Source organism: Pituophis catenifer, unplaced genomic scaffold, assembly GCF_029215685.1.
Source record: "Pituophis catenifer annectens isolate HBS135680 unplaced genomic scaffold, rPitCat1.0.hap2 SCAF_14, whole genome shotgun sequence".
NCBI lineage: Eukaryota > Metazoa > Chordata > Lepidosauria > Squamata > Colubridae > Pituophis > Pituophis catenifer.
The window spans coordinates 19,180,146-19,248,417 of NW_027256894.1; the positions used below are offsets into that span (position 1 = coordinate 19,180,146).

The window sequence follows — 68,272 nt, forward strand, 5'->3', positions numbered from 1 at the left end:
GGCAAGCGGGGCGGTGGGCAGCGTGGAAAAGCAGGGCAGGAAAGCCTCGCGGGACCCCCAGCCGGACTTCTCCCCCGCCGCCCTCCCGCGGCTTGTCCTTTCGAGATCTGGCCCCGGGAAAGCCGCCTGCTCACCTGGTCAGGTGCTATCCCGGCGCCGCTGCTGCTCGCGGTGCTGCTGCTGCCGCTGTCACAGCCGCCCTGAACTGCCACCCGCTCCAGGGCCGCTGTCCGAGGAGCCAGCTGTGGGGGGGGTGAAGGGGGCGTGGCCGGGGACCTCCCTCATTTGCATGCCACCTGCGCGCGACCCCCCGCTCCGGCTGTATAAGGACCGAGTGCAGCTCTGGGCGCCGGTATTGCGCTCCGAACTCCTTAGAAGGCGCAGGTTGAAGCCTTGAGAGGTAAGGCTGCCCCGTGGCTGTTGCCCGCAAACTTGGAAGTGCTGGCTGGAGTCAAAGCCTTTGGGTCTGGCCGGAGACTTTCCTTCTCTCCGGCCACCTGGTCCCAGAGAGAGAAAGAGGGAAAGAGAGAGAAAGAGAAAAAGATGGAAAGAGAGAGAAAAGGAAAGAGAGAGAAAGAAAGAGAGAGAAAGATAGAAAGGGAAAGAGGGAAAGAGACAGAAAGAGAAAAAGATGGACAGAGAGAGAAAGGGAAAGAGAAAGAAGGAAAAGAGAGAGAAAGATGGAAAGAAAGAGAAAGAGATGGAAAGAGAAAGAAAGAGATAGAAAGATGGAAAGAGGAAGAAGAAAAGAGAGAGAAAGATAGAAAGAAAGAGAAAGAGATGGAAAGATGGAAAGAGAGAAAGAGAAAGAGATGGAAAGAAAGAGAAAGGGAAAGAGAGAAAGATGGAAAGAAAGAGAAAGAGATGGAAAGAGAGAGAAAGATGGAGAGAAAGAGAGAACGATAGAAAGATGGAAAGAGAGAAAGCAGGAAAGAGAGAGAAAAGGAAAGAGAGAGAGAGAAAGGCGGAAAGAGCGAAAGAGAGTCGCATGCCCCTGCGCATGTGAAGAGTGCTTCTATCTTCTGCCAGCCGTCATCTCCGCAGCCTCGAGCTCCGGCCGGATCTCTTCTTTTCAGAAGCCCCGGCTGGGCTGAGGCTGCTGCGGATGGAAAGCCGTAGCGAAGCGGTCCCATCCGACGGTCTGGGGAGCGCGTCTGACGATTCCCTCGGCCGGCAGGCGGGGGGGGGGGCTTCAGGAAGAGAGTCGGTCCTGTGTGGAGCCCTTTTCGCTCCGGATTGCCCTTCTCCCTTGGCTCCCCTCGCTTCGAAAAAAAAAAAAAAAGGCGGCTTGGAGAGGAAAAGGGTTCCCTTGACTGTAGCAGCGCCTGCGGAACGCCTGGACACCAGGCGGAGGAGAGTTGGGGCAGACTGGAAACCTGGACCCCACCTGGGTTTTTTGGAGACTTCCCCAGCCTCGGAAAGGCTTCAGCTAACCAACCCCCCCCCAGAAAAAAAAACTTCAAAGAAGTCCTCCTAATCCTTTGCCAGGACCACCGACCACCTTCGGCCCAGGTTCTGCTGATCTTCTTCCTCCTCCCATTCACACGACCACTTTCTCGCCTCTTTTCCAGAATCCGCAGCAAACATGACCTTCTTTGACGGCATCTACCCCTTCTACCCCCAGTCCAAGAAGCCCTTTGTCTTTGATGTGGACCTCATCATTGTCATCATTGTCTTCCTGGTCATCGCCTTCAGCTTCTTGCTTATCCTGCCTGGAATCCGAGGCAGAGCGGTGAGTACCGATCCCCGGGCTGGTTTCAAACCGGGCGTGGGGCGAAGGAAGAGTCCGGGGACAACTTTCCCCCCAGCACGTTTTTAGCCCGCCAGAGAGAAGACTGGCATGACTCAGCTCTCGAACGTTTGCCTGGATTCAGCTGGCGGGCAGTTTAGTATATAATAAATCGTGCAAATTTGGCCAATTGGTTGTTGGATTGAGGTTCAGTGCAGGGATGAAATCCAACAGGTTCTGGTGAACCGGTAGCGGAAATTTTGAGCAGTTCGGAGAACCGGCAAATGCCACCTCCGGCTGGCCCCAGAGTGGGGTGGGAATGGAGATTTTGCAGTATCCTTCCCCCTGGAGTGGGATGGGAATGGGGATTTTGCAGTATCCTTCTCCCAGGATTCGGGGAGGGAGTGGGGATTTTGCAATATCCTTCCCCTGGAGTGGGATCGGAATGGAGATTTTGCAATATCCTTCCCCCAGGAGTGGGGAGGGAATGGGGATTTTGCAATATTCTTCCCCTGGAGTGGAATGGGAATGGAGATTTTGCAATATGTTTCCCCCAGTAGTGGTATGGGAATGGAGATTTTGCAATATCCTTCCCCCAGGAGTGGGGTGGGAATGGGGATTTTGCAATATCCTTCCCCTGGAGTGGGGTGAACTGAACGGCAGAGAGGAACTTTGAGGGGGACGGGTGATTTCTAAATTTGATAAATAAATTAAATGAAACAAGTGCTAACTCTGTGAAACTTCACTGGCCACCAGTTATTTGCTTTCTTTAGAACAATCTGTGCCATAATTTTTTTTTTTAAAAAAGGGGGTGTGTGGATGGAGGGGTAATGGAAGTGTTTTTCCGAGCAAGAATTTTTATTTTATTTTATTTTAAGAGAAATCGTATGTCTTTCTTCTTGTGGGGTGGCTTTCCTCTTAAAAAGCCAGTTCATTGCTTGCTTTAACCTAAAAATGTAGAATTGTTCCAAGTTTTTTCCTGCTCCCCCCCCCTCCCCAAAGTGGTCTTTAATGCAGTCGATTAAAACCACAAGAGTTATATAATTGGCGGGATTGGGGGGAGAAAAATACCCAAGAAACTCTTATGAAAAGAGAGTGAAATAGGGATTGGGCTCTAGATGGGGAAAAGGAGAACTTTTGCAAACAAAAATGATGTTTTAGCTTAAAGAATCCAAAGTAAGATATTTTTTTCTCTTTTAGAGAATTGGAGGGGGGGAGGAGGAAACTATTGTTACATGTTGATAGAGAAACCAGGATCTGTTTGAGTAAATTCCTAAATGGGATCCTGGGAGATCAAACATAGATTGAGACAGGGGTGAAATCCAGCAGGTTCTGACAGGTTCTGGAGAACCGGTAGCAGAAATTTTGAGCAGTTTGGAGAACCGGCAAATGCCACCTCTGACTGGCCCCAGAGTGGGGTGGGAATGGAGATTTTGCAATATCCTTCCCCTGGAGTGGGGAGGTAATGTGGATTTTGCAGTATCCTTCCCCCAGGAGTGGGGTGGGAATGGAGATTTTGCAGTATCCTTCCACTGCCACGCCCACCAAGCCTCACCACGCCCACCAAGCCACGCCCACAGAACGGGTAGTAAAAAAAAAATTGAATTTCACCATTGGATTGAGATTGCCTTTGCTCTGCTGAGCATTTCAAAAACTGGATTTATTGCATTTTTATCCCACTTATCCTTTGGAGAGATCAGAAATGGGTATGCTCTCCTCTCACTCCACCCCACCTCCCAAAACGACAGTCCTGTGAGGTAGGCTGGGCTGGGAGAGACTGACTGGCCTCCCATGAGCGAGTGGAGAATGGACGGTGGGTTTTGTGGTTTACAAAGTCCTTTGTGTGATCCCTGATTTCTTTGTCAACAGAGGCTGTATTGGCTTGTTCGGGTCATCTCAAGCCTCTTTATTGGAGGAGTGATTGTTGGTAAGTTTCCTTCTTCTTTTTTATATCTATCTTAATTTGGTCGCCATCAGGGGTGAAATGCAGCAGGTTCTGACAGGTTCTGGAGAACCGGCAGCGGAAATTTTGAGTAGTTCGGAGAACCGGCAAATACCACCTCTGGCTGGCCACAGAGTGGGGTGGGAATGGGGATTTTGCAGTATCCTTCCCCCAGGAGTGGAGTGGGAATGGGGATTTTGTAATATCCTTCCCCCAGGAGTGGAGTGGGAATGGGGATTTTGTAATATCCTTCCCCCAGGAGTGGGGAGGGAATGGGGATTTTGCAATATCCTTCCCCCAGGAGTGGAGTGGGAATGGGGATTTTGCAATATCCTTCCCCCAGGAGTGGGGAGGGAATGGGGACTTTGCAGTATCCTTCCCCTGCCGCACCCACCAAGTCACACCCCCCAAGCCACACCACACCCCCCAAGCCATGCCCACAGAACCGGTAGTAAAAAAAAAATTGGATTTCACCACTGGTAACCATGCTACAAAATAGATGTGGAGACTCTAGAGAGAGTGCAGAGAAGAGCAACCAAGAGGATTAGGGGACTGGAGGCTAAAACATACAAAGAACGGTTGCAGGAACTGGGTATGTCTAGTTTAATGAAAAGAAGGACCAGGGGTGACATGATAGCAGTCTTCCAATATCTCAGGGGCTGCCCCAAAGAAGAGGGAGTCAAACTATTCTCCAAAGCACCTGAGGGTAGAAGAAGAAGCAATGGATGGAAACTCATCAAGGAGAGAAGCAACTTAGAACTAAGGAGAAACTTCCTGACAGGGAGAACAATTAATCAGTGGAACAACTTGCCTCCAGAAGTTGTGAATGCTCCAACACTGGAAGTTTTTAAGAAGATGTCCATTTGTCTGAAGTGGTGTAGGGTTTCCTGCCTAAGCAGGGGGTTGGACTAGAAGACCTCCAAGGTCCCTTCCAACTCTGTTATTCTGCATTCTGATCTGGATTAGTCTTCTGGATTAGGACATGGAGCCCTTGTTTCCTGGTGCTCAGTCCCAAGCATTTGCTTTCTACAGTAGGAGTCTCGGGAGGTGAGAAGATGGATTAAGGATGGGCCTAGAAATCCTGTCCTTCCCAGCTAGTCCCCTCTGGAGATTCATGAAGAGGTTTCTGTCTTTTGCAGCTGTTCACTTCTCCTCTGACTGGCAAACCGGGAAAGTGGCAGCCAACACCACCTACAAGTCCTTCAGCTCCGCCATGGTCCATGCCGACATTGGACTGCATGTTGGCTTGTCGGGAGTCAACATCACTCTGGTTGGTGAGTTTGCAGGGCTGCCAAGAGAAGGAGCTCAAGAGCCGGGGTTAGGCCCCTTCTCCCTCCCTCCCTCCCCACTCCCTTCTTTCCTTCTTTCTTTCCTTCCTTTCCTCTCTTCCTTTCTTCCCTCTCTCCTCTCTCCTTTCTTTCTTTCCCTCCTTCCTTCTCTCCTCTCTCCCTTGTCTTTCTTTCTTTCCTTCTTTCCTCCCTCCCTCCCTCCTCTCTTCCTTTCTTCCCTCCCTCCTCTCTCCTTTCTTTCTTTCCCTCCTTCCTTCTCTCCTCTCTCCCTTGTCTTTCTTTCTTTCTTTCTTTCTTTCTTTCTTTCTTTCTTTCTTTCTTTCTTTCTTTCTTTCTTTCTTTCTTTCTTTCTTTCCTCCCTCCTCTCTTCTTTCTTTCTTTCTTTCTTTCTTTCTTTCTTTCTTTCTTTCTTTCTTTCCCTCCTTCCTTCTCTCCTCTCTCCCTTGTCTTTCTTTCTTTCCTTCTTTCCTCCCTCCCTCCTGTCTTCCTTCCTTCCTTCCTTCCTTCTTTCTTTCTTTTTTCTTTCATTCCCTCCTTCCTTCTCTCCTCTCTCCCTTGTCTTTCCTTCTTTCCTTCTTTCCCCACTCCCTCCTCTCTTCCTTCCTTCCTTCCTTTTTTCTTTCTTTCTTTCATTCCCTTCTTCCTTCTCTCCTCTCTCCCTTGTCTTTCCTTCTTTCCTTCTTTTTTCCTTCCTTCCTTCCTTCCTTCCTTCCTTCCTTCCTTCCTTCCTTCCTTCCTTCCTTCCTTCTTTCTCTTCTTTCCAAAGGCCTGATTCAATTGCTTAGCAGGGACTTGGGAGATTTTGACCAAGAGCTTTTGAAATTGAGTCGAAGGAGACGTAGCGGAAGCTGTCAGTGTCCCATCCTTTTCCTGGTCCCAGGGAGATCAGGATCTGTCAACTCTCCAATGCTGGAGGATGCAGTCCTTGAGGGGGATTAGAGAGACAGCAGCTTCTGCAATTATTTGAGCCTGATCACTATAGCTCCGTGATGGAGATAAGCCACCCTGAAGCTCCAGTGGGAAGAAAACTCACACATGGGCCTCTGAGATCTTTTTACCCCTTTCCAGTTCTCAATCCTCTTCCTCTTTAGTGGCTCACCAACTTGCCTTTTTTGCAGGGAAACCCGTGGAGCAGCTCAACGAAACCATCAATTATAACGAAGAGTTCTCTTGGAGGTTCGGGACCGACTACAACAAACAGTTTGAAGAGGGGCTGCAGCGGGGGTTGCCCAGGCCCATCCTGTACGTGGCCGAGAAGTTCACCGACCACAGCCCCTGCGGCTTGAACAAGGACTACCGCATAGCGGGTCACTACGCATCGGCAACTCTCTGGTAAGGGGCCCTTGTGTTTCTCAAAGGTGAATTCATCCAGGCAGAAGCTAGAAAGATGAAGAAATTTGCGCCCTGGACATTTCTGATCATCCAACCTCAGCTTAAAGAAGCTTTGGAAGCCATCAATGGTTTCTCTGTAGGGTTGCCAGGTCTGCTTCCAAAAAATAGCGGACAAGCGGGGGGGGGGTTGTTAAGTAGTAAAAAAATAAAAAATAAATTACAATTAAATTATATATTTTCTTACAAACATTTTAACACGTATTAAAATAATCACATCAAAACTTTACTTAAAATTCAAAACATCAAATATATTATAATAATATGTAAAATATTAAATTACATTTTAATTTCATCATAAAGCTTTTGAATAAAAAAAATGTCCACTATTTTGTGAAAAAAAATAGTGAACATAATGTGGAAAAAGTGGACTGTCCGCTCAAATAGTGGACACCTGGCAACATTATTTCTCTGTTGAATGGTCCCTAGAGTTAGGAGTTTCTCCTCTTTCCACCCCATGCAATTCTTCCAGGAGTGGGCTGTTGAGGGTTCTCAGGGGTTCAGGAGAACCTCTAGCTAAGATTCTGTGCAATTCGGAGAACCCCCAAATCCCATTCCTGGCTGGCCCCGTCCACTCCACTCCACCCCTCCCAGGAGTCCCCACGCAGCCTGTTTTGGATGCAGGTAAATGCAGGGCACGCATGGAAGCTCAGGGTGGGTGAAAAACGGGTCTACCGGAAGTTCAGGAAGATCAGAAACGAGCCTGTTTCTGGCCTCCAGAGGGCGTCTGGAGCACCAGAGGCAAAACAACTGAGAGCAAAACAGCTGAGAGTCGGGAGGCCGATCCAATCAACTTGTGTTAATTAGGCTGTGCTGAAGCTGAAACGAGCTGTTTCTTCTTGCTGCTTGCTGCAAGGAGGTAAACTGCTGGGAGGCAGAGGCCAAAGAGTGGGGGCCAGTGGGTGGGCCTGGCTACATTCGGTGTATAAGACGCACCTAAATTTTCATCCCCTTTTGGGGGGGGAAAGGTGCGTCTTATACTCCGAAAAATACAGTAGTTGGCAGAGAACTGGGTGGGGCAGAGAATTCTACCCAACGCTAACCCTGTTTCCAGCAGAAGCCCCACCTGAATCCCAGACCTCTTCTGCCCCCCTAACCCTCCTTGTGTCTTTCTTCTTTGCAACGGCAGGGTGGCCTTCTGTGCATGGCTCATCTCCAACATGCTCTTCTCCATGCCGGTCCCGGTTTATGGCGGCTTCATGCTTCTCGTCACGGGGGCCTTCCTCATCTTCGCGCTCCTGTCCTTCTCCACGGGGAGGAACGCCTGGTGTGCCATCCAGTTTGGGTTGGCATCCCTGAAGCTGGTCTACGGGGCATCCTTCTGGCTCACTCTGGCCGCCGGTGAGTGTCCCAAATGGGTTTTTTTCCTGGAAGAGAAAACATTTCAATCCTGGCCCTTCCTCTCCATGCAATTATTTCATCCATGGAGGTCCCAGCCACAGCTGTTCCTTGAGGGTCACGTTGACCTTGTGAAGTAGGCTCAGTAGACCATCAGTCTTCTTTGGGACAGTCTCCTCTGGGAGGCTTATCTACCTGAAGCAGGGGTGCAGTGGTGGGGTTCAAATTTTTTCAAATTTTTTCAAATTCAAATTTCAAATTTTTTTACTACTGTGGGCGTGGCTTGGTGGGCATGGCTTGGTGGGCATGGCAAGGGAAGGATGCTGTAAAATCTCCATTTCCACCCCACTCCAGGGGAAGGATACTATAAAATCCCCATTCCCTCCCCACACCACTCCATTGTCCTGTGCAAGGCAACAAAAGAAGACCCAGCCAATCAGCTGGGACTCGATCAGCTAGGACTCAGGAGGCAGCCAATAGATTGGGGGCGGGGCCAGCCAGAGGTGGTATTTGCTGGTTCTCTGAACTATTCAACATTTCCGCTACCGGTTTGCCAAAACCGATCAGAACCAGCTGAATATCACCTCTGCAGGGGTGTCTCTACAGATAGTCGGGAAGAATATCAAAAGGCCAGCCATGATGGTGTGCATCACAACAAGGCTGGGTGCACACAACTCACTAAACCCCAAAGCAAGCCAGCCTCATAACTCTTAAGCAAGGTTTAATTTAACCATAGTCAGCAAGTAGTGCAAATAGAATGGAATGGAATGGAATGGAATGGAATGGAACGGAACGGAACGGAACGGAACGGAACAGAACAGAACAGAACAGAACAGAACAGAACAGAACAGAACAGAGTAGAGTAGAGTAGAGTAGAGTAGAGTAGAATAGAATTGAATTCTTTATTGGCCAAGTGTGATTGGACACACAAGGAATTTCTCTTTGGTGCATACGCTCTCAGTGTACATAAAAAACAAGATACATTCGTCAAGAATCGTAAGGTACAACACTCAATGAGAGTCATAGGGAACAAATAAGCAATCAAATCATACTAGGAAAACAGTATAAATTGTAAGGATACAGCAACAAGTTACAGTCATACAGTCATAAGTGAGAGGAGATGGGTGATGAGAACGATGAGAAGGTTAATAGTAATGCAGACTTAGTGAATAGTTTGACAATGTTGTGGGAATTATTTGTTTAGCAGAGTGATGGCGTTGGGGAGAAGACTGTCCTTGTGTCTAGTTGTTCTGGTGTGCAGTGCTCTATAGCGTCATTTTGAGGGTAGGAGTTGAAACAGTTTATGTCCAGGATGCGAAGGGTCTGTAAATATTTTCACAGCCCTCTTTTTGACTCGTGCAGTATACACATCCTCAATGGAAGGCAGGTTGGTAGCCATGGTTTCTTCTGCAGTTCTAGTTATACGCTAGTTAACTTTTTTTCCCTGGACTGTATCGTGTGTTGGCACAGCCCATGTATTGGAGTGATGTTTTGGGGGCTGCCCCTGTTTCACGCTGCCAGTCTCCCTCTCTTCTAGGCCTCTTCTGCTTCCTTGTTGGCTTTGTGGTGATTGCCCTGCACTTTATCCAGCCCAACCTTCTGAAAGCGTTCTTTGACCTGGCTGAGGATGAAGAGGATGATGAAGGCATCCTGGGCGAGGTGTACGTCAACCCCTACTTCCACCAGACCCAGACGCTTTCTTCTCAGCCCGATTTCAAACTGACCATCAAGAACAGCTAAAGCCAGACTTGACCCTGGGACTTGCTTGAAAGGGGTCTTTCAAGAAGGACATGGAAGTCGCGATGTCCTGGCCAAGCCGCTGAGAAGTAATGAGGCCCTCTTGCGAACTGACGTCAAACGTGGCCACTTGGTGCCATCGTAGGCTTTTGGTAGGACAACCTCATGAATGCATTGTTTGGGTCCAAAGAACACTCACGAAACGCTTCTCTCGAAGGATCTGGTGCCGATGCCAGCCACCCCCGGGAAAGGAGTGGTGCCAGGAAGAGAGATGGTCCTAATGTTAGCAGGAGGGGAGTACCCACAGCAGACCCCATTGGGGTGGTGGCACCCTGTTTGCTAGGGTTCCTCTTAGCTGCCAGTCAGGGCCTTTCGTATCATTAGGTAGAGAGAGAAGCAAATGCTTTGGCAGATAGCAAAAGGGGAAGGAAGATATAGATGCCATGTACGGTGTGCAACCTGCCCTTGGCTTGGGGCACTCAGGAGCCCTGGAAGATGCTGTCCTGTCCCAACAAAACTCTGATCCAAACTTACCAGGGAGCTTCTGTAGCTTGGTCTCAAGGCTGGTTCTGTTGGATGGAGATCCTTCCTCATGCCATGGGCCCAACTGAATATTTATTTTATTTGACTTAGGCACTGCCTGACTCCAGGTGACTCTGAGAGGCTTTGGAGCATACACAACCAACACATCAATAAGCAATAAAAAAAAAAAGTGAGGGAGCAGAAATGTTTAATGGAAGGTAGCTATTTCATCTTTACAAAGTGGTCTCCAGCCAAAGGCCTTTTGTCAATCGGCTTCATGTTATTGGAAGGCACCATAGATGTAGAAAAGAAACCCCCCAATCATGCCTGTACATCTGCAGATTACCTTAGCCTACATTTTAGGTTTTTCTCTTCAGTATCCGGCTTAGCAAGGGATGCGGTGGCTCAGTGGCTAAGATGCTGAGCTTGTCGATGGAAAGGTCGGCAGTTCAGCGGTTCGAATCCCTAGTGCCGCGTAACGGGGTGAGCTCCCGTGACTTGTCCCAGCTTCTGCCAACCTAGCCATTCGAAAGCATGTAAAGAATGCAAGTAGAAAAATAGGTAGGGACCATCTTTGGCGGGAACGTAACAGCGTTCCGTGTGCCTTTGGCGTTGAGTCATGCCGGCCACATGACCACGGAGACGTCTTCGGACAGCGCTGGCTCTTCGGCTTTGAAACGGAGATGAGCATCGCCCCCTAGATTCGGGAACGGGTAGCACATATATGCGAGGGGAACCTTTACCTTTTACCTTATCTGGCTTAGCAGATAGTGTGGAGGCAACATACTGTACATGTTGGAATGGAATCCTCCTTCTCTTCCTTAGGAGCTAAGCATTCTAGCCACAAACAGAAGATTTGGAGTTGAGGGCTGGGTTAAATATTCATCGCGAAGCATTAGCAACATGTACCTTTGGAGGAATATCATGCTTGATTACGATCCCTGTTTTATTCTGTTAAAAGTCTTTATAGGTGCCTCCAAGCAGAGTGTCCTGGCTCCCAGTCAGGTGGGCTTTTCAAGCTACCTATGGGGTAACTACACAACCTCTCTGGCTGTTGTAGCTAATCTTGTGTTCTTCTGGGCTGAGCACAGCTCCCTTAGGAAGCACTTAGGAAGCAGCCAAGGTACCTTAGGCAATTTCGTCACTGACCTGGGTGTAGCTTTTGTTGTGTTTTGCCAACAGCATTGTACTGTAGATGTATTATTTATTAATAAAATTCTGGAAACGATTCATGTCTTTGAAGACTTGTGGATTTGGGGACCGCAGGCTGCTATCTTTACTGACTTATCTTTGACTTATCTCTTGGTCAGAGAGTTTGAACGGGGTCTCCAAAGTTGCCCCCCCCCACCCTGAATCACCCTCCCCCCCAGATCATCAAGCTGCACCATAGCTGCGTGGCACGACTTCATCTGGCTTCATCTTTACTTCTCTTGAAGTAAATACCTTTCTTGCAAGCCAGGTGGGTTGCATTTACCAAAAAAGGAGCAAAGAATCCGGAGTCTCGGCTAACAGAGGAATAAGGATGACTGGTTTTTAGTCATCTCTTCTTTTAGGTTCTGCTGCAGCAAACCACAACTCTCGTTTCTTTGACCTCATACCCAAGGCTTGGAAAAGCTAACAAGTACAGCTTGACAATCTTTTGAGTTCTTCAGCATCTCAAGTGAGCATCATCTGAAGTGATGCTGGAGTGTTAATTCTTATTACAGGATGTACCTGTATACTAGGCTTCAAATGTGTAAAGATGGGCCTTTACGGACAATGTCTCTCTCTCTCCCCCCTTCCCTTCCCCAGCAACCATAGCACATGGAATCAGTAGGTGTTTTTCTGTATTTTCCACACAGGACTCTTATTTTTTTTTATTTTATTATTATTTTTTTACATCTGATTGAGAAAAGTCTCCTCTAGCTTTCTTCCACAGTCCATCACGTCTTCCTGGGTCCTTTGCCATTAAACGTATTTCGAGAGCAACTTCATTAACATTGGCATTTCCTGCAATGGGAAACAAGAATAGAAGGGGACAAATTAGCAACATAATAGGTAGCATATTAACCACCTCTGGTGGACCCAAAGAGGTGCCCCTCTCCATTCTGCTGGAGGAACGGAAGTGGGTTTTCCCACTTGGCTGTTTGTGGCCTCCCTGCAAATCAGGATCCCTTCAGGTCAAAGAAATCTCAGGAGGGTTTTATACAACACCCAGATCCAGCCTCCACTGTTTATCCTGTAGGACGATAGCGGTAAACAAAGAAAGAAATCCATAGTAGTGGACCAATGTGAGATAAAGCAGTCGGTGATTTACCATTTTAAGAGCATGAAGATACGTGATCTAGGACTAAAATAGAAGAGGAGAACTTGGGTTATATTGTGCTCTGCACCAAGCTCTTGGTTCAACTCCCATCTTTAGAAAGAACGAGTCAAATGGTGGGCTGAAAAAAATGGGGAGGGGTGGTTCTTATCCAAAGAACCAATACCTCGTTCAGTATTTCATTCAGGGACCTGGCGACTAGAAACTCCACCCTATTTTGGGGAATAAGCAACCTTCAACCTCTTCCAAAATTCCTGCAAAGCTCCCCACATGTTCCTTTTCAGCCAGTTCCACTAGGAACAAACTCTAGCATGAAGCTTAAGGAAAACAAAAGATACACTTAAGAGATTTGTGTTGGTCTCATAGCTGGGCAATTCTTTGCTTAGGAAGAGTTGAGGGAGGGGAAGGAGAAAGAGGAGGAGGAGAAGGGGGAGGAGGAGAAGGAGGAGAAAGAATAGGAGGAGAAGGAGGAGGAGGAGGAGGAGAAGGAATAGGAGGAGAAGGAGAAGAAGAAGGAGGAGGAGAAGAAGGAGGAGAGGGAATAGGAGGAGAAGAAGGAGAAGGAGAAAGAGAAGGAGAAAGAGGCCAGCCTACATGTTGCAGCAATAACTAATGATGATGATGATGATGATGATGATGATGATGATGATGATGATGACAACAACAACAACAACAACTTTATTGTCATTGTACGTATATACACAGTATACCCATACAACGAAATTCACTTAACACCCAAAGACCAGGTCCAACAGACATAAAAAAATCCCCAAACATAAATAAAGACCTAACTGGAGGTAGCTGGTCAAGTACCAGCCCTCCAGCATTTTGCATGGCAGTCAATCAGCTCCCTGAGAAAGGGCCCAGAGGTGGGGATGGGGAGTTCTAAGAGAAACATACAATGAAGGAAGCTGCACGGAGGCAGAGAAAGTAAGGGTGGGCATCATGACAAGCTCTATGGAACCTTAGCAATGGCACATTCCTTCCAAGAGGAAACTGGAGGAATCTCACCTGCTCTTCGGGATCCTGCTTGCCTTGGTTCTCCTCCAGAAGCTTCTGTTGCAAAAGGATTTCGAGAAGTTCTCTGGTCAATAGGTCCTTCATACTGTCTATGATGCTTATGACTGATGGACCAAAGGGTCTGGGGCTGTGATTGAGCTCTGCTCTTTCCAAGGACAATGAGCGGAGAGAGATGGGGCTCAGGGGACTCTTCTTCCCCATGAAATGCCCTGGAATGACACACACACACACACACACAGAGAGAATTTTAGATTAAATAAATCAAAAGGCTGAACATCCTTTTATTTGTGTTGGCATTTTGGAGTTAACCAATACAGTTGTTCTACAGCTAAAGAGAATTTCTCCTCCTCCTCTCCCTCCCTCCTTCCCTCCCTCCTTCCTTCTTTCCTTCCTTCCTTCCTTCCTTCCTTCCTTCCTTCCTTCCTTCCTTAGCTAAAGAGAATTTCTCCTCCCTCCCTCCCTCCCTCCCTCCCTCCCTCCTTCCTTCCTTCCTTCCAAAGCTAAAGAGAATTTCTCCTCCTTCCCTCCCTCCTTTGCTCTTTCCTTCTCTTTAATCCTTTGTTTCTCTACCCCCATCCACCAAAACAGGATTGCTGCTTAGGTGGTTATTGATCAGATATCTGAAGAAACAGCATTTCATTACCTAACTAAAGGACTGAAGTATTGCTTTTAGCATTCAATCACTTTTAAATTTGGAAGTACTAAGGAAGAAACCCGCGTCCCATCTATTCACTCACTATTGGCATTGATTTCAAAGGGAGATGCATATTCAGGAATAAAATTATTAGTGGGTCCATTTGAAAAAGAAACAGAGACACACACTTCTGGCACTCAGTCTCTCCTGAAAAATTTGTGCTGCTTTCCTACCCTAAGGAAGCAGGTTGGCAAATTCAGGGGACCCTCCTGGGGTCTGTGAAGGGAGGAGCTGTCCTATCGGTCAGGCTGGAGTCGAAGATATTCCACATTTTAACCGCTCCTCTGCCTAACCCTTACTCCGCCGCAAATAATAATCCTGATTTAGGCTCCACCAAGGAGCCTTGGTGGAGCAGTGGACTAAAGCGCTGTTAAATAGGACTTAGCTGCCAGCTGCCTGCAATTACTGCGAGTTCAAATCTCACCAGGCTCAAGGTTGACTCAGCCTTCCATCCTTCCGAGGTCGGTAAAATGAGGACCCGGATTGTGAGGGCAATAAGCTGACTTTGTATAAAAAAGAACACCGCTTAGTGGGGGGGGGGGGGTGTGTGAAAGCCCTACTAAGCAGGTATATACAAAAAAAGTACGAAGGCTATTGCTTAACGCATTGTAAGCCGCCCTGAGTCTCCGGAGAAGGGTGGCATATAAATCGAACCAATAAATAAATAAATAAATAAATAATAATCCTAATGTTTCCTCTATTTGTACCTATTTTATGTATTCAATTCATGCTTATACATATATATATTACCTAATACGTTCTTGACAAACAAAAACAAAGAAAGAAAGAAAGAAAGAAAGAAGAGAAGAAAGAAAGAAAGAAAGAAGGAAGAAAGAAAGAAAGAAAGAAGAAAGAAAGAAAGAAAGAAAGAAAGAAAGAAAGAAAGAAAGAAAGAAAGAAAGAAAGAAAGAAAGAAAGAAAGAAAGAAAGAAAGAAAGAAATCAGGCTTCTTTGCGGAGCTGTCCCGCCATTCGGGTGCTGAATTTCCCCCGCGCTTTTGAACCACGCCGTCCTCATCACAAAGGTGTAACGAAGCGGGCATTAAACGGAGCGCCGTTTTTCCGGCGCTCTTAAGAAAGGCAAAAAGGATGCCAAAGCCCTGAAATATAAGGGGGAAAAAAAGCATCTTGGCCACACCGGTGAGACGCACCCAGCCCAAGGGAGGCTGCGACGGGGGCTCAACTGTCTTTTTGCCGCTCCCTCCGAGTTTAGGCGGGGATCCTAAAGGATCGCTAGCAAGTCCTCGTCCTCCGGTTTCCCCGGACATGTTCTCTGAGATTTAGGGGTACCCGGCTGATGTCCAAGAGCCCCCCCGACCTCCCCAACCCGCAGGGCTGAAGGACCCACAATTGTTCAGAATTGTTGGAGGGCAGGGGGCTATTGGGGCTGCCAGCCCCCCCTCGCATCAAGCAAGGAGCTGCGCTGTTCTTGGAAGGTGCCCAGCAGGGCTGATGGACGGGGAGCCCTACCTGTGGCCCAGAGGTTCTCCCTGAGCCGGATGGGCCCGTTCCTCCTCTCGGCGGGCGAAGGCGAGACGGCGAGGGCGGAGAAGAGGATCAGGAAAGCCACGCCGCCCACCCGCAGGCTGCGGCTCTTGGCTTGTCCGTCTCTGGCCATGGCTCGACGGAGGAGGGACGCCCTGCTGGGTCTCGTCTTGCCACCGGGGGGCGCCTTTTCTGCCCTGCTTTTCCCAGCCCGTCTCGGGACTTCGCCGTCTCCTCCCTCGAATAACGGCCCCGCTTTTAAGTAGCCCGGCAAGCAGGGGCGGGGACTGGAGCGCAGCACTGGTCGCCCCCCCCCCGCCACGTCTTGGAGGGAGACGGGTGAGACCCCTCTGTAACGACCTGTGGAGCTTCACAAGGAGCCTGGGAGGGAGGGAGGGAGGAAAGGGGGAGAAAGGAAGGGAAGGAAGGAGAGAGAAAGGAAGGAAAGAAGGAAGGAAGAAGGGAGGAAGGAAGGGAAGGAAATAAGGGAAGGAGAGAAAAAGGGAAGGGAAGGAGAAAGGAAGAGAAGGAGGGAAGGAGGGAGGGAGGAAGGAGAAAGGAAGGGAAGAAGGGAGGAAGAAAGTGGAAAGGAAGGGAAGGAGGGAGGAAAGAGAGAAAGGAAGGGAAAAAGGAGGGAGGAAGGGGAGAGAAAGGAAGGGAAGAAAATAAGGGAAGGGAAGAAAAAGGGAAGGGAAGGAGAAAGGAAGGAGAGAGAAAGGCAGGGAAGGGAAGGAGGGAAGGAGAAAGGAAGAGAAGGAGGGAAGAAGGTAGGAAGGAAGGTGAAAGGAAGGGAAGAAGGGAGGGAGGAGAGAAAAAAGAAGGGAAGGGGTGGAGGGAGGGAAAGAAGAGGGAAAGGAAGGAGGAAGGAAGGAAGGAGAGAGAAAAGCTGAGAAGAAGGAGGGAAGGGAGGAAGAAAGGAGAGAGAAAGGAAGGGAAGGAGTGTCTAAACAATATTGGATCACCACCAGGGATGAAATCCAGCAGGTTCTAACAGGTTCTGGAGAACCGATAGCGGAAATGTTGAGTAGTTCGGAGAACCGGCAAATACCACCTCTGGCTGGCCCCAGAGTGGGGTGGGAATGGGGATTTTGCAATATCCTTCCCCCAGGAGTGGGGAGGGAATGGGGATTTTGCAGTATCCTTCCCCTGGAGTGGGGTGGGAATGGAGATTTTGCAATATCCTTCCTCTGCCACGCCCACCAAGCCACGCCCACAGAACCAGTAGGGAAAAAAATTAGATTTCACCCCTGATCGCCACTCTCCAAAATGTGACTCTCTTGTTAAATGTCGAGGTTCAATCTTGGCATCAAAAAAGGAACAGAGCGCCTCTGAGTGTACACAGAGCAACTAGGTAGCTATAAGAGGGCTAAATAGCTAAGACCTTTTCCAAATTAGTCCCTTGAGTGGAAATGGCCCTCTGAATGACCATCTGGAACTAAAACCCCCAGGGAACCCCTCCTCAAAAGATCTGAGTCTACGCAGGATGCCTGAGAACAGACAGGTCCTTGAAGGCTGATGCTTGGAAGCAGGGCTGAAGTGGGGGAAATGTTAGCCCAGGGAAAATTAGTCCTATCTCTCCTTTTATAGACTGTAGCTGGGCAGAAAATCTTGATGGATCCACCTAGCTGACCTCAAGTCAAGAGAGGTTTAATGCTTGCCAGGGGCCATCAGTAAACTCCTCGCCGTGAAAACATCATCTTGGAGGGTGCTCCATCATTGGAGGTTTTCAAAAATAGACTGGACTAGCATTTAACTGGGGTGGTATAAAGCTCCTGCTTTGAGCAGGGGGTGGGACTAGAAGATCTCTAGGGTCCCATCAGGCCCTATGATTTTCTATGTTGTAATAAATACATTCCCCTTAAAAGTTGCTTGTTTTTGCAATTAATTGACCGTATCAATTAATACTGTACAACCTCCTAAATCATGGATTCTTCGGGTCAGAAACCTCTTCGTCACTCTCTTGACATGCTGGAGACAGTTTCTGACATCCTTTCTCATTTCTGAAATCTCTTCCATTGCAGCAGATAAAATTAAAAGGTAAAGGTTCCCCTTGCACATATGTGCTGGTCGTTCCCGACTCTAGGGGGCGATGCTCATCTTCGTTTCAAAGCTGAGGAGCTAGCGCTGTCTGAAGACATCTCCGTGGTCATGTGGCCGGCAGGACTCAACGCCAAAGGCACACGGAACGCTCTTACCTTCCCACCAAAGGTGGCCCCTATTTTTCTATTTGCATTTCTTTTTACGTGTTTTCAAACTGCTAGGTTGGCAGAAGCTGGGACAAGGAACAGGAGCTCACCCCGTTATGCAGCACTAGGGATTCGAACTGCTGAACTGCCGACCTTTCGATCGACAAGCTCAGCATCTTAGCCACTGAGCCACTACATCCCTTTTAGATAAAGTTACAGTACACTTATTCCTACGAGCGCTCTTTCCAGACAATTAAATTCCATGTTAGCAGTGTTGAAATCCAATTTTTTTTTTACTACTGGTTCTGTGGACGTGGCATGGCTTGGTGGGCATGGCAGGGGAAGGATACTGCAAAATCCCCATTCCCACCCCACTCCAGGGGAAGGATACTGCAAAATCCCCATTCCCTCCCCACTCCTGGGGGAAGGATATTGCAAAATCTCCATTCCCACCCCCCTCTGAAGCCAGCCAGAGGTGGTATTTGCCGGTTCGCCGAACTGCTCAAAATTTCCGCTACCGGTTCTCCAGAACCTGTCAGAACCTGCTGGATTTTCCCCCTGCATGTTAGGCTTCATTCAGAGGCGATGCCTGGGGCAGACTTATTGTCTTAAAGAACGCACTACTCCGCTCTGAATTTTAAAAGCTGCCAAATTGCACAAAGATCGAACGACGCAAGAGGGCATTATCCGTTCTTTAAAACTGTGTTCTGGAAGCCACGGATCCGTTCAAATTCGGGATTAGGCTGTGCGTGGGCTTGCAGGGTGCAGAAGAGGATTAAATTCCTGCAGGGTTTTTTTGGGGGTGGGGGTGTTTTTGGAGAGGTTTAACTGTCGGAAGTGGCTTAGCTAGCATCAAAGAGGGCCAAGACCCCCCCCTGCTCCGAGGATTATAAAGAGGAGGTGGAGGGAATGGAATGAAGGGACCCCAGTTTTGGCAGCTAAAGCAAACCCAGATTTCCAGTCCTGGATTGTGGCACATCATCCATTTAAACATTTGGGAGGCTGAAGGATGCAAAACCAAGTACAGGTTAAGTCTTTGATTTACAAGTTCATTTAGTGACCGTTCAAAGTTACGACGGCACTGGAAAAAAATGACTTACAGTATGACCGTTTTTCACACTTACGACCTTTGTAGCAGCCCCATGATCATGTGGATCAAAATTCAGATGCTTGGCAACTGGCGTGTATTTATGACAGTCGCAGTGTCCTGGGATCATGTGATCCACTTTTGCGACCTTTTGACAAGCCAAGACAAAGGGGGAAGCCACGTTCACTTAACAACCGGGCTCCTAACTTATCAACTGCGGTGATTTCACTTAACAGCTGTGGCGAGAAAGGTCGTATAATGGGGCAAAACTCACTTAACATAAATTTTAGGCTCAATTGTGGTCCAAAGTCCAAAACCACCTGTACATCTCCCCAGGGCTGGGCTTCAAAAATTTTAGCAAGGGGTTCTCTGGCCAGGTGCTGGGTGGGTGTGGCCATGGTGGGCGTGGCCTAGCCAGCCTCCTGCACCCCAGCAGGGTGGGGGAGGGCATTTTTGCCCTCCCCGGGCTCTGGAGGCTTTTCTTGAGCCTCCGGGAGGGCAAAAATGGCCTCCCCAGGCTCCGGAGGCCCTCTGGAGGCCAGAAACAGGGTTTTGCGCCCTCCCCGAGCCTCCGTGCATGCCCTGCACTTACCTGCATCCAAAATGGGCCACGTGGGAACTCCTGGGAGGGGTGGGGCGGGGTGGGTGGGGCGGGGCCAGCCAGGAGCGGGATTTGGGGATTCTCCAAACTGCACAGAATCTTAGCTAGAGGTTCTCCCGAACCCCAGCAGCTCACCCCTGCATCTGCCAGAAGACTCCCTGCGGTGGGCAGAAAATATCCCTTTTCGTCTTTCTGAAATCCTACATCTTAGAAGCGAAATGGGTGTGGAGATGTGGGGGGGTGGGGTGGGGTAGTTGTTTTTTAATGACATTTTTTTAAAAAAAAGATCCATTAGCATTCAGCCGTTTTTGAGGGGCAACACCTCTTTTCACAGCAATTAGCTGTGCCTTCTGCAATAAAAAAGGATAGCAGCTTTTCCATTTTTTAATGCCGCAAAGGTGTTGATTAGCAACATTTGCATTCGAACCAAGAAAAAAAAAAAAGAGACACAAAAGAAAGGCAGCACCTCTGGAATTTAGAAGAGGGAAAGACACGATTAATAAATGTCGTCCTCTAACCAGCTGACTCTGGGGTTAAATTTCTGGGGTTTTAAATTGAGCCGAATTATTTAATAATTTTAAATTATTTTAATTGATGTTTGTTTTGTGCTTTTAATAGGCTGTACACTGCCCTGAGTTCTTCAGGAGAAGGACGGTATAGAAATAAAATTATTCTTATTCTACTTCTTATTCTGACTCCACAAGGGTGTTGGAAGAATAAAATCCATGCGGTCCAGGTAGCACATTCCTCGATTTGTCTTCAGGTCAGCTGTAAGGATTGGGCAGGGTGGAGGGGCAGGTATCTTACAGGTGGATATTTATTCAACCAATCCCCGTCACCTTACAGTTGGATTATTGCAACGCGCTCTACATGGGGCTACCCTTGAAAAGTGTTCGGAGACTACAGCTGGTCCAGAATGCAGCCGCGCGAGTTATAGTGGGTGCACCTAGATACACCCACATTACACCAATTCTCCGCGAGCTGCACTGGCTCCCTATCAGTCTCCGGGCGCAATTCAAGGTGTTGGTTATTACCTTTGAAGCCCTACATGGCTCAGGGCCAGGGTATCTTCGAGACCGCCTTCTACCGCATAGCTCCCAACAACCGGTAAGAACCCACAGAGTCGGTCTCCTCCGGGTCCCGTCAGCTAAACAATGTCGGCTGGCGGGCCCACGGGGGAGGGTCTTCTCTGTGGCTGCCCCGGCTCTCTGGAACCAATTACCTCCTGAAGTCTGGACCATCCCCACCCTATTGGCCCTCCGGAAAGCGGTGAAGACCTGGCTCTTCCGGCAGGCCTGGGGCCGTTGATCTCGCTATAGTGATCTTACGAGACCCGGCCACGACTTAGAGTGTATGGGTTTTAATGTTTTCTTTTAAACTTTTGTATGGGATATTGTTCACATTGTTTTATTCTCTGTTGTAAGCCGCCCAGAGTCCCTTGGGAGTTGGGCGGCATAGAAATGCGACAAATAAATAAATCCTAAAATAAGATTATTCCCTGGTTGGGTGGCTGAGTCAATAAAACTGGGTCCCACCAATCACTAATTTCCCGGCCTGACCCAGTTATGCCTCTTGTGCTGGCAAGGCATTTTTTTGAGTCAGTAGCAATTGAAGGAAAAAGTGTTGAAAGCCTCCTCAATGGCAGTCACAATAGGATAAAATTAAGCCACCCACGGGGCTGTGTTTTACCGCGACTTTGCTAAAAGCGGAGGTGGTTGAAGAAGAAGAAAAAAAACCACGGATATCAGAGGTTGCACAATCACCAGTTAAAATGCAGAGAGAACAGCGATGATGCTTGGATCCTGAACCGTCTCTCGTCCCAAAGGGATGGACTCTCTGCCCCATACCCGATGGCAGAAGGGACATGCTGTGCCCCCCCCCCATTGGTTAAGAATTCCAGAAGAGCCTTTCCTGCCACGGCTCCTGCCATCTAGAACCGTGATGGCAAACCTGCGTGCCAGAGGTAGCACGCAGAGCAGGGGTGAAATGCTCTCGGTTCGGACTGGATCGCCCGATCCGGTAGCGATGGCGGCGGGTGGTTCGGAGAACCGGTAGCAAAAATCCCTGCCCTCCCCTCCCCCATGCCTAGCTGAGCCGCGCAATCATCAGAGGCTTTTTTTTTTAATTTTTAAAAGCATTTTTTCTACAACCCCTTTGGCCGAAAAAATGCTTTTAAAAGTAAAAAAAAAAAAAAAAAAGCCTCTGATGATCGCACGGCTCAGCTGGAATCGTCAGAGGCTTTTAAAAGCATTTTTTCTACAACCTCTTCGGCTGAAGAAGTTGCAGAAAAAAAATGCTTTTAAAAGCCTCTGACGATCCCAGCTGAGTTGCCTGATCGTCAGAGGCTTTTAAAAGCATTTTTTTTTACAACCTCTTTGGCCGAAGAGGTTGTAGAAAAAATGGTTTTAAAAGTTTTTTTTAAAAAAAAAGTTGGCCATGCCCACCCAATCACATTACCCCACCACCACCAAGCCACGCCCACAGAGCCTTCTCTGTGGGCACATGCGCCGTCGCCAGCTGCTCTTCTGTGCCAAAACTGGAACATGTGCATGCACGGTGCACCAGAGCCTGGAAGAGAGAGGTGCCACACGCCTAAAACTGGGATTTATAGTTGCGATTCGCTGGTCCTAGAATGACTTAATTCTTATTTGGAAGGAGATAGCTCTTCCCTGGGAGCATCTCCAGCTATTAACTAGAAACAAGATTTTCACACTTTTCAACGGAGTCTGTTGAAAAAAAAAAAGAACCGGTAAGCTCAGAAAAAAGCAAAAAAAAAAAAAGAGGTTTTGGCTTAATTTTTTTTCTTTTTTTAATATAAAAATTCACCGAGGTACAAAAATGCTAAAGTGTGACAAACTTTTTCAAAATACTGAGATCAACCTGCCCAGGACACAGCAGTCGTAGAAAACAAAACAAACAAACAAACAAACAAAACAAAAAAAAACAAAAAAAAACCACGCCCAAATCCGGATTAAGAAGCAGCGAAATGGACACACTTCACATCCCAGCCTACTCGGAGGGGGTGGTCTTCGCCTCCGCCGGTGATGGGTTACTCTCGATGGACGAGGACGAACAAGCCCAGGAGGAAAAGGACCGTATACTGGTGGGGAGAAAAGAGCAAGACAGAAATATTTGGAGCGTTATAGCACTAGCATTAGCACTTAGATTTATATACCGCTTCATAGTGCTTTTTTTAAAAAAAAATTGATTTATATGCCGCCCTTCTCCGGAGACTCAGGGCGGCTTACAATGCGTTAAGCAATATAGCCTTCATCCTTTTGTATATTTATACAAAGTCAGCTTATTGCCCCCACAAACTGGGTCAGAAATTTACCCACCTTAGAAAGGATGGAAGGCTGAGTCAACCTTGAGCCTGGTGAGATTTGAACTCGCACTAATTGCAGGCAGCTGGATGTTAAATGCTGCCTTAGGAGGCATTAGCCTCCTACGCCACTCAGGCTCCTTAGAGAGGGCTTTACAGCCTTCTCTAAGCTGTTTACAGAATCAGCCTCTGGCCCCCAACAATCTGGGTCCTCATTTTACCCACCTCGGAAGGATGGAAGGCTGAGTCAACCTTGAGCCGGTCAGGATCGAACTGCTGGCTGTGGGCAGAGTTTGCCTGAAATACTGCATTCTAAGGAGTGAGCCATCATGCTCGCTCCTTCCTTCCCACTTAGCAATAGTACTTAGACTTATATACCGCTTCACAGTGTTTTTACAGCCCTCTCTAAGCTGTTTACAGAGTTAGCCTATTGCCCCCAACAATCTGGCTCCTCATTTTACCCACCTCGGAAGGATGGAAGGCTGAGTCAACCTTGAGCCTGGTGAGATTCGATCTGCCAAACTGCTGGCAGCCGGTGATCAGCAGAAGAAGTAGCCTGCAGTACTGCACTCTAACCACTGCGCCACCGCGGCTTATTAAATGGTTTCAAATGCGATGCAGGAATTTTACAGTGATTCCAATCCCCAATTTAGGCATGAAAGCAAAATCATAAAACACCCCAAACGGCACAATCTTAGGCATATGTTTGCCAGTTCTGGGGGTGGGTTCACATCATCCTTCAGGCGGCTTCCTTTTCATCTTTCAATCAAGATTTCTAGAGTAAGCTCACGTCAGCACACCGCTAACATGTAACTAATTCTGCGAACTTGAATGCATGGTTATGCTAAGATGAAAGGAAAGGAAACCAAAAGAGGATCTGTCGGACGGATGGGCTCAGGGAATAGCGAAAGCAAGCTTGGGACAAGGCAAGGCCGGTGGTTCAAACAGGCATCCTTTCTTGAAGAGTTTAAACATAAAAAAAAAAAAAAAGTTACAGGGGTTTGGTGTGCCTTATCTATTCTACTTGAAGCTCAGCGTTTATTTTTTTTAAAATTCAAGTCTTTATTGTCAGTGCACAACATATGTACTATGAAATTGGTTGAGCTCCCTCAATGCATCCCCCCCTCAACACAACCCACAGTGAAGACAGAAAATCCCTAACCCAATAAATCATATTAACAAAACACCCAGTCCTATTGCACCAGTGAAAACACGTTACACGTTGCCCCGGCCCTGCAGTCCCATCATACTATGTAGTTACGATGTTATTTCTCATTCAGCCCACGGATAAAAACTGTTCTTCAGTCTGTTTGTGCAGCTGGCTATACTTCTATATCTCCTTCCCGATGGTAGGAGGCAGGGGTGGGTTCTAAATTTTTTTTACTACCGGTTCTGTGGGCGTGGCTTACTTTGTGGGTGTGGTTTGATGGTCATGTGACAATTCTTTAGGATTTAGCAGAGGTACTGGTCCACCAGGCTTTTAACTGCTTGCAGAGCTGTACCGGTCTACCCATTTGTTCTTGGAGGCACCAGTCTACTCATTTGTTCTTGGAGGCACCGGTCTACCCATTTGTTCTTGGAGGCACTGGTCTACTCATTTGTTCTTGGAGGCACCGGTCTACTCATTTGTTCTTGGAGGCACCGGTCTACTCATTTGTTCTTGGAGGCACCAGTCTACCCATTTGTTCTTGGAGGCACCGGTCTACTCATTTGTTCTTGGAGGCACCAGTCTACCCATTTGTTCTTGGAGGCACCGGTCTACCCATTTGTTCTTGGAGGCACCAGTCTACCCATTTGTTCTTGGAGGCACCAGTCTACCCATTTGTTCTTGGAGGCACCAGTCTACTCATTTGTTCTTGGAGGCACCGGTCTACCCATTTGTTTTTCGAGCGTACTGGTCTACCACCACACTGCCTTTTAACACTGATCAGCTGTAGGGCGGCACTTTGAAGCCCCCCGGCAAGACTTTAGTTTTTTTCCTTCTAGCCAATCAGCTGGGACTCGGGAGGCAGCGAATAGATTGGGGACGGGGCCAAATAAAAGGTAAGAATAATGCAGGGGCGGGGGGGCCCAGCTCCCAAACAAAGAGAACCGGTTCGGTGACGTCATATCGTCACCGCTACCGGATCGGCCGAACCAGGTCGAACCGGGAGGAACCCACCACTGGTAGGAGGGTAAAGAAGTGATGACCAGGGTGAGAATCGTCCCTGTTCTCTGGCATTTCTGAAACCCCAATCTATGTCCCAAACCAATCTCCTAAGACTTAGAAAAGCCAGAAACAGTAGTTGTTTGCATCAAACCATCATTGCCTGCTTGAATGTGGTTTTGGGACGTTTCAGCAGGAGTTTGATGAGAAAAGAACCCGCCCGCTTCCATGCATTGTCTGAATGGTGGTTTTGCTTTGCCGACGACAGTGCGTCGCTTCAAGAGAGCAAACGAACCCAAAGTCTTACCTTGAACTTAGGGTAATCGTTCATTAGGATGGTTACTATTCCAATGTACGGCACAAACCTAAAACAGAAACAAAATCATCCAGTTTAGACACTATACTGGCTGAAATAATAAAAGTCTATAGAGATTCTCAGTCATCCAGGTCATGGTTGTCCTAAAGATGCTTTTTCAGGAGGCAACTTGACTTTTCTTGTTTTGCCTTTGAAGACGTTTCGCTTCTCATCCAAGAAGCTGAAGAAGCTTCTTGGGCGAGAAGCGAAACGTCTTCAAAAGACAAAAAACGAAGTCCAGTTGCCTCCTGGACTTCGCATGGTTATCCCATGCTTTTCAAAAGGCAATTAGACATCCTCGGTTTTTTTTCCCCTTGAAACCCAATCTTCAGAGTGCTCATGACTACATAACTCCAAAGAATATACCGTATTTTTCAGAGTATAAGACGCACCTTAGTTTTTGGGGAGGAAAATAATAAAAAAGCTAATTGGCGGGTGGATCAGCCTCCCGGAATACCCCCAATCAGCTGTTCCCAGTGGTGAATTTTAGCAACAGGTTCCTTGGTTCTGAGCTCTGTGCCTTGCTTTTTTTTCTGCCTCTGAAACTTCTGAAAAGTTTCAGAAAAAACTTTTTTTTCTGCCTCTGAAAGCCTCCGAAACAGAGCTTCAGAAAAAAAGCTTTTTTTTTCTGAAGCTCTGTTTTGGAGGCTTTTTTTCTGAAGCTCGGTTTTGGAGGCTTGTTTTCTGAAACTCCGTTTGGAGGCTTTTTTTCTGAAGCTTCATTTCTGAGGCTTTTTTCAGCCTTTGAAACCTCCGTTTGAGTGGCTGGGCAGGGCTACATTCGGAGTATAAGACACACCCAGATTTTCACCCACTTTTTCGGGGAGAAAAGCTTTGTCTTATACTCCGAAAAATATGGTAAATCTGTCCATTCCCACCATTCAGTCAGATCTGAAGAAGCTTCTTGGATGAGAAGTGAAATGTTTTTTTTAAGGAACTCCTTACTCCCCTCCCCAAGAAAGTCCAGTGGCCTTTTGAAAAAACACCTTTGGGAAAACAGGAAGATAATAACCAACTGCAGGGGACAGGACTGACCTCTGCAAGAGAGAGGTTATGCCAGGAAGGAATGCCCATTTTTACAATGCCTGCCCGCTGGCTGGCGCCTCACTCACCCTCTTGCTCTTCCAACCACATCTTTCTTCTCCAACCAATGTTGTCCTTGTTTGTACAAGCCTCGATCATCAACTGCATTATTGTCGCCTTTGGTCAAAAACTTGATGTCGCCGTTTTGTCTGGCATGGTGGGGGTTGGGGAGAGAGACCACAATTAACGAGTGGACAAAACAGAATGCAAATCACATCGTGAGGAGAAACGAAGATGCCAAGTGAATATGTTACCTTACACCAGTAGGCAGGCTCAAGTGTTTAAACTGGTTTCTTCCTCTGAGTTTTGTTAGGGGGGTTGTGAGAGTGCGGATGTCTGGGGTTACCCCTTTTTTTCCTTCCACAAAGTTAAGCCTATTTTAGGATCCTAGGCCCAGAAACTGATCCCACACTAAAATCCAGGATTATAAACATTTGGCAAAGCTAGTCTAAATTTAGCACCCCGCTCCCTTCCTCAAATAACACCCTTCGTGTCAGTTCTTCCACATTATTTCCAAACCGTATTAATTGCATTCAGATGTTAAACCTTCCTTAATCTTCTGCTCTCAGTATCCAAGTGTGATGGAAGGATCCTTGTTTAACTGAACCACGCTTTGTAGCAAACTCTGGCTTGTACTGCCCCTCCTAACAAGATTCCACAAATGGTGCTTTGTTTACAAATCTTGCCTGGAGAGGTTCATTTAAACCAGTGTTTCTTAACCTTGGTAGCTTGAAGATGGGTGGGGGATTCTGGGAGTTGAAGTCCACCCATCTTCAAGCTTCCAAGGTTGAGAAACACTGATTTAAACCATAGTTTGCTGGTTCAAGTAAAATATAAGTTTCCCCCAACATGCGCAAAGGGTGATCAGAATTATGAATAGCAAGAGAGAAGAATGGACGAGGATAAAACCTGTTTCCAATTCTCCACGCCATCATAAAGACTGGGACAGGGACAGCACTTGTGAAAGGACACAGTGAAAATGGACATAACAAGAGACGCCCACGACTATCAACATTCCAAAGCCCGAGACGTACTTTTCATGGATTTTCAGGACCCGATGCACGATTGGAATTTCCCTCCCTTCTATCCTAAAGACCACGATTTCCCCCACTCTGATCGGCTCTTCAATGCGGTTGGTCAAGAACAGGAGATCTCCTCTGTGAAAGGCGGGCTCCATGCTGCCGCTGGAAGATTAAAAAACATCGGTTAATTTAAAAAAACCTCTCAAATTCTGCATTTTGCCTTCAGGTGGGTATTGGTCCTGTCAGTTTTCAAGGATCAGAGAGACATACAGTAGTGTCTAAAATTGTGGAAACCTTTTGGGAAAAGTGTATTTTTGAGGTTTGATGGCTAATAACACCACTTTTTTTTTTTTTTTTTGGAGTTTCAAGATAATCCTATTCCACTGCTGAAATGGCCTGGGAATAGCCCAGACCTTCACCCAATTGAAAATCTATGGAGCCGACCAAAGAAACTTGTGAGTCAGAAGCGACCCAGCAATAAAACCCAGTTAATAAGTTTTATTCAGTCAATCTTGGTTTCACATTAGAACAGCTGCAGAACGAAAAGACTTGGTTCACTTCATGGGAAGACGTTGTAAGGCCGTCATTCATGCTAAAGGTTACCCAACTAAGTATTAACTGACATGGGGATCATTTGTGTATATCTCGTTTTTTTCTAGGGTGATAATTTTTGCATATCTCATTTTTTTCTACGTGTTTCACTTTTCTTCTTTATACTATTAGTATATAGTACTATATACTATACTGCTATTCTAATAGCAAATCCTTCGTAAAAGTGATTGCATTACACTCTTGATTAAATTATCTTTCCATCGATATATAATTATATGGTAGTACTCAAACAAAAAAAAAGTGGTGTTATTAGCTAGTTTTAGAAAATACACTTTCCCCAAAAGGTTTCCACAATCTTAGCCACTACTGTATATAAAACTTGCAATAGAGGTGAATATCTGTAGCTCGGGTGTAAGATGAGGGTGGAAGGCAGGATGTTCTTGAGAGTGGCATCTCTTGTGGATGGGACCCAGACATGCTTTTCTTGCCAGGTGTCAAGGGATGTATAGATACTGCTGGGGACAAACAGCTGAATGAGAGGCCGAAGATTTGAGCCCTGCCGAGTTCTTTTATTTTGGTTTAAAGATGCAAAGTAGATGTTTCAACCTTGTGCTTAAGGCATCCTACTTTAAACTTCCAATTTCCCCCTTCCGATGCACCAAATTTATCGGTCCCTGCATTAAAGAGATGCTTTTCCCTATTTCAGCCGCCTTCACCTTTATCAGTAGTCGTAATGGTATTTCCCCAACCCCCCCAAGAAATGGGAAATGCCAAAGTCTCAAAGAATCAAAAATTGGAACCACAGAGTGCTTCGGGGGACCTCTTGCATGGAGAAGCTGAGAGCTTAAAAGTCCTAAACTGGTGATGGAGAACCTTTTCGGCACCCAGTGGCCAAACCGGAATGTGTGAGCATGTGCACACGTCGGAGCACTGGAAACTCAAACACCAGCTGACCAGTGAACATGCGCGTGCCAGCCATCTGGTCTTTGTGCGCGCCGGAGCACCAGAAACCCGAAGACTACCTGATGTCAGCGTTGCAACGCTGGCATAGAGAGAGCAGAGGACAGCGAAAGATAAACTCTGAAACTTTTGCCTGCAAAATCCCTCTGAAGCTTGGTTGTCGTGGAGATCAGGGGAGGGGACACATTCCTGAGAAATGACGGGGAAAAGAAGTCTGAAGAATGACTTGGAAGACAGCCAATGAGAAGCAGAGACTGGGGCTCGGAAAGGGAGGGATTGGGAGGCAAAAGGTCAGGCTTGTCCGCGCAGAGTCATGATCCGGTGGCTGAGCTCAATTAAAGATTTCCTTAAAGATTGGCAGTTTGGAGATTCATTTAATTTTGAGACAGTACCGCAGTCTGACAGACTGTTTTTCAGGCTGTCCTGAAAAACAGCCTGAAAACGGCCCCAAAGAGGGCTTGAAAACAGCCCAAAACATGGCCTGGTTTTTTGGCATTTTTCGGGCGCTCCAGTGCCCGTGAAGATGCGCAGCGGAAACCAGAAGAGCAGCTGGCGACAGCGCATATGCCCACAGAGGCCTCTGCGTGCCACCTCTGGCATGCATGCAACCTCTGGCACGCCTGCCATAGATTCACCATCACGGTCCTAAACCATGCAAGTGGACTTTAGGAGTTGGAAGAAACACTAGAAAATTACACCCTGGGTACATTTACTAGAGGAATTAGACAAGAAGGCTGCCTTCTGGTTTTCTGGCACAAAGGCGTGCAGCCCACTCTGTACTGTAGGTGCCAAGTGGTTGCACACGGATTGTATCTTTCTGCCTTCCCCACCAGCTGCCTTCCCCGACAGATGGAAGCGTTTTGCTTGCTCATTTTGTACTCGATAACAGTTCCTCCTTGTTTCAAGCATGCAAAGAAACGCTTTCTTTTCTATTCTTGCCCATCTGTTTTCTCTCTGATGTCACGTCAACTCAGTTGCAAGGTAAGGAGTATCTTACCTTTTCATTTCTGAAAAAAAAAAAAGGTAGGGGGGAGTATGGAGCTTTGTGCTGAATGCACATTAGAATTTTTGGGGGTTTTAATCTGTAATGTATTTGTATCACTGTCCCTTACAAGACTAGCAGCTGCTTCAAAGGCAGCCGCCTACAGATATTCTTGCTCAGAATAAACGGGAAACAATCAACTTTGCATTGATTATTCAGTGAATACAGGTAGTCCTTTTGACTTACAATCTTTTGGTTAATGACTGTCCAAAGTTACAGCAGCACCGAAATTTAATGGCTGCATTATTCGCTTAATAATCCCAGGGGTTTACTTGGTGAAAAAAAAAAAGGCCGTAAAATCAGGTGCAATTCGCTAACAACTGCCTTGCTTAGTAATGGAAGTTCTGGCCTCAATTGGGGTCATAAGCCGAGGACTATTTATATTTGAAAACAGATTCTCTGACAGAAGGATGGCTGTGTTACTCAAGTAGGGCCCGTAAACAAGTCACAAGTCCAGGCTGTAAAAACCTAAACTTTGCCCTCTTGTCAAGATCACAATTGTTCAAAGTTTACGCTATGTTAGCAGAAGCCATGCCCCCCCCCCTCCAAAAAGCTATGATGGCCGCCTCGTCCTTCCTAATCTCACACGGTAGGATGGATTGAGCCCGAGATTACCAGAAATGTTTTACCTCAGGACAACGACGATGGGACTCTCGCTGCCCGTTGCCACCATCAACCCCTTCCAGATCATCAGCGCTGAGGAAACGATCATCCCAAAGTTCAGAACCTGGTAGTACAGCTGGGAAGAGGTGAGGGGGAGAAGGCTTATGATGGGGATTCAAGACAGTCCTTTGCAAAACACAAAGACATCCCTCCCCCCCCCACACACACAATGCATGGCGCTTTTCTTTGGGTGTATCTTCAAAGGCAATGCCCCCACCCTTTGCAAAGGAGAAGCCACCGCTTAGAAGTCTTGTTACGGTCAATAGTACCCACTCGGGACTGCAAGCAGACATGTCTTTTAGTTGATTTCCTAAGTATAGCTAGAAACCAGGTGAGTTATAGTCCCACTTTAGGCATGAAAGCTGGCTGGGTGACTTTAGGCCAATCATCAGGAGCTTGGGAGTTCTAGTTCTGCCTTAGGCATGGAAGCTGGCTGGGTGACTTTGAGCCAATCACCAGGAGTCTTGGGAGTTCTAGTTCTGCCTTAGCGCATGGAAGCTGGCTGGATGACTTTGGGCCAATCACCAGGAGTCTTGGGAGTTCTAGTTCTGCCTTAGGCATGAAAGCTGCCTGGGTGACTTTGAGCCAATACCAGGAGTCTTGGGAGTTCTAGTTCTGCCTTAGGCATGAAAGCCGGCTGGATGACCTTGGGCCAATCACCAGGAGTCTTGGGAGTTCTAGTTCTGCCTTAGGCATGAAAGCTGGCTGGATGACTTTGGGCCAATCACCAGGAGTCTTGGGAGTTCTAGTTCTGCCTTAGGCATGGAAGCTGGCTGGGTGACTTTGAGCCAATCACCAGGAGTCTTGGGAGTTCTAGTTCTGCCTTAGGCATGGAAGCTGGCTGGGTGACTTTGAGCCAATCACCAGGAGTCTTGGGAGTTCTAGTTCTGCCTTAGGCATGAAAGCTGCCTGGGTGACTTTGAGCCAATACCAGGAGTCTTGGGAGTTCTAGTTCTGCCTTAGGCATGAAAGCCGGCTGGATGACCTTGGGCCAATCACCAGGAGTCTTGGGAGTTCTAGTTCTGCCTTAGGCATGAAAGCTGGCTGGATGACTTTGGGCCAATCACCAGGAGTCTTGGGAGTTTTAGTTCTGCCTTAGGCATGGAAGCTGGCTGGGTGACTTTGGGCCAGCCCTCTCTCTCTCTGTCCAACCCACCTCACAGGATTGTTGTGGTGAGGAAAAGAAGATGGCCCAAGCATTAGATAGGTATGTTCACCGCCTTGAATCACACATAATGAAGATGGGGGTTCAAGAAAAATCCTTTTGGTAAGATTTGGATCAGGAAGGCGACAAGCCCCTGACTTCTGTTATCCGTCTCCTTCCTCCCATCCACGGCCCTCAGCCTGCCTGCTCCTTTTTGCTGTGCCATTCAAGCTCCGTCATAACACTCACACATCAATCATATTACTATTCCTTTTTATTTATAACTCAAGGTGAGGAACATACTCAACCGTTGTTATTTTACCCCAAAAATGCAAGACCCCAGCAGCCGGATAAGAAGCAACAGACAGAAGCGAACGAAGGCGAGAAGCAACCTTGAAATTAAGGAGAAACTTCCTGACAGTGAGGCCAATTGACCAGTGGAACGACTTGCCACCAGAAGTTGCGAATGCTCCAACACTGGAGGTTTTCCAGAAGATGTTGGAGAACCCTTTGTCTGAAGTGATGTAGGGGTTTGCCTGCCTGAGCAGGGGGTTGGACTAGAAGACCTCCAAGGCCCCTTCCGACTCTCTTATTCTCTAATCCTAAATCAATTAACCAGTGGAACAACTTGCCACCAGAAGTTGTAAATGCTCCAACACTGGAAGTTTTCAAGAAGATGTTGGACAACCCTTTGTCTCAAGTGGTGTAGGTTTTCCTGCCTGAGCAGAGGGTTGGACTAGAAGACCTCCAAGGCCCCTTCCAACTCTGGTTATTCTGATACACAATACAGAATAAAGGGCAGAATATCAGCCCCCTCCCACTCTCCATTGGTTCCTTTGCCCCCCACCCCCACCCCTTTGCGTCCTCCTAAGTATCTTGCACCGGATCTGGGACCTTCCAATGCTCCTCAGCCACGCCTGCTGGGGAGGATGGGATCTGTAGTCCCAGCCCTCCTGTGGAAGGAAGGAGCCTGGGCTGTTCTTGCAGCAGAAAGAGGAGGGGGGGGGAAGTCCCTCTTGGTCACGTGACGTACCCAGCATGCACATCGGCTTTACAAACTCAACGGGCGGGGGGGTGGAGGAGAGGGGGGGTCCAGCAGCCCCCCCCACCCCCCCACCGGAGAGCAAAGCCTTCCTCCGCGACCACCGCCCCCTCCTCCTCCTCCTCCTCCTCCTCCCTTGCGAACCTGCCGCTTATTCATCCGCCGAACATCGTCCAGAAAGTCCAGCGACAGCATCCCGGCGTTCGTGGTGTGGCTGCAGCCGGGAAGACCCCGACCGTCTCACCCTGCTTCCGCTTCCGGCCGCCGACACCAATATCCGGCCAAGCTGGTCTCTGTCTCTGTGTGTGTTGGAATATAGATCTCGTGGCTCGCCTAGACCGGCCCGAATTGAGCCGTGTTTTGAGGACTGCGGGGGGGGACGTCACTTCCGGTTCTGCACGAGGGGTGGAGCGTGAGCAGGGGTGGGGTGGGGGCAAGAGCGGCATTCTTTGCTAAGGAGAGCTTGATGCGAAGTCCTCCCGGGGTTTTTTTTTTTTTTCTCCTTTAATCTGAAAATCGGATTTCAGATGAAAGGGGAATTATTATTATTATTATTATTATTATTATTATTATTATTATTATTATTATTATTATTATTATTATTATTATTATTATTATTATTATTTTGCAGATTTCCAGGCGAACCTGGCGTGCCTTGTTGCAATGCAATAAAATTTCCCTGCAAAATTCTTAATGACTCCAGTTTCAAGTGTCTTTTAAGTGAAAAGCGAAAATTGTCCATTGAACCAGGGGTCTCCAACCTTGGCAACTTTAAGCCTGGAGGACTTCAATTCCCAGAATTCCCCAGCCAGCTTTCCTAGTATGATTAGATTGCTTATTTGTACCCTATGACTATCATTAAGTGTTGTACCTTATGATTCTTGATGAATGTATCTTTTCTTTTATGTACACCGAGAGCATATACACCAAAGACAAATTCCTTGTGAGTCCAATCACACTTGGCCAATAAAGAATTCTATTCTATTCTATTCTATTCTATTCTATTCTATTCTATTCTATTCTATTCTATTCTATTCTATTCTTCTATTCTATTCTTATTCTATTCTAATTCTATATCCTTACAATTTATATTGTTTTCTAGTATGATTAGATTGCTTATTTGTACCCTATCACTATCACTATCATGAAGTGTTGTACCTTATGATTCTTGACGAATGTGTCTTTTCTTTTATGTACACCGAGAGCATATGCACCGAAGACAAATTCCTTGTGTGTCCAATAAAGAATTTCTATTCTATTCTATTGTCTTTGTGGTTGACTGCCATATGAATGCAGTGTGCAAAAAGCACCTACTTCAGGGAAGATCCGTCTTCCAGTGGTGAAAGGCTACACAGGAAGTTCTCAACTTACGACCAAAAGTGAGCCCAACATTCCTGTGGCTAAGCGCCAGAGTTGAGTTTTGCCCCACGTTATATCCTTTCTTGTCACAGTTCTTAAGTGAATCACCAGTTAAGTTAGGAACACGATTGTTAAGTGAATCTGGCATTGACTTTGCTTGTACAAGGAGGTAGCAAAAAGACTCCGGGGACACGGCAATCGTCATGAATCAGTTGCCAAGCATCTGAATGTGGCTCACTGACCGTGAGGAATGCCGCAACATCGTTAAGTGTGGGGAAAAAGGTCGTAAGTCACCTTTTTCAGTGCTGTTGTAACTTTGGTCACTAAATGAACGGTTGTAAGCCGAGAACTACCTGTATTCTGCATTACAGCCTCTAAGCCAGGGGTGTCAAACTCTATTTTATTGAGGGCCACATCAGGGTTGACCTTGGGTGTCTGTGTGTGTGGCGGGGGGGGCGGGCGTGGCCAGTTCGTCATCACTCGTGTCAGGGTCTATTGTGACCCAGGTCCATGTAGTTGATATTAAATGCAAAACAGTTCCAAAAAACAAACAGATTTTATTAAAACAGCTGAGAATTAACTCATTCTCAGCGTATTCCAAATTAAATGAAAGCAAAGTCCTCAAAACACCAGTCTTTAGTTTATCTCTGACCTTGGGATAGTTAGGCAAACTGCCAAAGGCTTTTCTTGGCAACAGTTCAGGAACAGAAGAAATAACTACAGCCAAACACGAAGCAAATCTCTCAACGGTTGTTTTCCGGCAAAGAGGCCAAGAGCCGTTGCTGCTCTTTTAAGGGACAATCATCTCTTGGCCCTACTCCCGAGTCGTCCTCTCTACTTTAGCTGCTCCTGCCTTCTGGCAGTTCTTCTCATACATATACTAGGAACAGGCTCCTCGTGTTCCTCTGCCTCTCTGCTGTCAGCCTCTGGAGGCTCCGGAGTCTGCACATCACTCCCAGATGGCCCTGGCCCCATCTCTGCCTCTGACGCAGAGTCCTCATCCGGGCCTTCCCCAGACTCCAGGACTGGCCCATATTCTTCCTCAGCCTTAGCGCTGTCCGACTCCGATGCCAGCTCCGCAGGCTGCTGGCGGACCACAACAGGGTCACCTGTGGTGGCCTAAGTGCTCTGCCAAAGAAAACGGGCTCCCGAGCTCCATTTTCAGCTGCAGTGGTCTCCCGCAACCCTCTACAAGTGAAAACAAAGCTGTTTTCGCTGATAGAGGCACTGCAGGCCGGTCCTTTGCTGTTTCCAGGGCGGCCCTGTTGGCCAGATCTAAGCACCCGGTGGGCCACATCCGGCCCGCGAGCCTTGAGTTTGACACCCCTGGTCTAAGCACTGAGATCAAGTTAACTATGGTACTTGAGGCTCTGTTATGAATGTCCAGCATGGGGTCTGAAGCACGGATGGTTTCAACTTACCTTTGCTACCGGTTCGCAACGGGAGTGTGCGCGCACTTCAGATGCTTTCTGCGCATGCACAGAACATCCGTGATGACATCCGGGCAGGTGGGTGGAGCCTCCCACTCCCTTTACTACCAGTTTGCAAGATCCGGACCGAACCGGTAGCAACCTACCACTGGTCTGAAGGGTCATTGTAGATTTGGGAGAGAGCTGCAAGGTCAGAGAAGGGAGGTTGGAAGCCACTCCATTATTAGATGGTTTTATTTGAAATACTTTGAAGTAAACATTATAGCAAGGCACAGATGCCACTGCAGATTAAATAGATATGTGATGGCTTGGGAGGAATGTCCTCCCTGCCCCCTGCTATTTGTTAACTATAGCTAGGCTAACTTGTAAAACATTCCCCTAGACTAAAATGTACACGGTATCAAAAAATACAAAGGGTTTTATCAAAACACGTCCGGACGAGAAAGTGAGCAAATTCAAATGGCCATATGATAAATAGGGTAAAATATTTTTTTTTTCCTTTTTAAATTATTTATAGTAAACCATGAGCAGGGTGTCCGACTTGAAACATAACAACCATATTAAAACAAACAAACAAACAAACAAAAAGTAAATATTATACGAAGCGTGAGGAAAAGCACATGGGGCGGGGCGGGAGTGGGGCGGAAGCCACAGATGGGGGGGAAATGAATCAAGGTTAAAGGGGAGGAAAGCAATCTCCAATTAATGTGGGGAGGAGGGGGGCAACCGAGATTAAAAAAAAAAAACCTGGAAAGGGGTGAGGAGGGAAAAGGTGTGCTTTGGAAGAGCAGGTGTATTTGAGGAAGGATCGGACTGCGATTTCCCCTCCCCTTCCTCATGGAATAAACTTCATCAGCCCCAAATTCTTGTGTTTTCTGAACCGACAAGCAGAGGACGTTCTAAAGGGCAGCAGTGAGCAACTACGGGGACGTTAGGACCTGTGGACTTCAACTCCCAGAATTCCTGAGCCAGCTGGTCCTAACGTCCCCGTAATTGCTCCCCCCTGATCAAGAGAGACTTCCGGCTTCTTTTATCTTCCAATTTTTGCATCCTCGATACTTTTCAACCAGGACTGGAAGCAGCTCTGATCATTGACAGTCAGGGGAGCAATGAACATTGCTCCCCGGATCTGAGGAAGGAGGGGTGCTAACCATGGAAGAGAAGAGACTGCCCAAAGATCCAGAAATGCAAGCCTCATAATTTTTTTTTCCTGTTCTTATTCTTTCTTACAACAGATGTCAATCTTTACTTGGGCAGGTTTTTTTAAAAAAATACCTGTGCCTCCAACTTTTAGCAAATCCTCAAGCGGATATGCAACTGATTTTCCCCTACAGCAAAGATTAAGCAACCCCCACCCCCAATCGTTTGTAATGTTTTCTCAGAAATGAAAAAAGAAAACCTGCTACTGAATAGTGCTGGAAATGTGTCTTCTGGGGGGGAGGATGCAGGTTTCATTCAGAGAGTATCTGAAAGGTAATTTTTCAGGCTGGGTGGATTTTTGCTTTGAAAGGAAATCAGCGAGTGATGGTATGGCCAGAAGCTTCCTGGCATCCTGGGGCTAAGGGAGTGGGGAGGGGAGGGGGCTGAAGAGGGTGGGAGAAAGGACTGTATTCTTAATTAAAAAATCTGAGCTAATAGGCAAAAAGTCTTGGGCAGCAGGTGAATGCTTCATTTTTTTTTTTGCTGGGGAAAACTTGCCACGATTATCCTATCTGCCAGTCTTTTTCAATCTTGGCCGCTTTAAGAGGTGTGGATTTCATCTTTGAGCAAAGCTTGGCTGGGGGATTCTGGGAGCCGAAGTTCACACCTCTTAAAAGCATCCAAGATTGAGAAAGACTGTTCTATTTTCTCTCTCTCTCTTCCCTCCCCTTCTCTTTAGTGCTAGGGAGATGGTGGCAATTGGGTGCGTTGTTAATTTCCCTCCCCAATCAAAATGAACTGAACCTTATGCCCATCCAATGAACAACCTCCCTCCCTCCCTCCTTCAAGCAAGGTTTCTGGGGCAGCTGAGCGGACTCTTAAATAGAGGGAGACTTTGTGGGTTTGTTCTGAGAACTGCTTTTCTCTTTGCTGCAGGGCGCGGGGTCGCGCTCCGAGTCTTTGTTCTTGGAAGGATCTCCTTTTGCCCTGCTGTGGCTGGTCTCACTGTTGGCTTCACCCAGTCCATTCTCTCTCGTTTCCATTTCCGGAATCTTTTTTGCACTCTCTTGTTCTGGCTCTTCTTCCTCCTCTTCCTCCTCCTCCTCTTCCTGCTCCTCCTCTTCTTCTTCTTCTTCCTCCTCCGGATCTTTGACTTTATGAACTATAAAGAGGTGCCTGTTCAGAGACAGGTGCGACGTGTAACACAAGCCGCAGAGCAGGCACTGGTAAGTGGAACTGTCTGACTTGTGCCGAGGTATGTGTTCCAGAAATTCAGTCTCCGTGGCTGTCGCAAAGCCACACTTTGCACATTTCCAGCGGGTTGCCTTCAGTTTCTTTGCTGGTGGATCGTCTGATCCGGATGCGGCTGCTTCCATCGGACTCGGACCATCGGTGGTTACTCTCTTTGGAGATTTTGTCTGAAAAACAAAGCCGTACGGATGCTTATCGTACCCATCAGCCCACCAGCCAAACGATGCCCGCTAAGAGCAATAAGAACCTTATCTCTTCCTCCTCCTCCTTGCACCAAGTTGTCTATGGCTTGCTCAGGGGTGTCAAACTCAAGGCCTGGGGCCTGGATCCGGCCCATATGGGTGCTTAGATCTGGCCCGTGGGGCCGCCTGGAAACAGTGAAGGATTAGCCCGCCATGCCTCTGCCAGCGAAAACGGGCTCCCAAGCTCCGTTTTTGGCTGGGACAGCCTTCTGCTAGCGAAAACAGAGCCCCAGAGCGCTTGGGCCACCACAGGGGCCCCGGACACAAGTGAAGGGGGCCACGCCACCCCGCCGGCCCCCCGGGGTCAACCCTGTCCCATACCTTCCCATTTGGGGTGGGAAGGAATTTAGATATAATTAACTGAATAATTGCCCACAGCGCTTTGCTAGGAAGATAACCAGAATCAAATGCAAATACAATGCCTTAAGGATTAATTTTTTTCCCAGGTTGTATTTCTTCATATCACTGGTTACCACTTGTTAATCTCGGAGGTTTTTCTAGGACTTTCATTTAATTAAAAGAAAGATCTAACACGGGTCTCTTGAAATAAAGCTGCATTTTTTATGCTGGTGATGTTAAACTACAAGGGGTTTCAGACAGTGAGATGTAATATAGTCTTTAAGTACTTTGGGTCTGCCTGGAACCAAATATCTTGGAATGTAGTAAGGGATTTTTTTTAAAGGCTAGAGTTAAATTACACCCAAATGATTGCAGGAACGGATAAATTTTCATTACAGTACAAGAAATATCTTTTGATAGGGCTGGCACTGTCTTCAGCACCCACAAGGGAAAGTAGTCTACATTTTATTTAAAGGCCTGTGGTCCTCTTGGAAACAGAACCAGAGGGCGTCTCTTGGAAGGCAGCTTCCAAATGAGAGGGCAACTCAAAAGACAGAATGTGATCTACTCCGCTCCATATTTTAACTAAAGCACTGCAGATTACTTTTGTCAAGTCTTTGGATATCTGGGAAAGATCTGGATTTTTGATGCCATGCATGAGGCTCATGTGACTCTCCAGCATCGATGGCTGAGGAAATGTCTGGATTTCGTCTGTGCAATACCTGCAAAATACACAACAACAACAAAACGTGCCATCAATACAACTGGATTGCTCCATCTCTCTCCCTGCTACCCCATCTCTTATTTTCACTCTGCAGCCCGCCCGCCCCAATTTTCACAGAAGCCCAGAGTTAGAAGGAACCTGGGGACCGTTAAATCCGTTATGCTGATCCAGATAGGAGTGTTGTGGCCCACAACGGCCAGCAGAGCTGGGAGCAGATTCGGACAGTGAGGAGGTTGGGGAGGAAGATGGGCCAGTCCTGGAGTCTGGGGAAGGCTCTGATGAGGGCTCTGCGTCGGAGGCAGAGAGGGGGCCAGGGCCGGATGCCAGTTATCAGCTGCCTTCGGAGTCGGACATCAGTGAGGCAGACGAACAGCTGGATCCTGTTCCCAGTGTGCGCATGCACAGAGTTGCCGGACGAAGGGAACAGCTAAAGAACAAGGATCGACTTGGGAGTAAGGCCACAGGTGGACGTTGAATGGCCCCTCCCAGAGGGAATAAAAGAGGAGCGAAAGGGGAGTGGAGTTTGCAGGATACAATTAAGTTCGCCTAATTGGTTTGTGACTCTCCGAGACTCCTGGCCAAGTTCTGAAGATATCGGCCTGGCAGCTCTCCAAGCCAGATAAGGTCTGTGACTGTAAATTCTCCATTGAAAGACTTTGCCGAAGGTGAATGAGAGGAATTCACTTGTTTGTTTAATACAGGGGTCTCCAAACTTGGGAACTTTTAAGACTTGTGGACTTCAATTCCCAGAATTCTTAATTTTGGAAAAGCAGTGTGAAATGCAAGATGACAGGGTTATCGGTTTTTTTTTTTTTAGGGTGTGACATCCTTGCCTCAATCCTAGATAGGGAACGTGCATTTTACACAACACAAGCTTACTGCAAATAAACAAATCTTAAGACTAAGCCAATATGTGGACCGTGACTTTGCCATCTATTCTGAATCTTCTGAATACGTCCTCGAAAGACATTCGTGCAACTTTCTCGACAGATGAACTGGCGGGCTAAGTTTTGTTTGCGAGAAAGTCTTTGAGCACAAATGTTGTGATTTCACAGCAAAAGCTCCCAGGAACAAGATCTGTTTTTTCAAAGACCTACGTACAGAAGCAAAGATTCTACCACTAGTAGCTGGGAAGCTAGCCTTGAATTCCAGGGATATCAAAAGTGACCTTGGATCACAGCTTCAGAGCTGATAAGAACGGCTTCTTTTCCAGAGGGAAATCAAAGTTTGCCATGGGAAGGTTAATGTTTCGTCTGGGGTCTTGGTGGGAACCACAATTTTACATTTCTTAACAACATGTGGCAGGAATGTAGGAGGCTCCCCCGAGAGGAGGCCTTTAAAACCTCAAGATTAGATATGAACCGAGACATGCTTGGTTCGCATGCACCAGTTAAAGCAACGCTTAGAATTCCCCATCTGTAGTTCAATTAAAATAACAACTTTTTTCTTCTCCTTAAAATGCTTTTCCACAGGAAGAATAGCAGGGACGAACTCTAACCTGAAACAGCTTCCACAGAAAATAACTTGGCACGGTTTTTCTAGGTTAGTCAGTTGTCAGTGAAGGAGGTTTAAATGATGTCTTGGTATGGGATTTAAACTCCACAAAGAATCCCCATTAGCCAGACTGACTAACATGAATGAAAATCCCTCTAGCAGTTAGAAAAGGAAATGTACAGAAGTACAAAGAAACAGTTGTGGGCAGTGAGCGTTTGATGTGAAACAGCCTTTCTTAAACTGGAATCCTTTGTAGCCAACGTAGGTTTTTCTAAGACTGGCTTCTGATAGTCTTTATTTCTCATTTGAAAGGGTAAATTAAGGGAATGCTAAAACCACAAAAGGGATCAGTGATGGAAAGCAGCTTTTTTGCTGCAAAGGGAACGACTTGTGGTATATAGGAATAATTGCCAGAAAACACCCTGTTTTCTGTTGAGTAATTAAGATGTACTAAAAATATATAGTTTTAATTAAATATTAAAAACAAACCATTAATCGAAGTGCCACCTGCTTCCTGGAAATTTGCTTTCCTGGAGATTAATTTGAATGGAAAGATTCCTTGTGTTCTTATTTTTTATTTTTTTGAAACAGTGAGTGCTTAATTCTAAAACTGCAAATGTTTCACTTGCAATTGGTTCTGAAATTAATAGCAATAGCACTTAAGACTTATATACTGCTTCACAGAGCTTCACAGCCCTAAGTGGTTTACAAAGTTAGCACATTGCCCCCAACAATCTAGGTCTCAATTTTACCGACCTTGGCAGGATGGAAGGCGGAGCCAACCTTGAGCTGGTCAGGATCGAACTGCTGGCAGTGAGCAGAGTTAGCCTGCAATACTGCCATCAACCCTGAAGCTGACCTGACCGAAGCCATTTTGAAGCTTTAGTGTTGCCACACTGGAGCTGAGGGATAAGGAGGGGGGAATAGAGAGAGCTGGTTTATAGCCAAAACAAAATACTTTCTCTTGGGAACCAAGGACATTCTCACAAGTGGCCAGAGACAGGAGGAGTGATGTTACCAGGCAACCGGATGACAACTTGATTGGACCATGTAACTATCTGTTTGGGGAAGGGGAAAAACTTTTACTTTTAATTAGGTGAAAACTGCGGGAACCTTCAGACTCGGTTTTCATCAGAACTGTGCCAATATGATATATCCAATAAAACTATTATTTGAGGAATCTACCTGCCTCAGAGTTTTGTTTGCTATGGATGCATTACTTGGAACCTGACAACTGCATTCTAACCACTGCGCCACCAGGGCTCATTAAGTTAAGCGGAAAGAGCTGCAGCTCTCATTGAAATAGGGCGAGCGCACACGGAACGCATCGTAGCTCCTCCAGAGGCAGCTAGAATGCTTCCATTATTAGGAACACACGGTGACTATCATCGCGGGATCTCCTGGAAACGAAAACGATCCACGGTAAATAGCACGTGATCCCTCAGTCGAACAGGCAGGACCGGGTAAGACCCCGTGACGCGTGCAAGGACCGTTTCTTCCGTCTCGGACTCACCAGCAAGGGTACAGTTTCTTTGCTGTGTCGTGATTATTGCGAACGTGTCTGTGCAGACTGTTGGAGGCACCGAATGACCTCTCGCACTGCCGGCAGGGAAACCTCTTCATGTTCTGCAAGGGGATCGGAAGAGTCAGTTTAGAAATAGAAAGACAAGAGATGGAAGGGGCCTTGGAGGTCTTCTAGTCCAACCCCCTGCCCAGGCAGGAAACTCTACACCACTTCAGACAAATGGTTATCCAACCTCTTCTTAAAAACTTCCAGTGTTGGAGCATTTACAACTTCTGGAGAAAAGTCGTTCTACTGATTAATGGTTCTGTCAGGAAATTTCTCCTTAGTTCTAAGTTGATTCTCTCTTTGATTAGTTTCCACTCATTGCTTCTTGTCCTGCCTTTTGGTGCTTTGGAAAATAGGTTGATCCCCCTCGTCTTTGTTGGAGCCCCTCAAATATTAGAAGACTACTATCCTGTCACCCCTAGTCCTTCTTTTCATTAAACTAGACAGACCCAATTCTATCAACCATTCTCTATGTTTTAGCCTCCAGTCCCCTAATCTTCTTACCAAGGCATTATAAAGTGGTATTAATACTTCACGTGATCGTGATTCTATCCCTCTGTTTATGCAGAGGGAAAGAAGCTTCTTCAGTTCTGACTGGATGGTGGGGAATGGAAGGATTTATATTTTCATGTTTTTCCTTGAAGACATTTCGCTTCTCATCCCAGAAGCTTCTTCAGCTCTGACTGGATGGTGGACAATGGAAGGATTTATATTCCTTGCAGACAGCTGGTCATTTGCATCCTTTTAGAGAGTCGTTGAGGCCACTTGGAGGTTTGTCTGTGTCACCCTGAGGAAATCCTTCCATTCCCCACCATCCAGTCAGAGCTGAAGAAGCTTCTTGGATGAGAAGCGAAACCTTTTTCAAAAAAAAACAAGGAACTTGGGGACTTGAGAATCTCCAAAGGCATTCAGCATGAGTACCGAAAATAAAAACGACACTTAATGCTGTTTTCTGTCATGCCACATGAAATAAATAAAACAACTAGGAGAAAGAGGAAGAAAGAAATAAAAACAACATTTAATGCTGTATTCTGTTAAAATAACATAAATATAACATAAAATAACAACATAAAATAACCAGAAGAAAGAGGAAGAATACAAGCAGGCATCTTCTCCTCATTCCCGTTTCCATGGCATCGCTACGAAGTGAGGAAGACGCAACCGTATTAAAACGACAGGGAGAAAGTCCAGATGCTCCTACGCTTCAGGCAGGCCGGTTTACCTTTCCGTGGCTTTTCCTCATGTGGGACACGTAAGTTTCACGATCGGGGATCCACTGCGAGCACACGCGGCAAGTCCAACTGCCCGTTTTGGACTTTGGCTTGGATTCCGGGCTTACGCCTTTCGTGGGCAAAGAGGTCGGCTGAGAAGTACCGTTGACGATGGACAGTTCCTTGGACGTGGGAAGGACGGGACTGCTCGTAGTGGTCGTCTCAACCTTCTGCCGAGCGCTGGTGAAATTCTCGGGATTTTCCGGGACTCCGTGCATGCTCTAGTACAAAAGTCAAGGAATCGAGCTCAGCTAGCAAGCAGATCCACATGGAAAGGCCGGAGCGTGGAACGACCCAGCCAGCAACGAATTGCTGAGGATGTCAGTAGCCTCTCTATTTCTAGATCTATCATCTAGACCAGGTTACCAACTAGATGTTGTGGCCTGTCAGCCACCGGCCCCTCCAGAATCAGAGGAGAAGGAGATGGTGTGGGAGTCAGGGCCAGCGATAAGGCAACCTGAGAGCTCCAAGGGGGAAGAGGGAATGGAGCTGTCAGAGAGAGAGAGAGAGAGAGACAGAGGCAGAGCCTGGGCCATCCGTCAACCCTCAGATGGAGAGTCAACAGACCCCAGGTCTGGAGGTGGCTGATGAGGAAGAGGAGGAACAGCTGGGTCCAGTGCCTGATGCACGGATGCACAGAAGGCAGAGGAGAGGAGAGCAGTGGAAATCTATGGGCTGGTCCTTGGGACGGAAGAGCCACCGCTGCTAGCGAAATCTCACCCTAGCTCTGGGGATAAAAGGCAGGGGGCGGAGATGAATGGATGTGGCAGACAACTGTTCATCTCCCGGCCGGACAGACTTGTTAGCCTGCGTTGAGAGAGAAACCTTTTGCCGGGGCTGCTGGTGCTCCTAATAAAGGAATCATTGATTTAACTAGAGGGTTTGTCGTGTTTGGGGAGCTGGGTCAGAACACTAGAGCTGGGTGTTATGACCGTATTACGCATATATTGTGCCAAGTATCCTGATTTTCGGGCCATTTCTGAACCCAGGTTCAAAGTTCTGGATGATCTTTTAAATCTGGAATCTTCCAAACTTGACAACTTTTAAGACCGGTGGCCTTCAACTCTGCTGGCTGGAAGTTGAAGCGCACAAGTCTTAAAGTTTGGAGACCTCTGATTTAAAAGGTCATCCAGAACTTTGAACTGGGTCCAGAACCAGCCTGGGAATCAGGACAGTTGGCACAATATAGGCATCATATGATCGTAACACCCAGCTCTAATTGGTAACTCCCTGTTCAAGATCCATCACAAATGCAGAGAATTGAAGGGTGTTTTGAGGGCAACGACGTTATATCAGGTGAGGTTTATAAATTGCAGGCTGCTGAAACAGAGATGCTAAATAAATAAATAGCAATAGCACTTAGACTTATATACCGCTTCACTGGGCTTTAAAGCCCTCTCTAAGCGGTTTACAGAGTCAGCCTCTTGCCCCCCAACAATCTGGGCCCTCATTTTACCCACTTTGGAAGGATGGAAGGCTGAGTCAACCTTGGGCCCGGTGAGGCTTGAACTCCTGACTGTGGGCAGTTAGCTTGCAATACTGCATTATAACCACTGGGAAGGAAGGAAGGAAGGAAGGAAGGAAGGAAGGAAGGGAGGGAGGGAGGGAGGGAGGGAAGGAAGGAAGGAAGGAAGGAAGGAAGGAAGGAAGGAAGGAATAGCACTTATATACTGCTTCACAGTGCTTTTACAGCCCTCTCTAACTCTTTACAGAGTTAGCCTATTGCCCCCAACAATCTGGCTCCTCATTTTAGCCACCTTGGAAAGAGGGAAGGCTGAGTCAACCTTGAGCCTGGTGAGATTTGAACTGCCAAACTGCAGGCAGCCAGCAGTCAGCAGAAGTAGCCTGCAGTACTGCATTCTAACCACACTGCACCACCAAGGTTCTTAATAAATAATTAAATAAGTAAGTAAGTAAGTAAGTAAGTAAGTAAGTAAGTAAGTAAGTAAATAGGTAGGTAGGTAGGTAGGTAGGTAGGTAGGTAAGTAAGGTGATTTTAGGACACAGTCCTGGTTGTACTAAGTTGTAATGCATCTGGTCTAGACTAGCAGGCTGTGCCAACTCAGCCACTGTGCTCTGCAACTTTAATTGTGGTTGAGATTTAAATTACAGTTAAGCAACCTAAACCTTAAGAGAGGCAAATGGGAGGAGAGGCTGCCGAGGAGGAAATGTCAGTCAGATGTGGGGAAGTTAAAAGGCAGCCCAAGAGTTTCCAAGGGATGAGCCTGAACTACCGTACCTTGACATGCTGCATTAACTGCAGCTTCTGCATATACACCAGTGGGCACTGGGGGCACTTAAATACGCCCACCATCAGCCGGTTGGCGTTTTGCTGGAAGTGCTCTTGCAGAAGTCTCTTCTTGTTGAAGACTGTCTCGCAGGAACATTTGTAGATCACCCTGGGACAGTCGGATGTGGAAAAACGAGAAACCTTCGTGAACGAACGAATCAGGGAAAGCAAACAGACCAATACTTGAGAGTCCGCTGGAGTTGGGCAACCGATACATTTAAATCATCATCATCATCATCATCATCATCATCATCACCATCGTAAATTTTTTTTAAAAAATGTTTAGACTGGATTTGCCACTTTCATCTATCTGCTGCAGGGTGGATTTGATTTAAATCGAGTTGATTTAAATCACAATTTAAATCATGATTTAAATCACTAGTAAAAAGGCTTGATTTAAATCAACTCGATTTAAATCATAATTTTTAAAGAGCAACTGTCATCTCTGCTACTCCTTTGACTCGCTGTTGACTCTCCGATAGTCCCAGTGTTGCAGAATATACAGCCTCATGCTACATAACTAAGCTCCATTTCATGCTGAATAAACTAAATTATTTATGTATCTTAAATAGAAAACTATCTTACGATAGATTTTTACCCCAAAAGTTTTTTATTAAAATAAATTCGATAAAAATCAAAAAAATCCAATTTAAATTAAAAAAAATCCGATTTAAATAAAAAAAATCCGATTTAAATAAAAAAAATCTCATTTTTTTTGATTTTTTTTAAAAAATCATTGATTTTTATCCACCCTGATCTGCTGAGTCCTTCCTGGGATAGGCAGATGTGGTTGTGTAGCAAAAGAAAGGAAAGACAGCACCAATACTCATAGGCGCACTTGGTGCAATTCTAAAACCTCTGGTCACGATTGGCATTGACAAATTCACAGTTGGTCAATTGCAAAAGGCAGCTTTACTCAGAACGCCTTACACCCTGAAAGGATACCTTTAACACCATCAAACAACATCTGTCTGTCCCAGGTCCTTGGACTCAATAGGTGCCAAACCTAGTATAAACATTTGGCGGACAGTGAGACAAACCATAATAATCATAATTTATGTTAAATTGAGTGCCAATAGGCATATGCACTTTGGATCCAATCACAAAACATTTGAGATACCCAGATGTTTACATACTGCCCACAACAATCTGGGTCCCCATTTGACCAACCTCGGAAGGAAGGAAGGCTGAGTCAACCTTGAGCCGGTCAGAATTGAACTCCTGGTGGTGGGCAAATTAGTCTGTAATACTGCATTCTAACCACTGGGGAGGGAGGGAGGGAGGGAGGGAGGGAGGGAGGGAGGAAGGAAGGAAGGAAGGAAGGAAGGAAGGAAGGAAGGAAGGAAGGAGGGAAGGAAGGAAGGCAGGCTGAGTCAACCTTGAGCCAGTCTGAATCGAACTCCTGGCAGTGGGCAGAATTAGTCTGTAATATTGCATTCTAACCACTTGGAGGGAGGGAGGAAGGAAAGAAGGAAGGCATAGTCAACCTTGAGCCAGTCTGAATTGAACTCCTGGCAGTGGGCAGAGTTAGTCCGTAATACTGCATTCTAATCACTGGGAAGGAAGGAAGGAAGGAAGGAAGGAAGGAAGGAAGGAAGGAAGGAAGGAAGGAAGGAAGGAAAGAAGGCAGGCAGGCTGAATCAACCTTGAGCCAGTCAGAATCGAACTCCTGGCAGCGGGCAGAGTTAATCTGTAATACCGCATTCTAACCATTGCGCCACCATGGCTCAGATGAAGGAGGCAAAGGAACTCCAGAACTGTAGAATGATGGGAAAAAAAAAACAAGCCCACGGATCCGGGGCAGACCACTTACTGAGATGTCTTGTGAGGCTCTGCAGGGTGCTGGCTGTTAATGTGTGCGGTGGTGCTGTCTGCAGACTTGAAGGCCATGGGGCAAAACGAACACTTGTGGAAGACTTCGCAGTGCTTCTCGTGAATGTGGACTTTCAGCATAGCCTGGGACATGAAAACCACACCGCAGTGGCTGCACCTGGAGAGGAGGAGAGGAGGACACTCAGGTGGAAAGGCACAACATCTGCCAGTATCATTTCTAGAGATAAGTCAGGAGATGGGGAACAGGCCCACATTTACTTTACTGGATCATCCGTGAAGAATCCGTGAATGTTCACCAGTTGGAGGATAGCAACCAAGATAGCTTGCTGCAGATGATGGCTAGACATCATTTTAATTATCTTAATTTTTGTATTTGTATGTTTTTTAATTTTTGCTGTTCACCGCCCTGAGTCCCCTCTGGGAGAAGGGCGGTATACAAATTAAATTAATAATAATAATAATAATAATAATAATAATAATAATAATCATCATCATCATCATCATCAGAGGGTGAGATATGGCCAGTTGGAGTAAGAGGGAAGGAAACAATGAGATCCACCCCACCGTATCAATTCTCTGAAGCCGGAAAAGCAGCCAGACTGAAAAGATTAATCTGAGTTAATTAAGCCTTGCTCCTTCTTCTCTGCTGGCCATTCCTGCACCAGGAGAAAAGAACTTTCATTTGCCACAAAGGAGTAACTGTGAGACATGGTTCGCTTGCTGCAACATCGGGGGTTTCTGAGAAAGTCAGCTGATGAAAAATGTAAGCAAAAGCCCCTTTTCACAGGTGTTAAGGCTGGCAAAAATCACCTGTGACGGAACTACCCTGAAGTTTCTTCTAGTTGTGGTCAGCTAAAAAAATAGATAAATTGAAGATAAGTCAGTATCACTACTGAAAAAATATAGGAATGGATCCTTAAGCGAGGCTCCTGCAATCTGCCCCAAAAAGCTCAGTCATTTGGAGAATTTTTTTTTTTAAAAGCCAACTTTCTTGCATCTTGGCTCTAGAGCAGGGGTGGGCAACTGTGGCCCTTTTACAACCTGTGGACTTCAATTCCCAGAATTCCTGAGACAGCCAAGCTGGTTCAGGAATTCTGGGAGTCGAAGTCCACAGGTCATAAAAGGGCCATATTTGCCCACTCCTGCTCTATAAGTGATGGCAAACCTGTGCCCAAACTGGAATGCGCGGGCATGTGCGTGTGCCAGAGCATGGGAAACCTGAACATCAGCTCGCCGGTGCGCGTGCCTGTTTTTTGTCCATTTTTGGGGCCATTTCCAGGCTGTTTTTTGGGCTGTTTTTGGCCTGAAAAAAGGCCCAGAAACAGCCTGTTTCTTTGGCCGTTTTCTGGCGCTCCAGTGCCCACGAAGAGCAGAAGAGCAGCTGGCGATGGTGCGCGTGCCCACAGAGAGGACTCTGTGTGCCACCTCTGGCCCCCGTGCCATAGGTTTGCCATCACGGCTCTAGAATGTGTCTCTGCAAAGGGTCCTTAAAAGCTCCGGGGGGGGGGGAGAGAGGAAGAACTGAGGTCCTTCTCCCTGGTTTTTTCCTCTTTTTAAATGCATAAAACAGCATCTTGCTTCCCCACCCCCCCAGCCCCCACCCCCGGGTTCCTCCTCCTCGGACTTAGCACTGACCTGTAACCGACTTTGCGGGAGTAATGCAGGCAGTTCTCTTTGACGTGGGTTTGGAAGTAGGCTGACCGGCAAATGGCCCCGCACTCAGGGCAGCAATAGGGAGATTTATGGGTGTGGATTCTTTGATGAGCACAATAACTGCATTTGTTCGGCAGCAGCATCTGACACACTTGGCATGTCTAGGAGAGAGGAAACAGAGAGGCAACCTTGATTGACTGATTTGCACCGCCGGCTGGGGGGGGGGGGAGGGAATTCTGGGAGTGGAAGTCCACCTAGCTTAAAGTTGCCAAGATTTGGGGGAACTGTCCTAGAGGGAGACTCCAGGTCTTATTCGGCTATCCCTATGGGATGCTAGCTCCAAGAGATGAGAGCATTTCTAGTTCAGGGTTGAAATGAGAGATCCTTGGTGCTCTTTTGAGCTTGGTTGTTTTCTTGCAAACATTTCATTACCGGGACTAGGTAATATCATCAGGGCTAGACTGTGGATAATGAAAGGTCTGCAAGCTCAGAGATCACCAAGAGATCATCAGAATGGTAGCTATCCACCAGCAGGCCCTTGCTGGCTGGCGGAGTTGTTACCTTCCGACTCCTACATGAAGGCGGGAGACAGGGTGGATTTGATTTAAATCACATCGATTTAAATCACGATTTAAATCAACTCGATTCAAATCGTAATTTTCAAAGAGCAACTGTCATCTCTGCTGTGTGTGAATGGATCGATGCAGTGCAGGTTATCTCAGCTTGCAGAGCTTGGATTCATTGAATGAGTTTGCCAAAAAATGTAAACACTGCAGAATATACAGCTTCATGCTACGTAACTAAGCTCCAATTCATGCTGAATAAACTAAATTATTAATGTATCTTAAATAGAAAACTAGCCGAGATAGATTTTTATTCCAAAAGCATTTATTTAAAATAAATTTGATTTAAATAAAAAAAAAATCTGATTTAAATGAAAAAAAATCTGATTTAAATTTTTAAAAACCCATTTAATTTTTTTAAAAATCCCATTTTTAAAAACAAAAAAAAAATCATCCATTTTTATTCACCCTGCCGGGAGATGCTTGAAAAACCACTTCCTTGTTTGACCAAAAAATCCTACCCTGCCTGTTAAATAGTCTGCTGCAAGATAAGACTTGGAAATAAAACTTCTGACTGCCATTTTTTTTGTGTTCCCAAACTGCATGAAAGTGTGCCCAGCTCAGAGAGGTAGATGAGAACTCCCAATTTATTAGGGGAAGTTTTCCCTTCTCTGAATACAAATGTCAAAGCTGCCTATATATCTATTTATGCCTCTCGAGAGCAAACACACTTCTTCCCTACCACTCTGTATGTATGGGATGAGAAAAAAAAAACAAAACCCTATCTGTTTAATCAGGTATTTAATGTTAACCTTGACAGGGGAAGGGGAATGTATGACAATGATAACCCAAATACAGTGTGATCCTGCCAGCCCGGAGTTTAAGGGCAGAATAATCAGCCGGAGAATTATCTGCTAAAATTACCCTTTCATTGACATTGTTGTAAATTGGTATTTCGATTGACTGGCTGCCTAAACAATCTGCGGAGTAAGGGTGTAGTTATATAACATCTATTTAACCTGCGGAACATTAATAACATTTCTTTTGGGTGGGGGAAATGAAAAGTCAACCTAACACCCCCCCCCAATCCCAAGTTCTGCAATACTCTCCAAAACATATCTAGCTTTCTATTTTGTTTTTGCTACCGTATCACTGGTGGGTTTTTTTAAAAAAAAAATATCCCAGAACACTTAATTCTTTCTTGTACTTTGCTGCAATAATCTTATGATGCATTATTGACGTGTTTCAGTTCCTTTGCCCACCAAAGCCGGCTGATAAACCAAACCCTCCCCAAATAAAGGTTGCGTAGAACATTTCCCTAGACAAAATAGCAACAGGCTAAAGCTGGCTTGGCTAAAACCTAACAAAAAATGCAGCCCAACGCACAAGAAACATTCCTTAAAGCCAGTTCGAAATGTGTGTCTTGTTTTGTTCTATCTCTGCTGTTTTTCCTTTGCGATGCTTCGAGCAGATTGTTCAAATTTATGGCGTTATTTTGTCCCTTTGTATTTATTTTTTCATTGTAGATTTTATTGCAAGCTCCCGGACGGCTGCTATTAGAAAGTCAACACATACACTGTTGTGTAAAGGTAAAGGTTCCCCTCGCACATCTGTGCTAGTCGTTCCCGACTCTAGGGGGCGGTGCTCATCTCCGTTTCAAAGCCGAAGAGCCAGCGCTGTCCGAAGACGTCTCCGTGGCCATGTGGCCGGCATGACTCAACGCCAAAGGCGCACAGAACACTGTTAACTTCCCAGCAAAGGTGGTCCCTATTTTTCTACTTGCATTTTTTGCCTGCTTTTGAACTGCTAGATTGGCAGAAGCTGGGACAAGTCACGGGAGCTCACCCCGTTACACGACACTAGGGATTCGAACCGCTAAACTGCCAACCTTTCGATAGACAAGCTCAGTGTCTTAGCCACTGAGCCACCGTGTCCCTTTTACGTCCTTTAACTGCAAAATGTAAAAACTTCTTACATTTTACATCCTTTTTTACACTGTTGTGTAGCATGGATTAAATCAAGGGCATTTGCATGCAGCACCCTCTCCCCTTCCTACCCCATCGTTTTCTACGTTTCAGAACAAATACGGCTTTCCAAATTGCACGAAGGAGAAATGCTCATAAGCATTTCTACCACAAGTTATCTTCCCGCCCGAGACCTTCAGATTGACAAGACCTCTTCACTGCATGGTTCTGGGGTAGTAGCTAAGTTCTGGGGTCACTGTATTTTTGCCCAAATGCAAAAGGACGTAAGTCCCCTTACTCCATACACAGACAAACCCACGCTGTCCCACCGAGTGGCAGCTGTCTGCCCATCGCAGTACAGGAAGTCCTCGACTTACGACCGCAATTGTGCCCCGAATTTCTGTTGCCGAGGGAGAGATCTGTTAAGTGCGTTTTGCCCCGTTTTACGAGCTCCCCTACCACGGTTGTTAAGTGAATCGCTGCGGTTTGTTCAGCGAATCTGCTTTTCCCGTCGGCTTTGCTTGCCAACAGGTCGCAAGAGGGGATCACGTAACATGGGACGCTGCAGCCGTCATAATTGTCAGTCGGTATCAAGCATCTGGATGTAAGCCACGTGACCATGGGGATGCCGCAACAGTCATAAGTGTGGAAACAATGGTCCCAGGTCATTTTTTTTTCCAGTGCTGTCGTAACTTTGAAACGGTCACTGAACGAACGGTTGTAAGTCGAGGACTACGTGTAAAAGCAACAGCGTTTAAAATCTGTCTTTGCGCCAACTGGAAGGGTCGCCGATGAATGCTCCAGCTCCCAATCCTTCACCAGATGAGATATGAAAAGCCCTCTGGACTGAAGCAGAGGAAAAGAGAAAAGGGAAAACAAAACGAAACGAAACGTGGGAGTGAAACAGCCTTCAAGGCTGCAGCTTCTAAGGATGTGGAGCTTCCCAGATGTAGGAGCTTCAAGGGAGGGAGGGAGGAAGACAAAAGACAGATGTTCAGCCGTTCCTCAGGATATCACATGTAGTCCTATGCCAACACGGCCGTCTGCATTTTCCCATAAAGTTGCTATAAATGTCAGGCCTGGGGAACAAACAGTCTATTCCTAATTGTTCTCTTAACCATTTAAATGAAGATCTATGAAAGACCCTTTAAATGTTGTTTTTTTTTAAAAAATAAAATAAATTCATGGACAAACGTACCGATTTAAATCAATATGCCAGTGTCTCAACTGAATAGGCTGGAAACGTTTTAAGCAGCTTCACTCCATTAGGAGCGCTCCCTTCTCGGTGTCTTACAGGTAGTCCCCGGCTTACGACAGTAACGGAGCCTCCAATTTCTGTTGCTGAGTGAGATGTTTGTTAAGTAAGTTTTGCCTTCATTTTACGACTTTTCTTCCCACGGTTGTTAGGCGAAATCGCTGCAGCCGACAAGTTAGGAACCCGGTTGTTAAGTGGATCTGGCTTCCCCATTGACTCTGCTTGTCTGAAGGTGGCAAAAGGGGGATCACGTGACCCCAAGGCACCGCGACCGTCATAAGTGTGAACCAAGATGCCAAGCGTCTGAATTTTGGTCACGTGACTGTGGGGGAATGCTGGAAAGGCCATAACTATAAGGAACGACCATATGTCATTTTTTTTCAGTGCCATCGTAACTTTGAACAGTCACTAAACGAATGGTTGTAAGCCGAGGACTACCTATATAGCTGCAACGGAAATCTTCAGCCTTGTAATCTCCCCTACTTATTCTATGCAGAATTTGGATTGTTCCCCAATGCCAACTTGGCTGTAATGCTCATTTTGCCTTAAAGGTAAAGGTAAAGGTTCCCCTCGCAAACATGTGCTAGTTGTTCCCGACTCTAGGGGGCGGTGCTCATCTCTGTTTCAAAGCCGAAGAGCCAGCGCTGTCCGAAGACATCTCCGTGGTCATGTGGCGGCATGACTCAACGCCAAAGGCGCACAGAATGCTGTTACCTTCCCACCAAAGGTGGTCTCTATTTTTCTACTTGCATTTTTTACCTGCTTTCGAACTGCTAGGTTGGCAGAAGCTGGGACAAGTCACAGGAGCTCACCCCGTTACGCGGCGCTAGGGATTCGAACCGCTGAAGTGCCGACCTTTCGATCGAAAGCCACTGAGTCACGGGGTCTCTTACTGTTTTGCCTGTCGTTTTTAATCTCATTTGTACAAATTTCTGAAGAATCGCAATACGGGCTCTTGGCTCTTCCTGTAAACGACGGCGTTCTTGAAGCTGATTAGCCTCAACGAGGCCACAATTATAACATTGAACTGCTACACATACGGGGGGGAGGAAGGGGGGGGAAAAACAGGGCGGGAAAGGAGTTGCACGCGAGCCCCACACATTTGCACAGCTAATTGAAGCCCGCTTTCCACCAAGAGGTTAACTTTCAAGGTGCACACTCAAGCACGAACAGGAAATTGGTCAAAACCATCGGAACCCGTCACCTGAAGGTTTCGCTGAAAAGGAAGCAACAAATGCAAAGGGGCCGACTCACAACCACCCTGCAAACTGACAACTCGAGGGTGGGAGGGGCTGCTGATTTATGTCAGCTGTAGTTCTTGGGGCCTCAGCGAGGAAGGCTGCCTGTTTTTTTCATGAGCATCGGAGCTCCGGACGCTTTCCGTTGTTGGCTAACTCCGTTATCTATGGATTGCGCTAAACGAGTTCACCCTTTTTTTCTCCCCCTCTCCCAAATATATATTGAGGAGGCACAAAAACACGAAATGAACTCGCGAAAGGCTTCCACGCGAAACCCAACGGCACAGGAGGGGCTGCAGGGCAGCTGTTTTCTAGAACAAACGGAATCACGTCATGAACAGCTGCGCTAAATAGCATTAAAGCCAAATTCAGATCCCTCCACAACAGGTACACTAGATCACACCTGGAAATTCATCTCCTTTCTTGTAAAAGTGCACATATTTTTTTTTTTTTACCCTTCCGGGCTTAAGGTAGATAGTCCTCGACTTACAATAGTTTGTTTAGCGACTGTTCCAAAGTTACGAAGGCGCTGGAAAAGGTGACTTTATGATCACTGTTCACACTTAAGACCATGGCAGCATCCCCATGGTCACGTGATCAAAATTCGGATGGCTAGCAAAGGGTTCAAATTTATGACAATTGCAGGGTCCCGAAGTCATGTGATAATCTTTTGCGACCTTCTGGCGAGTATTACAGACTAATTCTGCCCACTGCCAGGAGTTCGAGTCTGACTGGCTCAAGATTGACTCAGCCTTCCTTCCTTTTCCTCCCTCCCTTCCACCCTTCCTTCCTTCCCAGTGGTTAGAATGCAGTATTACAGACTAACTCTGCCCACTGCCAAGAGTTCGAGTCTGATTGGCTCAAGGTTGACTCAGCCTTCCTTCCTTCTTTCATTTTCCTCCCTCCCTCCCTTCCACCCTTCCTTCCCGGTAGTTAGAATGCAGTATTACAGACTAATTCTGCCCACTGCCAGGAGTTCGAGTCTGACTGGCTCAAGGTTGACTCAGCCTTCCTTCCTTCCTTCCTTTTCCTCCCTCCCTTCCACCCTTCCTTCCTTTCCTCCCTTCCTCCCTCCCTTCCCGATACTTAGAATGCAGTATTACAGACTAATTCTGCCCACTGCCAGGAGTTTGATTCTGACTGGCTCAAGATTGACTCTTCCTCCCTCCCTCTCTCCCTCCTTAGCAACAGCATTTAAGACTTCTATACCATTTCATAGTGCTTTACCATAATCTCTCTGGGCAGTTTACAACGCCAGCCTCTTGCCCCCAACAATCTGGGTCCTCATTTCACTGACCTCAGAAGGATGGAAGTCTGAGTCAACCTCGATCCGGTGAGGCTCGGACTGCCGAACGGCTGGCAGTCCGCAGTCAGCAGCCGAATGCAATACTCCGTTCTACCCATTGCGCCACCAACGGCTGTTGCCAGCAAATGCGGCGAGAAAGATCGTAAAATGAGGCAAACAAATGTCTCACTCAGCAACCGAAATTTCAGGCTCAGTTGCAGTGGTAAATCGAGGACTACCTGTATGTGCTGGTAGTCCTTTCCCAGTGATAAGAAATCGAAAGAGTGGGTGGGTGAGAGAAATTAACTCGGAGCCCCGAATGTGACTTACCAGGCCCTCATTATCGTCCGATGTCCTCTGATAGTGTGCTGCTAGGGCGATATAGTCCAAGGCCTGTTTATTACATTCAAAACACTTTAATCCATAACGAATAAGTCTCAAAGGGTCTGTGTACAGAGGCAGGGCCGGCTGGGTAGCGCTCGTGCTGCCCGCCCCGCTTCCTGGGGCCGCGCAGGGCTTCTGGGGCAGAGAGGACAGCCGTGCGGTGGGCGGGCTCGACGAGGCCGACGAGCTGGTGGGGGACGGTGAGAACATTTGGTCTACGTTAATGGGTTTCATGAAGAGTTGCGAACACTGCATGATGAAGCCTTTGCTCTTGTGATCCCGGGCGTGTTTGAGCAAGCTGCACTTGTTGAAGAACAGCAGTGTGGCCGAACACTGGGTGCACATGACTTCGATATGCACGCTCCTCCGGCTGTAATGTTGCGTCAGGCTTTTTTCTAAGGCAAACGAATCCCCACATTCCAGGCAGCCATAGCCAGCAGCAGGAACGTGAATACTGCTCTCGAGGGGAGGGCTGAGGTTGGGTGTGTAGATTGGCACTGGGTTGGCACCGTGCAACACTTTGTTGAATGCCTCGACCACGAGGGGGGCGGTCTTCTTGACCTGCTGCATCAGCGGCACGGTCACCTGGGTTGGTTGGGACTGGCCCCGCCGCTGCACGTTGGACCTGGCCGCCACCGATGCGGCCACGCTGTGGGGCACCAGGTTGAGATTGGCCAGGTGCACAGCCTTGGGGAGGAGGCTGGCGGGGTTGCAGAGCTGGGCTGCGGTGCCCGGCTGCTGCTTTTTGCCCAACGGCTGTCCCACAAGGCCTACTTTCGTCATCCCGCTGTTGGCCAAGTGCGACGCACTGGGGATGTCGCTTAAGGGAATGTCTGAAATCAAAGGGTTGATTTGGGGGCTGGCTAAATTTGGTTCCGGGGTGGTTGCTTTTGCAAAATCCTTGCCCGGCTCGGCTTCCAGGGAAGAGGCTGCTTCTGGAGAAGGGAAGGATTCGACCATTGAGCCGTCCGCAGGCGAATCGTGAGGAGATTTGCCCAGGTCGTCTGCTTCGGGCAAGATTCTCGTGACCATCCTTTTAATTTCCCCCGAAGAGGTTTTGATGGTCTTGATCCGGACTTTGGGAATGGCCGGAGGGGAGCCGGTGGCCACCGAAGGAGAACCTTTGCCGCTGCTGTCGCTGCACACGCTCCGAGGAGAGTCGGGCTGCTTGTTGACCTTTCTCACTATTTCCAGCGGGCTTCTGGGGCTCTTGGGCGATTTGGGCATTTTGGGGCTCCCCTTCATGCCATCCTTAAAGGAGGCGGGAGGCTCTCTGGTCACATTCACCTGATCCTCCTTGGATATACCCGCCACCTTTTTGGCCTGGAGGGCTACCAGGGCAGCGACGCAAGAGGACAGCTTGGAGTGAGTGGGCTTGAGACGCTGGCGAGGTGGGACAGAGGAAGAGAAGGTCATCTCGGGCACAGAACCTTTACCTTCCCCCAGGTTATTGCCATGGAAGTTGCCAAGAGGAAGCCCTTCACCAAAGGAACCGTGGGTGTCCGTGAGATCTTTGTCAGCCCCGTCACATTTCTCTGGGCTTTTGTCACGCTCTCTCTTGGTGGCGACGTCGGCCCTGTTCTCCTGAAGGCCGTGTATGTCGATCTTCGGATCTCTTTTACAATATTGATCAAACATACTCAGCTCTGGTTCGGGCAGTTTCTTACTTAAGAGATCTAGCAGCGATGGGCCAGTGGATATAAACCTACTGAATTCCGGCTCCGGCAGGGTCCTACTGAGCAAATCTAACACGGACGATCCCGATGGGATATACATGGGATGGGGTGGGAAATAAGGAGTTTGGGCAAGTTTAGGTTTGTCCACAATACTGTTTTCTTTCAGGACGTCGTCCGGCTCCGGGCTGGAGATGGGACTGAACTGACTAAAAGTCGGTAAAGGCTCCGATTTGGCTGGTTCCAACTTCTCCGGGTAGTTCCTCAAGCCGTCCCCATTGACGAACGTCGAATCGAATTTCCTATAGCCGTGAGTCTCCAGTGGCAGATCCGAGCCGCGGAATCCGTTGTGCAACAGGCCCGGTGCGAGGTGGTTGCCATCCTTTTCTGCCTCGAATGACTCCTGGCGACAAGTGTTTTTCACAATGACGCTCACGACAGGAACGTCGGAAGCCGGAGGGGCGGCATGGGACAAAGCGGCGTTTTCGTCTATGCCGATGCCCGCCTGCTTGAGGTGGTTGTCGTTCTCCTCGCTGGCTGTCTGGATGGCTTCCTTGGCGTCAAGGCTGGTTGGGTCAGGAATGTCGAAAGCAGCCAGCAGGTCATCGAAGTCGGGAGTTTTCATGTCCCCCATGATGAAAACTACAAATCAAAAAAAGTCCGTCAGACGTGACACTGGGAATGTACATTTCCTACAAATACAGGCAGTCCTTGACTTGCAACCATTCCTTAAGTTCGAAGTTATAACGGCACTTAAAAAAAAGTGACTTATGACAGTTTTTCACACTTACAACCACTGTAGCATCCTTGTGGTCGTGTGATCAAAATTTGGACCCCTTGGTAACTGGCTCTTATTTATTTATTTATTTATTTATTTATTTATTTATTTATTTATTTATTTATTTATTTATTTATTATTTATTTATTTATTTATTTATTTATTATTTATTTATTTATTTATTTATTTATTTATTTATTTATTTATTTATTTATTTATTATTTTAAATTTATATACCGCCCTTCTCCTGGTGTACAGCCAGAATTAAAAAACATAAAATACAAATATTAAAAAACAATTAAAATATATATAAATTATAATAAATATAAATATATAAATTATAATGTTTGCAGCGTCCCGGGATCGTGTCATCCCCTTTTAGGACCTTCTGCCAAGCAAAGTCAACAGAGAAGCCAGGTTCACTTAACCGCCATGTTACTAACTTAACTAAGTGCGTTTTGTTTCATAACTATGGCAAGCAAATTCGCAAAATGCGGCAAAACTCATTTAACTCACTGACTTGACAACTGTTGCTTAGCAACAGGAATTGGGGGCTCAATTGTGGTCGCATGTTAAGGACTAACTGTATAGCATTTTAGGCTCCACACGCCCATTTGCACTATTCAGGTGACCCTGAGGGCACAGATAAAGTTTGAATGACTCTCTGAGAGGGAGTGCTAACAACCAGATGGCTGCAAGGAATATACATCCTCCCATTCTCCACCATTCAGCCAGAACTGAAGAAGCTGCTTGGATGAGAAGCGAAACGTCTTCAAAGAAAAACCAGAAAGTCCAGTTGCCTCTTGAAAAAGCACCTCTGGGGCAACTGAGGATACAGATTAAACCTCCAAGTGGCCTCTAAGACTCTCTAAAAGGATGCAAATGACCAGCTGTCTGCAAGGAGTATAAATCCTTCCATCCTCCACTATTCAGCCAGAACTGAAGAAGCTTCTTGGATGAGAAGCGAAACGTCTTCAAGGGAAAACAAATTCCGGTTGCCCTTTGACAAAGCACCTTTGGTATAACGTCTTGGGGTTGAAAGCAACCCGGACAGATGCGAGTTCTAGGGAGTCAAGAGCTGCATTATCAGCTCTCATATTTTACCAAAAATGTCCCCTACCTGATACCTTCCAGATACGCCGGCTTTCAATCCCTATAACTGCCAGCTGGCAGGGCTATTAGCATCGAAGTCCTGGTTTAGGAGAATTGCTCCCACACTTCAAATTGTTTTCAGGGAAACTAACTGCCTCTATCTTGTAACTGGAGAATGAAGATGATAAACTACCAACTGTTGACTACTCCCCCCCGTATCCTGCAGGGCTATAATATAGTTTATTTGTTGTTGGTTTAGCATGCACATTAAAATCTGCTTCATTAGAGGCACCGGATTCCAGCCTACTAAAACTTGAACTCCGCCACAATAAAAAAATGTTTTATTCGGCAGTCTTTTTCAAGCTAAACAGCTTTTAAGACGGGTGGGCTTCAATTCCCCAGCCAGGAGGACACATTAGAAGAAGGGTGTCCAACCATGGCAACTTCGAGACCGGTGGACTTTTAAGACCTGTGAAATTCTGGGAGTTGAAGTCCACAAGTCTTAGTTGCCAAGGTAGGACAGCGTTGCATTAGAGCAGTGATGGTTAACCTTTTTGGTGCTGAGGGCCCGAAGTGCACTTGCACACACGAATGCAAGCATGCGTGCCCGGACCCCCAAAATGCAATGCGAGCAACCCTGTACATGCTCATCTCCCCATATGTGCGCACATCCCCACACATGGATATACGTCCCCATGCATGCGCCCCAGCCCCTCCATACGAGACCACTTTCTGCAACCGATAACCTCCCACCAACCAGTACGCTCCCACAGAGTGGGCCTTCTCAGGGTGCCGTCACTAAAGCAATGTCGACTGGTGGTTCCCAGGGGGAGAGCCTTCTCTGTGGGGGCACCTACCCTTTGGAACAAGATACCCCCAGGGATACGAATGATCCCAGATCTCCGTACTTTCCGTCGTGCACTTAAGACCTTTCTGTTTCACCAAGCCGGGCTGGCATAAATTTTCAAATTGTCTAAATTTTATGCTGAAGATCTTAACTGATGAGCCAAATTGGTTTAATTATTATTAAACCAATTAATTATTTAATTATTATTTAATAATTAATAATTAATAATTATTATTATTACTTGGCCAATAAAAAATTCTATTCTATTCTATTCTATTCTATTCTATTCTATTCTATTCTATTCTATTCTATTCTATTCTATTCTATTCCATTCCATTCCATTCCAGTCCCAGTCCCAGTCCAATTCCCTTCTACAACTGTCCCATGGCGTGTTGGCCATGGCAACTTATCCAGCAGTGAGTCAGCCGTGGTGAGTTGGCCCATTCCCACAGGAGAAGCATCTGAGAAGGATGGGAAACAAGGACCATAAGATGACCTCTCTCCACATTGCCAAGCAAGCTCCTGAAGCATCTCTTTTTCAATGAGGATGTAAACATGGCTGGGAGATGTGTGCAGCAGAGACTGACGCTGGAATTTTCCCGTAGAAGGGTAGATTGCTACCTTCTGCCACCAATAGCCTCCCACCGGCCAGTTCGCTCCCACAGAGAGGGCCTCCTCAGGGTGCCGTCGGCTAGACAATGCTGGCTGGCGACCCCCAGGAGGAGAGCCTTCTCTGTGGTGGCACCTACCCTTTGGAACAATCTACCCCCAGAGATACGAGTGATCTCCGACCTCCGGACTTTTCGTCGGGCCCTAAAAACTCATCTCTTTCAGTTAGCCGGTCTCTCTTGATTTTATGATTTTATGGTTGATTTTAAATTTTGATATGGATTTTAAATTGATAAATTTTAAACTATGGGCCAAATTTAATTATTTTAAATCTATTTTTTTAATCGCACTTTATGTATAAATGTTTTATTTTGGCTGTTCACCGCCCTGAGTCCGAAAGGAGAAGGGCGGTATAGAAATTTGAATGATAAATAATAATAATAAATAAATAAATATATAGGAGGTCCTCGACTTACAACTCTTTGTTTAGTGACCGTTCGAAGTTACAACGGCATTCAAAAAAAAGGAGACTTAACGACCGTTTTTCACAATGACGACCGTTGCGGCATCCCTAAGGTCATGTGAGCGAAATTCAGACACGCTTGGCCACGGATTCATATTTATGACGGTTGCAGTGTCCCGGGGCCACGTGATCCCTTTTTGGGACCTTCAGACCAGCAAAGACAATGGGGAAGCCAGATTCACAACAACTGCGTCAAGGAAAGTCATAAAATGGGAGCGAAGCAAAAGTCACTTCCATAACGGAAAAGGGGAACGGAAGTACAAGTAGTTCTCGACTTACGACCACAATGGAGTCCAAAATTTCTATTGCTAAGAGCGACAGAAATTTTCTCTTTCCATTACAACAGACATCTTCCAGTTTAAACACCCCCCCTCCTTTCCTATCATTAACCCACACGTCGGCAACTTTTTTGTTGCTGGTTTGGGCCAAAGCGAAGGAGTGAAGAAAGCGAAGTGTGCGTTGCGTACACAACTGACTTTTGGCAGTTGGGCCCGAGCCACGAGGGAAGCCCTGCCAAAATCTGCATCAGAGCAAATTCCCTCTCGGCTGCCAGAGGGCTGTGAAACAATGGGGACGCTTGATCTTCCCCGGGGTTGCATGCGCAGGGGAAAAAAACAAAACAAAACAAGTTAAAAAAAAAAAAAATCTTCGGCCCTGGATGGTACAGTACAAAGGTCTTGGAGAGCTAGACAGCCAGCCTCTGCGACCTTCTTTCCGGAACGGTCAACGCTGACCGCGCACAGGAACAAGGAAGTCTTCCATTTTCTTGTTGCGAACTCACCAGGCGCTGGAAGGGCATGCTTAAGGTTTCACTTCATGCCAGGCAATCACTAAACAACCGAGTTGGGATTCTAAAAATTAAAAAGAAAGAAAGAAAACAGGAAGGGAGGGAGGGAGGGAGGAAATGAGCCCTCAGCATTCTGCCTAATGGAGAGAGAGAGAGAGAGCTTTAAACTTTCTCTTGTTTTGAAATTTTCATTATCACCACTAACCCAGCGGGATGATATCCCCCGGAGGCCCAAGGAAGACCTTTCCCCCCACTCCTAATGGGTGAGAAGGGAAGACTTCAAACCTGAGCATCCTGCAGGACAGGGTGCCAGCGATTTAAAGCTCCCGTCCTTCTGCGTCTCACATTTCATTTACTGTAAAAAAAATAAAATAAAAAATCCCTCGATTGCTAATCTTGTCATTAATATCAGAGGTAATGCAGCTTTTATGCGAATATCAGAAAGGCTGAGGAGGGAGTCAGCATCCCGTCTTCCGCTTTCCCACCAAACTCTGGTGGATGCAGTTGGGGAAAAAAAAAAAAACATCACCTGAATCTTAACAAATGAACAAAGCCAAATGGATGAGTTTTGGGTCTGTGTGTGTGTCTCTCTCTCTCAGCCCAATCCACTTCTCAAGGTTGTTGTTGTGGGGAAAACCGGAGGAGGGAGGTGTATTGCAGGGGTCCTCAAACTTGGCAGCTTTAAGACTTATGGACTTCAACTCCCAGAATTCCCAGCTATGCTGGCTGGAGAATTCTGGGAGTTGTAATCCACAACTCTTAAAGCTGCCACGTTTGAAGACCTCTGGTGTATCGGATATGTCTGCCACACCTTTGTTATTTGCAAAAATAACAAAGGCAGGATACGAATAAATAAATAAAGATTCCAAGTCCACTCCAAAACTTAAACCAATTTTGATTTCAGGGATCCCAATGGTCATTAACTGTATTTCTGAATATGCACATCTGCAGCTGGGCTCTAACCCACTCCTGTAACTGTATATTCTCCCGTGTTTCCTAAATTCTGAAATTGAGGAGGGGAAATAAATCCGTCTAAAAAGTCTCAGGGTGGCTACTCAGGGAGTCTCGCCCTTTCACTAAGCCATAGTTACCATGCAGTCTGTTTGATTTTAGATTAGCATGTTGTGTCAACCCAGATATACAGAATCACAGAGTTGGAAGGGATCTTGGGGGGGGGAGGGGTCTTTTAGTCCAACCTCCTGATCAAGCAAGAGACTCTATACCAGGGGTCTCCAACCTTGGCAACTTTAAGACTTGTGGACTTCAACTCCCAGAGTTCCTCAGCCAGCTTTGCTCTGGGAGTTGAAGTCCACAAGTCTTAAAAGTTGCCAAGGTTGGAGACCCCTGCTCTATACCGTTTTAGACAAATGGTTCTCCAGCCTCTTCTTACAAACCTTCAGTGATGGGGCACCCTCAACCTCTGGAGTTGTGTGTGCACAACTTTGCACATACAGATTCACTAACATGTAGTGGTTATTATCTTCAGTGAACGATGTTTAAAACAAACCACAGCTTAATGTGATGCAGGAACTAGAGTCAGAAGGAGTAGTTTTCTGAATATTCAAACGGTTAACGGTTCCCTATCCTGCCTGGAGGTGCTTCTGATGAAGCTGGGGCTTTCGAGCAGCCTACCAAAGAATCCCAGCTCATTCTTATTATATTTATTTATTAGTTCAATTTATATTCCGCCTTTCTCCGAAGAATCAGGGCGGCTGATGATGTTTGTTCTGCCAGGAGAGTTTTCTTATCATTCTGTAGGGACTCTAGTTTCCCACCTACCAAATAGGACTCATGAAATCCAGTGCAAAATGGAACAGTTTATGGATTGCCCAAAACAAACAAACAACGCCTATGGCCCAGCAAGAGGAGACACCAATTCCTTCCCCCACAACTGAGCCCCACAAGAAATGGATGGAACAACTTCATCGATGCATTCATGCCAGATAAGCTGGTTTTAAAAATCTCCATCGGGCTTAAGAGTTTCACGTGTGAAATTGTCTGTTTTTATAGAGAATTTTCAGGTGAAGCAGCAGCAGAGATTTGATACTGTCAAATGTAAGAGGGAAGGAAAACACCGAATAGCAAATGATGCAGAAACATCACAGCGTTGTTGGGTTTTTTTTTTTTTTAAATAAACACTAGCCATCTTCACTTTCTGATTGTGTTCGCATAAAGCTTAAGATTTTATAAGTGCCATTTGATGAACAGGCCATAATGGGCTGCACATTACGCACTAATCCATAATGGGGAAATTTCAACATCAACCTAAAACCGCCAAAAACAAACAAACCACATTATAGCTCACAATTTGTGTGAACCCAGGCATTTCTCACCATTTGCCAATTTCCCCTCAACAAGAGAAGGGCCGAAAAATACAACAAATCTCATCCAGGAGGAGGCTGGAAACATGAAAAAGTGCTGCCTAGTGAAGGACTGCTTTGTGGTAGATAATATTTTATCAACACAAATCTAAAAGGACCAGTTCAAGGATAAAATCGTAAACAGGAGAAACATTCCTTGTTCAGAAGCGTTTCGGGTCTATTTTTAAAGCTCAATTCACCAGCAGCCAAGAGTAAAGATATTTCCTTGAACTTTTTGCCTATTGCTGGATTCAGATCTGTTTTGCTTCACTATGCTGTGTGAGCCAACTATTGTGCTTCTGAACTGTGGTTTACTGCTTGCCATGATATACAATCCAAATCATGATAGCTTGTTCCATAAATCATCGCTTACAGTGACATGTAAATAGGGTCAGCATATTTTAGACAAAGGTCCTTCTGCTGCATGAGTCTGTCTTCCTGTGACAATCACATGAAAACTGTGATAATGCCACCTTGCTGAAGTTGAACACATCTGGAGATGGTCTACCAATGAAGGGGTGATATGCTTGGAAACTCACAACAAGCACTTCCTTCGACTACCCAGAAAAATAGTGATATAAATATAATAAGCCCCTGTGCTTTAATCTACTTACTTGGGAGCAAGGGACAATGAACATTTAGAAGAATTAATCAGTGGAACAACTTGCCTCCAGAAGCTGTGGGCGCTCCAACAATGGAGGTTTTAAGAATAGATTGGACAACCATTTGTCTGAAATGGTTGAGGGTTTTCTGCTTGAGCAGAGGGTTGGATTAATAAGTAACTCAAGGAGGTGAACATACCTAATACTCCTTCCTCCTCCTATTTTCCCCACAATAACAACCCTGTGAGGTAGGTTGGGTTGAGAAACAGGTACTGGCCCAAAGTCATCCTGCCAATTTTTTTATGCCTAAGGCGGGGACTAGAATTCACCGTTTCCTGGTTTCTAGGGCAGCCACCTTAACCAGTACAATCAGTTCATGAGTTCCCAAACTGTAGTTCAGATTGCAGACCATCTTAGCCTCATGTACATCCTCACCTACGATTGATATCGCACATACTGGGATAATATAATGCAGCTACCTAACATAGATTAATAATAGTCCTATGCTGTGTGCAAATGCATTGAGCTAAGAAAACAGTGGTTCATTTCAACAGCTGGAAGGCAAATAAAGGAAAACCCAGCACTGTTTACAAGATTTCATATTCCATCAGATCTAATTGATCTTTCTGCAGAAATACAAGAACTCTGAGAAGATTTCAGTTGATGTTGGAGGGGAGGGAGGTTGGCCTCTTCCAAGTTATTTTCTACTAGTTGATGTGAAAAGCTTTGCAGCCTGCGAACTGAAGTCCATTACATAACAAGTTCCCTTTATGGGGACAGGAAAAAAAACCACCCCACAATTATCGTGGTCTCTTGTTCCTCCGCTAAGCCCACATAAACATTAGAGGCTGCAGCTCTAAAACGCCATGCACTAAATCGGAAGGAGTATTCCAGCATATTTACTATGAGCAGAAAGAGAGAAACATTGAATAAAAGATGACTTGGGTCGAAAAAGAAACAGGGGGACGAGAACAAGCCGAATATGGACAGCTCCCCTGGGGTTTCCCCTCTATAGAGCTGGAAGTCTGGATGAGGGCATGGCTTTCCTTGGCCAAATTCGCCTTGCCCAGAGCCCGGTGGGAGTCGGGTGGCCTAAAAAGGCCATCGGATCAGTGTGGGTAACCATCAGTACACCTCGGTGCGCGCCAAGTGGGCCAATGCCGTCTGCAAACTGTTCTTGATCTTCTGCAGATAGCAGGCCGTTAAAGGAGGCGGAAGCAAAGCGATGCCCATCGGAGCCACAGCTGACCGAGGTGGCGCGATACAAGTGTATGGCAGGAGAAGAGGCTGTGATGCACGCACACACGGGGGTTCCTGGTTAGAAATGCATTTCAGCATGGGATGAGGGGGATGGGCTGGGGCATGGGAGGGGGGGTTTGCAAATGGGGGTTCCTGGTTAGAAATGCATTTCAGCATGGGATGAGGGGGATGGGCTGGGGCATGGGAGGGGGGGATTTGCAAACGGAGGTTCCTGGTTAGAAATGCAATTCAGCATGGGATGAGGGGGATGGGCTGGGGCATGGGAGGGGGGATTTGCAAATGGGGGTTCCTGGTTAGAAATGCATTTCAGCATGGGATGAGGGGGATGGGCTGGGGCATGGGAGGGGGGGTTTGCAAATGGGGGTTCCTGGTTAGAAATGCATTTCAGCATGGGATGAGGGGGATGGGCTGGGGCATGGGAGGGGGGGTTTGCAAATGGGGGTTCCTGGTTAGAAATGCATTTCAGCATGGGATGAGGGGGATGGGCTGGGGCATGGGAGGGGGGATTTGCAAATGGGGGTTCCTGGTTAGAAATGCATTTCAGCATGGGATGAGGGGGATGGGCTGGGGCATGGGAGGGGGGGTTTGCAAATGGGGGTTCCTGGTTAGAAATGCATTTCAGCATGGGATGAGGGGGATGGGCTGGGGCATGGGAGGGGGGGTTTGCAAATGGGGGTTCCTGGTTAGAAATGCATTTCAGCATGGGATGAGGGGGATGGGTTGGGGCATGGGAGGGGGGGATTTGCAAACGGGGGTCCTGCTTAGAAATGCATTTCAGCACTGGTGTGTGTGTGTGTGTGTGTTGGGGAGGTGGGTTGGGGACACCCCTCCTGCTAAGGAGCCGAGAGGCTCTGTGATGAGGAGGATGGTCAGGAGGATGAGGACAGTAGCAGGAAGAAAGGGGCATCAAGTGAGCCGCCTGGCAGCTGCCACCAAAGTTGGCGCAGGTCTTGCAGCACCAGCCTGGCACAAATGCCAGCCTGGCTGCAGGACGAAGCTCCTCATGGGGGTCCCATATATTGAGCGGGGTGGGGGGGTTTGCAGAGGTTTATAGTGCCCAGGAAGGAGGGACAGGCCTCCCCACAAAGACCCCCCCCACACACACACACACACAGCCGGGGCAGAGGCGACCCAGCCTGGCACCGCAGCCGCCGCTTCCCCGCAGACACGGAGGGAGGGAGGGAGCGAGGCCGCCTCTGCCAGCCTGGCCCAGCGGGTCGGCCGGAGCCGCCACAAAAAAGCCCGGCTGGGGTTCCTGCCAGGCGCCCCCATCCCCACCGCCGTTGCCAGCCTCCCGAGGCCGAGCGCTCCGCCGCGGGCTGGGCTGCCAAAGCGGCCGGGCCCCGTTGCTTGTCCCGCGGAAGGCCCCGAAGAGAGGCCACGCCGAGCCTCAGGAAGGCTGTCCCGCCGCCGCTGCCGACCCTCGGGCCGAGCCGCCCGCCCCGCACTTACCGACCGGGCTGCTCCGCCGCGGGCTCCGCCGCCGCCCGGGCCCGCGCAGGCCTCACCCAGCAGCGCCGGGCAGCGACCGCCTCAACATGGCGGCGGCGGCGGGCGCGGGAGGGGCGGGCGCGGGGGAGGGGCGGGGCCTCCCAGGCCAGGACAGGGCCGCTCGCCTCAGGGACGGCGCCGCGCCGGGCCGCAGCTCTCTCGATCGATCGATCAATCACTCGATCGCCCGCTCGATCGATCCATCGATCTCTCTCTCTCTCTCACACACACACGCACGCGGCGACCCCTCCCCCCAGGGCGCCCCCGGGTTGGGGTGGCCGCCTCCCCCTGAGGTGTTTTGGGGCCCCGGGATT

At 47.1% G+C, this 68,272-nt stretch overlaps 4 protein-coding genes across 4 annotated transcripts; 1 reads left to right on the forward strand and 3 right to left on the reverse strand.

Annotated features, from left to right (window-relative positions):
• Window positions 1-1,585: 1,585 nt before the first annotated feature.
• Window positions 1,586-9,427, forward strand: DUOXA2 (dual oxidase maturation factor 2). The gene is made up of 6 exons (XM_070953735.1): window positions 1,586-1,732; window positions 3,599-3,656; window positions 4,811-4,945; window positions 6,079-6,292; window positions 7,479-7,690; window positions 9,225-9,427. Exons 1-6 carry the CDS (start codon window positions 1,586-1,588, stop codon window positions 9,425-9,427), a joined length of 969 nt encoding a protein of 322 aa, XP_070809836.1.
• Window positions 9,428-11,865: 2,438 nt separating this feature from the next.
• NMB (neuromedin B) lies at window positions 11,866-15,579 on the reverse strand. The gene is made up of 3 exons (XM_070953887.1): window positions 15,432-15,579; window positions 13,260-13,477; window positions 11,866-11,935 (listed from the first exon to the last, which is right to left on the reverse strand). Exons 1-3 carry the CDS (start codon window positions 15,577-15,579, stop codon window positions 11,894-11,896), a joined length of 408 nt encoding a protein of 135 aa, XP_070809988.1. The 3' UTR covers window positions 11,866-11,893.
• Window positions 15,580-22,115: 6,536 nt separating this feature from the next.
• Window positions 22,116-32,964, reverse strand: SEC11A (SEC11 homolog A, signal peptidase complex subunit). The gene is made up of 6 exons (XM_070953403.1): window positions 32,796-32,964; window positions 30,432-30,541; window positions 27,261-27,410; window positions 26,256-26,375; window positions 25,096-25,153; window positions 22,116-22,420 (listed from the first exon to the last, which is right to left on the reverse strand). The coding sequence occupies exons 1-6, from the start codon at window positions 32,844-32,846 to the stop codon at window positions 22,370-22,372; spliced, it is 540 nt and encodes a 179-aa protein (XP_070809504.1). The 5' UTR covers window positions 32,847-32,964; the 3' UTR covers window positions 22,116-22,369.
• A 2,694-nt stretch (window positions 32,965-35,658) lies between these two features.
• ZNF592 (zinc finger protein 592) lies at window positions 35,659-67,998 on the reverse strand. Its single transcript, XM_070953383.1, has 9 exons — window positions 67,920-67,998; window positions 55,883-58,251; window positions 49,230-49,408; window positions 47,575-47,751; window positions 45,711-45,870; window positions 43,423-43,692; window positions 42,144-42,256; window positions 39,017-39,134; window positions 35,659-37,998 (listed from the first exon to the last, which is right to left on the reverse strand). Exons 2-9 carry the CDS (start codon window positions 58,241-58,243, stop codon window positions 37,459-37,461), a joined length of 3,918 nt encoding a protein of 1,305 aa, XP_070809484.1. The 5' UTR covers window positions 58,244-58,251; window positions 67,920-67,998; the 3' UTR covers window positions 35,659-37,458.
• Between the last annotated feature and the right edge of the window lie 274 nt (window positions 67,999-68,272).

What these genes read in the sequence shown, in the direction of transcription:
- DUOXA2 (XM_070953735.1), top strand. Translation starts at nt 1,586, where the DNA reads ATGACCTTCTTTGACGGCATCTACCCCTTCTACCCCCAGTCCAAGAAG. An exon ending in CTGGAATCCGAGGCAGAGCG is followed by an intron (nt 1,733 to 3,598) that starts GTGAGTACCGAT and finishes CTTTGTCAACAG; the next exon opens with AGGCTGTATTGGCTTGTTCG. An exon ending in AGTCAACATCACTCTGGTTG is followed by an intron (nt 4,946 to 6,078) that starts GTGAGTTTGCAG and finishes CCTTTTTTGCAG; the next exon opens with GGAAACCCGTGGAGCAGCTC.
- NMB (XM_070953887.1), bottom strand. Translation starts at nt 15,579, where the DNA reads ATGGCCAGAGACGGACAAGCCAAGAGCCGCAGCCTGCGGGTGGGCGGC. An exon ending in GGAGAACCTCTGGGCCACAG is followed by an intron (nt 13,478 to 15,431) that starts GTAGGGCTCCCC and finishes GTGTCATTCCAG; the next exon opens with GGCATTTCATGGGGAAGAAG. An exon ending in AGCAGGATCCCGAAGAGCAG is followed by an intron (nt 11,936 to 13,259) that starts GTGAGATTCCTC and finishes TTCCCATTGCAG; the next exon opens with GAAATGCCAATGTTAATGAA.
- SEC11A (XM_070953403.1), bottom strand. Translation starts at nt 32,846, where the DNA reads ATGCTGTCGCTGGACTTTCTGGACGATGTTCGGCGGATGAATAAGCGG. An exon ending in CCCATCGTCGTTGTCCTGAG is followed by an intron (nt 27,411 to 30,431) that starts GTAAAACATTTC and finishes TTAATCTTCCAG; the next exon opens with CGGCAGCATGGAGCCCGCCT. An exon ending in GTGGTTGGAAGAGCAAGAGG is followed by an intron (nt 25,154 to 26,255) that starts GTGAGTGAGGCG and finishes TTTCTGTTTTAG; the next exon opens with GTTTGTGCCGTACATTGGAA.
- ZNF592 (XM_070953383.1), bottom strand. Translation starts at nt 58,243, where the DNA reads ATGGGGGACATGAAAACTCCCGACTTCGATGACCTGCTGGCTGCTTTC. An exon ending in AGTTAATGCAGCATGTCAAG is followed by an intron (nt 43,693 to 45,710) that starts GTACGGTAGTTC and finishes CTTTTGTACTAG; the next exon opens with AGCATGCACGGAGTCCCGGA. An exon ending in AAGAAACTGTACCCTTGCTG is followed by an intron (nt 39,135 to 42,143) that starts GTGAGTCCGAGA and finishes TGTATTTTGCAG; the next exon opens with GTATTGCACAGACGAAATCC.